Source organism: Lagopus leucura, unplaced genomic scaffold (genome assembly GCF_019238085.1).
Source record: "Lagopus leucura isolate 7727_CA_CO unplaced genomic scaffold, USGS_WTPT01 Super-Scaffold_100157, whole genome shotgun sequence".
NCBI lineage: Eukaryota > Metazoa > Chordata > Aves > Galliformes > Phasianidae > Lagopus > Lagopus leucura.
Genome location: NW_024962334.1, coordinates 45504004 through 45576092, shown reverse-complemented (window position 1 = coordinate 45576092; position 72089 = coordinate 45504004). Strand labels below are relative to the sequence as shown.

The 72089-nt window shown below is 39.7% G+C and overlaps 2 protein-coding genes and 1 long non-coding RNA gene across 6 annotated transcripts in view; 2 read left to right on the top strand and 1 right to left on the bottom strand.

Moving 5' to 3' along the window:
• Positions 1 to 21168: 21168 nt before the first annotated feature.
• LOC122189323 (sodium channel protein type 5 subunit alpha-like) lies at positions 21169 to 50271 on the top strand. Its single transcript, XM_042888428.1, has 27 exons — positions 21169 to 21423; positions 22403 to 22521; positions 24078 to 24182; positions 25441 to 25569; positions 26312 to 26403; positions 27164 to 27388; positions 28993 to 29050; positions 29588 to 29729; positions 30217 to 30414; positions 31335 to 31514; positions 32057 to 32458; positions 33005 to 33131; positions 35164 to 35402; positions 35752 to 35952; positions 36702 to 37055; positions 38152 to 38586; positions 39263 to 39406; positions 40471 to 40591; positions 41008 to 41162; positions 41772 to 41954; positions 42319 to 42426; positions 44074 to 44352; positions 44970 to 45023; positions 45798 to 45935; positions 46549 to 46653; positions 47049 to 47319; positions 49013 to 50271. The coding sequence occupies exons 1-27, from the start codon at positions 21169 to 21171 to the stop codon at positions 50206 to 50208; spliced, it is 6015 nt and encodes a 2004-aa protein (XP_042744362.1). The 3' UTR covers positions 50209 to 50271.
• A 13066-nt stretch (positions 50272 to 63337) lies between these two features.
• LOC122189529 lies at positions 63338 to 68258 on the bottom strand. Its single transcript, XR_006181847.1, has 3 exons — positions 67869 to 68258; positions 67077 to 67246; positions 63338 to 64353 (listed from the first exon to the last, which is right to left on the bottom strand). It is a non-coding gene; the product is annotated as an uncharacterized LOC122189529 (long non-coding RNA).
• The window catches only part of LOC122189528 (sodium channel protein type 5 subunit alpha-like), a 206878-nt gene continuing 201525 nt past the window's right edge, over positions 66737 to 72089 (top strand). For 2 of the 4 annotated variants that reach the window (XM_042888790.1, XM_042888786.1), the window contains exon 1: positions 66737 to 66882. The gene's annotated coding sequence lies outside the window, so the exon portion shown is untranslated. Of the gene's footprint in view, positions 66883 to 67617; positions 67694 to 69366; positions 69467 to 72089 lie in introns of those variants that run through there. The other 2 variants (XM_042888788.1, XM_042888787.1) reach the window with 2 other exon arrangements.

The window sequence follows — 72089 nt, the reverse complement described above, 5'->3', positions numbered from 1 at the left end:
AGTAAGGAAATGTCCCATATTCTGATGACTGATGGAATAGCAGCACAATGACCCTTCCTTCTCCTTTGGTATCCTGAAGTATTGTCATTTCTAGCAAAAGGATATTCTGAAATGAGAGCTTAGAAGCATCCATTGTGCCTTCCCTGCTCAAAACAAGCATCGTGTAACAGCAGATTTTAGTTCCAGAGGTGGAACCTGTATCATAAAAAAAAATTGGGAGCAATCAAAGGAAACTTTCTTCCTGATTCTCAGTCCAACAGTACAACATCCCAAGCTTTGCTTTAAAGAGGCAGATATTCCTGCTGTTTAACTCAGATATTTACAAATTCAAACCCAGCATTTCAGTGCTCTGCTACCAAGAAGTAGTCATAGATGATTAGGAATGAACTTCCACATCTCTTAAAAATTAATGCAGCTCAGTTTGGGGAGGTTCCTCAACATAAGAGACAGTAGAGTAAGTCTAGGACTAACAAGTTGGTGAAGCACATGACCATAAAGAGGGGGTGAAAGACTGTTTTATTTAATCTTAAGAAGAAGAGGTGAAAGGATGGCTCTAAGTTTTGCCCTCAGCTTCCCAAAAGGTGATCATAGAGATGGGAGAGTGTCTCTGGGGTGCACATTGATACATCCAAGAGGCACTTTAACAAGCAAGTTCTGGTTAGATATTAGAAAAAAAAAAAAACCAAAAATCTGCAGTGTGGGTGGGTCAGCATTGGAACAGATCATCCAGAGAGGTGGGATTTCTGTCCATGGAGAAATTCAGATCCAGACAGGACACTGAGCAACTTGATTTAATTCCAGAGTTGGATCTGGATTGGCCTTGGGTTGGGTTAGATGAAATTTGGATTGCTCTATGACTCCATGACAGTGGCCATATCCTTTTCAGATGTAATTGTTACAGGCACACGCGTCTTACGCTCCTTATTCAACAGCCATTTGTGTTGCACAGGGGTCTGAGTAAAACCAGTCAGCAAGATTTTGGATATGCACCTCTAGGTCTTCTGTATAATAGATTAATTAGACCAATTGGAGAGCAAATCAAGAGAAGGCTTCTTATCTATCTACCTCTGGGAACACAATGATAAGAGACCTCTGTAACTCCTACAGTTCGTGTTAGATTTCTGAAAGTTTCCTCAGTAACCCCATCCATTATAAATATTTGGCTAAGGACATTGAGCAGTATCAGAGCAGAGTGTGGTGGCAGGAGTTTAGGCTCTTTGCTCTGCAAATTCCAGAGAAAATATGTGAAGGCATCAACTTAGTAAGTGGTTTTATTGATTTGCAGGGAGGTTCGAAAGAGCAATAGAGATGTTTTGGCAACCCCTCAGGAAATAGAGCTGTTTGGGCAAATCTGTTACACTCATCTGCTTTCATAGTTCTGTAGAGCTAAAGTAAGACAAGCCAAACTGATTTTGGTAACAGTTATTACTTTAATGCAAAGCTGCAAGTGTTCTGCACAGATTGAGGGCGCTGCAGTTTCTTCTCTGCAGGGTCCCAGAGAATGGCCTTATACAGGAGCTAAGGTCAGAGCATTGCTAGGTTAGATTTACCAGAAAAGCTGTCCTGTTTTCCTGCCCAAATATTGCATAGGATTTGTCCCCACAGGTATATTAAAGTACTCACAAGAAAAATAAACTTTTACAGCATTTTTCAATGTTTACATCTTTCTTCAAATGAAAAGAACAGAGATAGTATTTTAGTAGTGTCCTGCTATGCTACAACTCTTAGCATTCTCTGTAGAACTTACCAGGAAGGATTTCATACCACTGCTCCAAATAGCTACTTATTTTTTTTGGCTATGGCTGGAAGTATCAGTTACTATAATAACACAGACGTAAAGAGACAAATATAATGGAAAGTCATTCCTTTGTTCCTCATTTGCTACATCCCCTGCTATTGCTACTAGAGGAGCTAGTAGCTGTTACAGCCAGGAGTCTGTACTTGTGTGTGAGAACAAATTCCTCACTGTCTGTACACAAAAATTCCCACGAACGCTTCCAGCTGCTGCTTCACTTTCTACTTCTGGACAACACTTAAAGAAAATTTCTCCCACTTTTCAGTGAAACAACAGTAAATTTTAGTCCAAATCATACCAATGGGACCCCACCGCAGCAGCTTTAGAGAATGGCATTTAGTTCCTTCCATATATTTATATATGGCCCATCAGGCTGACATTTTGTTTAATATAAAACTTGTACTTATGTCCGTTATGCCTACTTTGCTGATCAGATTCTGAGCTTCCTACTGTATATTATTTTGTCCACCATCTGTGCAAATGGCAGAATATGCTGGTTGAGAGGCATCACATATAATGGGTAACAGCTGAGGTCTCTCACTGTCCCCTGAGTAGGGTCCTTATCCCTTAACAAACAGCTGCACGTCATCTTAAATATAATAGATGGGTTCTGTGTTTGTTTTTTTTTAAGAAAACATATCTCTGTGTTATTCTGTTTCCTTACGCCATATTGTTTCATCAGATTCATACACATGAATATACCCAGCTGCCAAAAAAATCTTACTGCTCCCAAAATTAATATTGTCCACTTCATTTTTCTACATTTACTCTGTATTCAGTCCAGGGAAAAAGCATTTGCTTCCTATGTGACTGACCAGGTATCCTGTACCATGGAAGAAGGCTGAATGGAGATGGGAAAAGTGCAATCTGCCTTCAAAGAGCATAACGAAGAGTGTCACTGATCATAATGGTTGCTAAGAAAGCTGACTTTATCTCAACACAAAGGAGACCAGAGGGTTGCCTTCACTTTAGCTGGACTTCTGTGTCAGTTGGGTGGTGTAAATATTTCACCACGAGTTCTTTAACAGAGTGTATCTCTGGAGTTACCAGACCAGCATAGGTGGTGAGTATACCTGGCTGAGTCCAACACAGCATGTAAAAAGGCAACTAACAAAAGAGTTTGAAGAAATCTGCTCAAACTGATTTCAACCCACACAGTGCTGTGTCCAGATGTGGGGTCCTCAGTACTGGAGAGATTTGGACCTGTTGGAGCATGTTGAGAGACACACAAATGATCTAAGGGAAGAAACACCTCTCCTACAAGGACAGCATGAGAGATCTGGGGCTGTGCAGCCTGGAGAAGCGAAGGCTCAGGGAAGAGCTGAGAGCAGCCTTTCAGTGTTGAAAGGGGCTGTAAGAACAAAGGGGACAGGCTCTTCAGCAGGGTCTGTCGTGACAGGACAAGGGAAATGGTTTCAAACTAAAAGAGTGGAGGTTGAGATTGGATATAAGGAAGAGGTGGTTTGCAATAGGGAAGGTGAGGCACTGGCACAGGTTGCCCAGAGATGTGGTGGGTGCCCCATCCCTGGAGACACTCAAGGTCAGGCTGGATGGGGCTCTGAGCACCTGGTGGAGCTGTGGGGGACCTGTTCATTGCTGGGGAATTGGACTAAATGGCCTTTAAAGGTCCCTTCCAACTCAAACTTTTCTATGATTCTACGATTCTATATTCCTTCCTGGTGAATGAGAATGCCCAGTGTCATAATAGAGGCTATATTACATAGTGATGATGGGGATTACATTGGTATTATGATTGAGCTGTATATTGCAACTGCTATGTTTTGCTATGTGTAGCTTCCCTTTCTGTTGTGCCTTCAGTGTATTTCGTATCACTCTGTTAAATCAAAAAATCCCATGTAACATCAAATATCTTCAAATAACAAAATTTCAGTATTAAATACCATACTCTCACTTATGGCATGTCTAAAAGAATCTGGTCAGACTGTATTGGACTGTACAGTTATCCAAAGGCAAGAATATAAAGAAGAAAACATTTTGAGCAAGGCTTTTCTTATTGTTAAAGATGGGGCAATTGTAAAAGGGAAAAAGCACAATTTTAGTAGGCATTTGCTCACATCAGTAGTTACAGAGACAGTGACAACAGCCATCTCCATTTAAGGCTGTAAATTTTATGTTTATCTATGTATATAGAAGCAGGTATTTTAATTGCCGAGCAATTAAATTAACTTCATAATGTTTTATAGCATGTCATGAATAATACATAAGAAATAAAGTGAATCAAATCCCGTATTTCCTGGTTTGGTGATGTTGATGGGTTTGAATACTACATCCAGATGTAGTAGAGGATAAAACAATGGGCAGTGGTGATCAACAAGGGGAGGCCTTGTGGTGACCCAGAGGAATGGAGGGGCAGCACTCAGCTCTGCTCTTCTTGTGGGTCCCTTCCAACTCAGGATACTCTATGATTATGATTCTAAGCCCTCTTTTCACAAGACACTTTGCCTTTCTGAGGTTGGTTCAGTAAACCTGCTCCTTTATGTAACCAACTGGTGCTCCATCCATCCTGTAAGGCTTTTTTCTTATTCTGTCTTTCTGTGGCGTTGAAGAGCAAAGATATTTACTTGCTTTAGAATGTTGCTGGCCTCTGGCCCATGCCAGTGCTACTAAATGCAAATTCAATTCCCAAGTCCTCTACCACAGCAAAGAGGAAAGTTTCTTGCTGGCTTCAAATTCACGGAACAGTAGATTCCCAGAAATCTTAAAAGATCTGCCCTTCCCAAACACTCAACCTTTGTGTGATATGTGGTATCTGTACCCCAGTTAATAAACAAAGACTGTCCTACCATTCCTGCTGTTCCAGGCATACCACTTGTGTGTTCCCATAAAGCCCAAGAGCCTCTGAAAACTTGGGATGAAATCAAACCAGCACTATCCTTCTAGCTTCTGCTTTGTTTTTAAGCCAATGAGTGCATATGGGGCAAACCCACAAAAAGGTTTTCCATGTAACAAAGTAATGATTCCTATAAAGTCTTTTTCTTGTAGGGGAGAAAAATATCAGACCTTTGATGCCTTGAAAAGTAATCTTTACCCAGTGCACCAGTTCTGGCCTTGATGACTCTGCTTGCCAAAAAGCCCTGCAAAAAAACCAATACAGTTTCTGTATCTGAATGAGATGCTGTATGACAGTGGTCAAGAAATACAAACACTTATTTCCTTTTCACTTTCTCCAAATGTTTTGAAGGAAACTGAAAGATAAAGATGTTGTTATTAAAATATGAGAATTGGATCACAATCTAAAAATCTTGTCCTGTGCGTGCTGTATGTCTGGTATCTGTTTGTATTATTGTATGTAAATAAAAACAACAAGGTTTGTAAAATAATGCAAGCATGTGACTCCATTTACAGGGCATTTATTTTACCTTAGGAAAAAAAAAATCTATGCACTTACACGTGCAAAGACTTTTTTTAATGTTGCAATAGCTGCCAGTAGACAGATTGTCTGAATTTTCCCTTCTGGAGGATAATGAAGCTCACATATCAATGAAAGTAGGAGGGTGACACGCAGGTGAGACGCTGATGTTGTTTCAGATTATTACTACCTCTGGCCTGTATGTGATTCTGACACAAAACCAGCTGTGGCTGACAGAGCGCGGGTGCTTGGAACAAAACAGGAAGAGTCCTCTTGACCTTCCAGTCGTGTCTTCCTGTTTCCACAAGTTCCAAGCTCTTGTTTTAGCTGTAAAAGACAAGGGTGAGATGAATGTTGAAACAAATCCTAGATACTTTCTATTCTGTTTGTTGATTTTGATAGACCTTTAAAGCGTGTTTTCGGAAAGGCAATTTCAGACACTTCTCCTAGCAGAGCCCAATTATGCATTGGCTGAAGCTCACTGCATCTATCAAAGTGTCACAGATGCTTTCATGTAGGCAATATATTGCTTTGTTAGGCCCAGGAGAGGGGAAAAATGAGGCACCCCAGAGTCTTCTCCTTAAGTAGGTGTTGAGCAAATTAGCCCCATTACAATTCAGCATGCATTAGTCCATTAAAGAGCTGGAGGAAGATTCCTTTGTGTAAATGACCAAATGGCTTCATTGTATATTTGTATTAGTCATTTCCCGTTATTCTTTGAAGAAAGTTCTTGATACCTGATATTTAGAAGATCTTAATTTTCATGAGTGTAACTTTAAAAAAGAATTTAATGAAGGAAAACATTCCCGTATATTTAAAGAGGTAATTAATTTCTTTTAATATCATCAAATTAAATTACTTTTTGGCTCAAAGAACATGATAATTTCTCAATTTGCAAATACTCATGGAGTTATCTTATGGTTAATGTTGCTCCTACGGTACAATGCTTCTCTTCCTTTGCCAGAGCATTTCTACTGCTGTTCCCAGATTAATGGTAGACCACATCAAAGAACAGGAATTTGGGTCCTCTGTCAGAGAACTTGGAAATCGCACCTGGATTAAGCATGCTCAACACAAAGCAGCAGGATTGACCGTCACAGGAAATGCTGCATTTCAAGTAAAAAGATGAAATACTTGGCATAGCAAATTCAGTGGTCCTGAAGGGCAAAAGACCTTTCTTGTGGGTGGTTAACATTGTAAGTAAATAAGAAGGACCCAGAGGAGTCCACAACGATGCTCAGAGGGCCACTCAGAGGACCTCTCCTATGAAGATAGGCTGAGAGCTCAATTTATTCTTCATGGGGTAGGGAAGGCTGCAGGGAGACCTCATTGTGGCCTTCCAGTACTCAAAGGGGGCTACAGAGAAGATGGGGAGGGGTTTCATCAGGGATTGTAGTGATGGGATGAGTGGTAACAGCTTTAAACTAAAGGAAGATAGATTTCAGTTAGGCATTAGGAAGAAATTCCTTACTCCAGATGTGCTGAGGCCCTGACACTGCTGCCCAGAGCTGTGGGTGTTCATTCCTAGAGGTGCTCAAGTCCAAGCTGGATGGGTGTCTAACCATAAAAATAACCCAACTGCAAAATAAAAAGGGCAGTTTTTGTTTCACCACGTTCAGAGTTCAGTGTGCAGCCATACCCTATGGAGTGAAGAGCAGAGGGCAGTTAGCTGTGCTGCTAAATTAGATGCTAAAGCTGAAGTTATGCACCCACAAAGCCTCATTGTGTGACATAACCTCACATCATCTTGTAGGTTAACTGGTGCTACTGTAGAGCAATACTCATAGCCTGACTCAAGTGGCAGCAACAGCAAAGAGAGACAGAAATGTTTCTCACTGTTAGTGAATTAGGAAATAGCATATCACCTTGGAGAACCCCCATTAAATCAGAGCTCTTCAGTGGTTGTGAGGCACCAGGTTGGAAAGCTCTGTGGTAGTGGTTTGATGCGTTGACTGTGAAGTTCTCTCCTCACACTCTCTTGTTTCATCAGAAGTTTAGAGATCAACTGGAAATGTATAAAAAATGAGTAAAAAAATTGTATGCTCAATTCTCTTCTACCACAGACTACCAGAGCCCAAAATGGTCATCATCGAGCTGGAAACTGCAAATTAAGAGGCAGAGATACCGAAGAAAGACCTCAAAGAAACATGTAATATGTGCAGAATTTAGTTATTAAGATAACAACGGGAAAGCTGCTGGAGATTTCTCAGTTTAGATTTGCTCTCACAAGTACTTTGCACTGCTGTGAAAGATCACAAACCTCTGTATTTCCAAACAGTATTTAACAGATTATTTTTTTTTCCCAGATATTCAAGTCTGATGAATAATACAGGCTCTAAATCACCACACTCAGCCAAATGGATGCTTTAGTTGATCATCTTATTATGTATTAATTAGCTTATCCGCTTGTTCTCTGTGTGTAGATCCTCAAAATTTGTTACTCCTGAAGGATTGCTCTTACCAGCCTGGACCTACACTTCAGGGTACAAAATCTTGATATAATTCTAAGCTGCTTCTGATTTAATAATAATGATAATTAGATAATAAGATTTTTGCATTTATCACAAAAAGTAGAAACATAAAGGATAGAAAAGTTTCTTAAAGAGTAAACATCCAATATCTGATAGAGATAGGGAAATATCTAGACATGTTTAATGCTGTTTGATGAAATAGTACTAGTAATGTTCATGTTCTAAGTTGATTTACTTCCCTACTCTAATTCTCTTATACTATTCCTGATAGACCACTGAGGAGAGAGAAAAGAGCAGAGCACAGTTTTCCATTTCAGTAGATGATAAGCAAATTTTCCTGATTGAAATGTGCATTGAACCATTTAAAAAGCTGAAGATTACTGTATGGAACAATGATTTTAATACATACTTACAAAGAAAGCAATTTCCTGTTACTCTGTAATACCAATTATCCATTCAAAAGAGGCTGAATTTTACATCACCATGATTTTTTTTCATTTAATTTCATTCTCTGATAAAAGGAAATGAGATTCCTTTATACTAGGTCTTTATTTTGACAAAGATGGCAATTAACTACTTTATACCATTTAGACTTCACTGTTATGTGGATCAGAAAATGGCTTCAGCAATTCTTTTAAAATAAAACAGCAATGTAATATATTATAACAGCTATTCTAATCTCTATGCAGTAAAAACCATCATAAATCACTAACAGCTCTCTGCAGCACCGTTTTCCTGGGTTTCAGACTGGTCTGTGAATACTTAGCCCATAAGCTGCGATTTATGAGGGATTCTCCTCCTGACTACAAACTTTTGGTCTCCATTGGACATGTCATAAAATAACGCTGAGAGGGTTCTTGTGGTGTGAGGTCTGGGAACACTGTGCAGATGACTATGTCTCCTGGACATTGGTGTGATTTGGAGGCTGCCTTCCATAGCAGAGTCACGATAGCAGAGTCACGATAGCAGAGTCAACAACCCATCCTCTCAAATGCAAATCTTCCAACTCAGATCTCATCCCGATGACATCCTTATAGGAAAAAGAAAGCATAAGATGGGTGATTTCATCCTTGGTTTGTCTGTGTAAAATCGTATCTGCTATAGATGAAATTATCATAACAAAACAGAGAGCTCACAGAAGTTGCAAAATTGATTTTTTTCCAGTCTCTGTTAGCATTAGGAACCACAATGCTTACAATTGAGGAACTGTTATTCATTATTCAGATGTGGCACTGAGGGATGGTCAGTGGGCATGGTGGGATGGGTTGGTGGTTGGACTTGGTGATCTTAGAGGTCTTTTCCAGCCTTAACAATACTGAGATCCTGTGGTTCTATTTTAGTTATAGGAAAGCTGCCCAAAATCTGTGAGGCTTTGCTTTACTAACGGCTGTATAATTTCACATGGAACAGCTGAAAGCTGTCAGAGAACTTTAACAGACAATATTGCTAGCAGCAGTGAACGGAAGCATCACAACACAGACATTTTCATTTCCCAGATGAAGGCACAGTAGTTGCTAACACTTTCTATTTGGGTTTCAAGTCTTTTCCCCAACAACGCACAGTCAAACCAGCTCTGATTGACGCATCTTTATCAAATGATAAACTATGTTTATGCCAAGTCCTTAAGGGAGAATGACAGTGAAATGGGGAAAGAATTTATAGTTAACTTTTCCAGATCATATCTAACTTCTCAGAGAGGACCAGCGATTAATCTTTGCTACATTTAGTGATGTGGTATTTCAGAAATACATGCAAAAATGTTTACACTTGTGCAACTCATCTGCTTTCCCCCAGTTAAAGCTGTCATTGCAGTTGTTATTGTGTCCCTGTTACCATAGCAATGAAAGCTACGTAAAAAGCTGGGTAGATGCTGACTGATTGCTGCACCTGATATGTAATTTTTCACAATCTACCTTCCATTCATTATTTCCTAAATTGCTATGAAATAGCATAATTTATTATATCAGGTGCATATGTACACACATACCAATTACAGGATCGTCAGGAAACACACAGAACAAAGGATGGTTATGATGGTTATGCTAAGGAGAAAAAATAAATGGAATTCCATTCTACTATTTTTAAGTTTCTCACCATAAAGTTGTTGCTACACAGGGTAGCAACTACTACTAAGGGAGGGTAAAATGGAAGAGACATTTCAATCTCAATTTAAGTTGACTGTTCAGCTTTATTGTAGATTAAACTACTTTAGTTTTAATGAATTTTCCTTTCTTCTAATAGCAAACATACATCATGTGAATATGTTTCACTTGTCTTTAAGTTCAAATATCTCTCCACGTATTCATCAATCAAATGTCTGACCACTTAATTAAGCCATTTTAGTCTCAGTAGCATGCACAAACATTGCTTGGTCATTTAAATACATCTTGATTTTTTCCCTGTAAGCACCTTGATATATGTGGATAACTTCCAGATGTTTTCTTTACAAATGAAGAATGCTTTTTGGCTCTTCATTTAGCAAGGCTGACATTTTTTCATGGCAGCATTCACATTTTTCCTTTTTCCAATTTCTTTTCCCTGAAGGTTTATTCCCCTCCACCTGCTCAGATTGGCTTCGATTTGCTGAGGTTGGAAGTTCTTCATTTGATGAAGAAGAGGGGACTTGAACTGCCATGCTGTGAGAACAGTAGGGGAAACCAGGACTTCATTTTGGATGAGGAAGGAAAAGGCACTGCCAACGATGCACCAGCTCATCCAGCAGTTAATATGTATCTTTTCCCCACATGTTTAAAGGAGGTGTTACGCTGACATGGCAGGCAGAGGTGCAGGGTGCTCCTGAGCTCACAAAGACATTCACGTTTAGATGCCATCGTACATAAGATTATATATAACCTTGGGATTTAAACTTCCATTATACCCAGTCACTGTTGATGGAGCCAAGACAACAGCTCCTCTCTCCTTCTAGTAAATGCATGGGGTCTTTTTGGCTACTGCCATTCAAAACTCCTGCATTTTTCTTGATTTGCTGCCCTTCATAAGCTGCTTAGTGAGTTGTGACCTGCAGCCACTTCCCAGAACAGGAGATGAGGGTCACCTGCTTTCCCAACCAACCACGAGGGCAAAACACGTTGAATGCTGGAAACGATTCAGTTCTTCCTTGATCACAAGCAGTCAGTGGGTTATGCTAACTCAGTGTGCATAAGGAACACACACTGAATGCAATCTATATCACAAAATGCCTTTTGAAAATGCCCAGAATATTTTTAATTACTAAGAGGTAAGCTTCTCTCTGATTAAGTCTGGGCCAGAACTGAAGACTTATTTGCCCTTCAGGCTTAGCACATGGGCTTGATAAAGTCTGAGAGAAACATGAGATGCAGTTCTTTATTTCTTCACCCAGAAATGATAACAATTCCTTCCTATGGCTATAAACTTTCTCCTACAGCAGAGAAGAGTTAATAGACAGGATGTCACATGTACTATTTGCCTGTTTGTTCAATAAGAAAGTACAAGGTGCAGATGGTTATACAGAAAAGAGGATCTTCACAGCTGCCTAAGCCAAGACAGCTCATTCTTCAGAATTGAAGTCAGATGGTTTTAAAAGTGGTTTTATATACATATCTATGTATACATAAATTGTAAAAACATAAAAATCAACAAATTTTGGATGGTTTTATATTCGACCAAGCAAATAGCTTGCAGGGAACAAGAATGGAATATGAATGGAATGTGTGTTATGAAGTCTGAGATTCATCTGACTGATCAGAACATGCTACTTTCTGTACATGAGCTTACTTCAGAGCCTGGTAGCAGCGACAGTTGTGAAATAGGTGGGTTAATAGATCTTTTGCCTGTTTCAATCTGTCATGAGATTTCCTAACCTCATTTGTGGGTGGTCTTCCTGATCATTATGTATGTGCTTCATCCTACAGCAATGCTCTTACTAAATTTAGAGCCAAACAAAAACTTCTACCCAAAATGTTTATGTTCTGCCGGTGCATCAAAGTTGGTGACCTTGTGTACCCTCGTGACTTTTATCCTAATTTCTCACATTCCTACAAAGATTTGAAAGAAGGTCACTTTGAAGACAGAAGATCAGTGACCAACTCACACTTAATGGAAAATAAAATAGCACTTCTCAGTGTATTGCAAGGCTGCATTGCTGGAATGACTCTCTTCCATCTCAACCAAAGCTGCCAGGGCCAAAAAATAGATGGGGCAAACAATTGCATTATTGGTCCTGGTTTTATTTAACACAGGGGAAGAGCTGTACAAAGATCTTCTGAGTCAAAACAGTTCTTACATTTTTAAAGGACTCTCAGAAGTAGAGGCACATATTCCATCAAGAGGTCAATTTCCTTTCTTTCCTTTGATCCATCCCATTTTGGGTATGTAAAATGTTACAGATCCTGAAAGAAAAATGCATTCTGAACTGAATGTATCAGCCTTGACATGTCACTTTTGTGTCTGATGCTTACATATAATCCTTGCACAGACAATGCTTAATGAAAATAAGTCATCTTCCCTCCACCTTAAAACAGAATCACAGAATCATTAAAGTTGGAAAAAATCTCTAAGATCCCCAAGTCCAACCCCAGACCACCCCCACCGTGCCCACTGACCACATCCCTCAGTGCCACATCTCCATGGTTGTCAAATGCCTCCAAGGACAGTGACCACCACCTCCCTGGGCAGCCTGTGCCAGTGTCCAGCCATTCTTTTGGAGAAGAAGTTACTCCAAATTTTTGCACTGTGTCAATTGACAGCAGTGCCACAGAATGAGCCCTGCCCCATTTTCCCAGCAGTGCAGTCACAGCCCTGGAGATGTGGCTCTCCCATCTTATTCAGCAGTGTCTGCAGACGTGGAGGAGCTGCAGGTTTTAGGAGCGTGTGAACTCTCCCAGATTCCTGTCCTACTTCCTACGTATGCCAATATATACATTGCTAATCTGAATCAGGTTTGAGTATTGTATGTCTCTACACACACATATGTGTAGGTACATACACACATAGATGCAGTGATGGAACTGTCATCAGCTTTCCTGCCTTCTACCCAGCTTCACTCACAACACATCAGTATAAATTGAATATTCTGCATTATTCACCTTACTAATACTTGACCAAAGGAAGAACTGAAATACTCAAATACAACACAAAAGCCAATGCCTTAATGAAAAAAGAATAGTAATGTTGTAGAGCGGATAATTGTCACCGTGAGACTGAAACATTTGCTCCCACACCTCCCGTTCACTTTGCTCTGCTCCCTCCTAATAATCTGCTTTCTCGTGAAATACAGTCAGAAACCCAGGGATGGAACAAGATCTTAAAGCAATGCCAGGCTTGGAGCCTCCCCAGCTTTGCTTACTGAGGTTACAGCCTTTCCCATGGGGCTGTGTACCATCACATCAGTTGCTCTGATGACTAAATAGATGCCTTTGCTCCATCCTCCTTCCCCTCCCCCAGCACCCCCACATACAAATAACACCCTGATAGAGAGCATTGCCGAGTGGCAAGGGATTGCTGAGAGGGGAAGTGGAGATGATGACTGCAGTGGGGAGGATTTTCAACACTCTCATCTGAGACAACTGGGCTGTGTTCCTCCAGCACCAAAAGAAGTGACTCCTTGCACCACATAGGGAAGAATGTAAGTTCTGTGGTTTGCTGCCTTTTGTCTTAGAATGGAAATGGTTTGTGCTAGGATCTCCTGTCGGATTCCCTCACCTGTTATTAAGGAACTTCAGTAGAAACTTTTTTTTTTTTTTTTTTTTTTTTTTTTTTTTTTGCATATGATGGTATATAAAAGAAACGGAAAGTCAGAAGAAAGGAGTCTGTATGACTTGAAATGCAGCATGTTTGCACAGGCGATTTCCTTATGGTTTTGACCTGTTATTTTATTGAAATATGCTCAAAAATAACATACAGAACTGAGCATGGGCATATAAAGAATAGGCATGTAGGTGCATAGAGCCCTTTTATTTCTTTAAGAATGGTAGATATTTTAATACACAAAGTCTGGGGTCCTGAGTTGTAACTTTTATTTCAAAACAAAGACAGAAAAACAACAATCACTTAGGTTTTAAAAGATTAATTTGTCTTATATTATCTTATGCTACTTGTTCTGATACAACCTAACATTTATTTTTCGTGAATTAATAAAAATGGTTCTTATTTCACATTAATTTGTTTTTAATCGAAGACTTAATTAAATTTCCGTTTCATTTTTTGAATGGTTTGGACTATTTGGTGAACACTTTGGTGGAGAAATTACACTACTAAGTGAATTTTGTTGGGGAATTGTTAAAGAATGAAACAACTAGTATGAGTGCACACCCTTGGCTGTTTGCAGGGGAACTGGCAGTAGAGAAGACCATCTTTTGGAGCTTGCAGAAATGTCAGGAACTCTTTGCTTTGATGAAGTGGAAGAGATTAAAGATTTTGGGTTTGCATTTGAAAAAGCTGAAATAGTTTTTATCTTCTAGGAGTGGCAAAGATGAATTCATTTTACCACAGAGATAATAGCAACATCTATAGATGGTATTTAAATGGAGTAAAAGCATTATATTATGCAAAGGTGTTCTGTAAGGATGATAAGGATGATAGACTATGACAATTTATACAGAGACGCAACAGAATGAGTCACTCTGGAGCTTCTAGCTGTGGTTCTGCACCACTCCTTTATCAGAAATTCATAAGTTTTGTTTATTTTGTACTACTAAGCTTTCATTTTCTTTATGATTATTTGATTTAACCTGAGAATATTTTGCATTTTCTTTGAAATTGCAATTTCCTTCTGTGGAACAGAAAGTGCAAATGGGTGAAGTTAATCACGAAGAATGAAGAACTGCCTATTAGATGACATACCTAGTGCAAATACTATGGCCAGAACTGACCTACTGACAGTCAGAGGTTTAAGGCCCTAAGTTTGGTAACGCACTCTTTGTGTGATTTCTTATGTTCTCTATACACTGAAGAAATGATGGACAGTGGACCCAGAGGCCATGGAGTCTCTTCCTTGGAGGTGTCCAGGAGTCACCAGGATGTGGGGCTGGGCACTCTGCTCTGGGTGGCCCTGGTGGGGCAGTTGGGTGTTCTGTGATACCAACTGTAATGGTGACACCATGTCAACTGCTTATTGCGGTTGCATTACACCACGCTGTGAACACAAGTTTGAAATTAATGCAGTTTTAGCTTAATTAACTTTCTTTTCTTCCAGAGTGAAGTTATTTCACTAAACTCAAAGCCACTTCCACTGAGAGATTCATTGCAGAAAACCAGTTAATTTTTAGTAAAATTATCTGAATGAAACTGCAGCTCTTGTTGTATAGTTGCTCTGCTTCTTGTAAATTTTAAGTAGTGTTTAGTTCTCATTCCTTAGGGGTAAAGTGAATTTGAATTCCCTCTGTTTTCCACAAACCTTGAATATACGTGAAGTCTGAAGAAGTTTCAGTCCAACACTGTGGAAAATACACTGCTAAAAATCACAGTTGGTCCATCTCCCAGCTGCAGCACATGCTCCTTTCTATTGCGCCTTTTGCAGGACCCAGTCTTCCAAATTTTGTGAAATGAATGAAACTCTTTTCCCTCCTTTTCTTTCTCATTTTGCATGTCTGAAAAATGAGAAGCTCTCCTTCTTTGTCCACACTTCCTAAGTTTGCCACCACATCACCTTATATTCCTTGTTGTGGCACTTCCAAATCAAGATGCATTTCACATCACTCGGGGTTTCTTGCATATAGTAATCAACTTTAGATAGGAGTATTCTATTCAAATTAGGACAAAGCTGAGTCCTAACTTCCTCCTCCTCTTCCTCTTCTTTTCCTTCTTCTTTTCCTCCTCTTCTCTTTCTTATTCTCCTCCTTCTTCTTCCTCTTCTTTTTTTTTTTTTTATTTTTAAACTCTACAACTGAGCTTTATTGTACCATCATCTGTGTCCAGAAAGAGGTCAGTTTTCTTACTAGATGAGACTATAATACAGTAGAAGGATCTTTATCTCAGTGCTCCATTCAATAGTCACTACTTAAGGACAAATGACAGCATGTCATGTCATTGGACTTGGATACCAGCAAAATTTAATCACAGACATATGCAATTTTATGCGTTACATGACTTCTCTGTAGCACAGTTCCAGCCATACCATTCATAGTTCTGGGCTGCGGGTTCCTCTTGCGTTCTTATCCACTCCTTAGGCTCCTCAAAAGTTGGAGAGATGGTCCTGAATCCTAGTGGTGAGCTGTGAAGTTTCCCACCAGCCTCTGTTCTCCTGTTACCCCACTATCCCTAGATAGATGGCTGGGTAGGGAATGTCCTGTTGATAATCATGCTTTTCAAACTGCACCACTGTGTTTGGATTTGTTATTGTCATTGCTGACACTCGCAATCTTGTTCCAGCCATTTCTGGACACTTTTACACTTCTTGATAACCTACAGGTTGTTTGCATTGTTGGGCTGATTTCTTGGTATTGTTTCCCAATACCAGTGAAGTTCATGAGCGTATACTAATAACTATGCTGATGAGATCTAATTCATCCTCACTCTTGTTGCAGTGGACTAGCCTATGGTCATTAAAGGCACTTCCACTCTTATCTCTCATGATTTTTGTGGCTGCCATAGCTTCTTAACTTCCTCAGAGCTTGCAACTGGCTATTTGACAATTTGTCAATTGACTGCTCAAGCACTTACAAAAAGTGATCTCTGCACAGATTTAAATTATTTATGATGGCAAAGTAGCTGAAAATTAGTCCAACCTTAATAGGCAAAGGGAAATGTGACTTAACGGTTCACTAATTGCTAAGAAGGCCTGTCCTGTAAGTAGTCATTAAAGAAGCAATGTAATATCAGGCAATGCTAGAATTTTTATGTGTTCACAGTCTGCTGGCAACTAACGATGTTTGCTCAGTCCTGTCAATGACTGCAGAATTACTGATATTTGGAAGTTTAGCATTTACCCATTGGTTGAAACAGAAGAGCAGGCCTAGTAGATGGGGAAGTAGAATTTATCTCATCTCGCACATCTCAGGTAGTCAGTAGCAGTCAGTCAGTGCTGATGCCATGGGATTCAATCACCTGAAATACAGGTGTCAAAGCAGGCAGGTGGAGAGGTGGTGGAGGTGTTCCAGTATGATTCTGAGATATCTGCAATGAGGTGAGACAAATCCCACCCAAGGGGCATTCTGGTGGATGCTAACAGCCTTAATCAGGTCTTCATAAATTATTCTGTGCATTTCTACACTGTTTGGTACCTTCATTCACTAGTGCTGAGAACTGGGAGCTGGGAAATTCTGGAGTGAGAGTAGGGTTTATCTCACATTAAGTTTTATAGGCAACAGAATAAAATCAGGAGAATTTTCAGCCTAAATTTTGCCTAACCTGAATGTTTACTTACGATTAGCTTATCTGTGCCCTCAGCTTTGATGATTACAAAGAGGGTATAGAGTAGCTAGATCAGCTGTTGCCATCTCCTTTCAGTCTGATGTCACACTGAGACACTCAGTAGGCTGGAGTTCTCAGCCAGCATGCCTATAGAGGGTAAACAAATTTGGGATTTAACCTGGTTCAGGTGAAGTGTGATAATGTAAAGGTGGGAAACTAATAAGGATATATGCTATCATTACCCTTGGCAACCTCAGTGGAGCTACTCGGATGGTATTATTATGGGGCATTTTCAGTTGTCTGCTGTAAACAGCTAGGCAAAATGGGGTGAAGCTGAAGTAGTATTTGTTTTACAAACATACAGATGTCTTTGTTGTTGTTGTTTATTTTTATTTACCTTTCAAATTAATGCAATATTTCAAATATTTTTGTTGTTTTGTTATTATTATAGTGGTTTAGGAAGCAAGGGGCATAAGCTGAGACAAAGAGGGGTCTAAATAGATTAAGACAGCCAAGAACAGAAACATGTTGCACAAAGAACTTGTGTAGTCTCAGACCTTGGAGATTTCCCTGGATAAAGCCCTTTCCTTTTGACTGACCCATCTTTGAGCAGATTTGACTGGAGTCTTCCCAAGGTGCCTTCCAACCTGAATAATTCTGTGATTAAAAAATAATGTGCTGATAAACAAAAGCTATTACATACATGTATAAAAGATCATTAAAATAATTCCGATTCGGTGTGATTTGATTATTCTCCTTGCAAAAATATAGAAAAGTTTTTGAGGGTAATGTGGAACTGTTCTACAGAAGCTTTGAACTGCTGTTAATTAAATATTTCCTTATTCAGTTCTAGAAAGTTTTATGTTACATACAGGAAATTCAGACCTAGAAAGATGCAGCAGAGCCCAAAGCTACAGTGGTAACTTCAGGAGATGCAGCTGGCATCTCTTTCCAAGGTCCATACTGATATTCTTGGCTCTTCATATATTATGGGGAGTACAAGCAGTTTGTTCTGTCTAGAGTCCCTAACTGTTCACAACTGTTCACAACTGTGAACTGTGTAATTCTGGAAGTTGTGATTGTATTAATTACCCTGGCCATTGAGATCACAGTAATTGTCAATATGTTTTCACATCTTTCCGTAACAGCTCATGAATCCAGGAAATCTAATAATTGGAAGCAACGTTTATTTATTAACTGAGGATTGAGTTGGAGTGATTGTAATTGCAGGAAAAGGAGAGAAAATGTCTCTGATAATAATCTTGTTTCCTTGCCCGTCAAAATGAATATTTCTAAATTGGAAAAGACACTTGGAAGAAAGGAATTTTAGTTCAGAAAGCTCTCTGGCTACACATTTGCTCTTTGAAAAACACTTCATAGGGAGTACCTTTGAAATCTAAAAAGCCAAATAATCAACAATTTCTATGGTTCTCTTCTTCAGCTTGTTGATTTCATTCAGGGCGCTCTGATATTCAGTCTGTTGAAGGGTAAGAATGCTTTATTTTAAAGAGACCTTAAGCTTCACACTGTTCTCAGATGATATACCTCTTGAGAAAAGACCAAAACAATGCTTTATTGCTTCATGAGCAAAAACAGATTTACATTAAAACCTTTTACTGTGGTCAAATTGGTAAATCATGCTTTGTTCATATATCAAATTAAAATCAGCTGTACACTCTCTGAGACAAGAGCAACAGAAACTAGGAATGTAGCTTGAATGAACCTGGAACAGGTTTTTTGAGATTACTCCAAGTTTAATATTCATTATGTTTTATTCAGGAATAGGAATAGGCTGAGTAGCTCACAATTGCCTGTGAGCAAAAAGTTCAATTCAGTCTCTTCAAAGCTTGTGGCTGCTATCAGTGCAAGTTTTTACTGCTCATGTGTGAAACAGCAAAGGAAAGCCTCCATTTCCTTTCCTTAATGGTTGTTCACCCGTGGAGCAATTTGTAAAACCATCTGCACCAGGAGGGAGAATCCCTTGCCTGATTTCCAGCTCTGGCTGGAAATTTTGCACACGATGCACACAAATGGTGTCATTTCAAGCATCATTCACAGCTCTCATTATTGACACCACCAGCATCTAAATTACTGTGAGTATCGACAAAATGAAGCTGCTTTGGCCAAGTGCCTCAAAAGTTTGAGAGTGAATGGTGTAGTTTTCATTTTTGCTGAACTATAACAGGCAGCTTCTGGATATTTGTTTAGATTGAAAAAGCCTAAAATAATGAATATTTTTTACCAAATGCCCTTTTCCTCTTCCAGAAAGGTTGCTATTTTGTGATAAGTAGTTAATTTTTGTATTCGTTATTTTGTATGCTTATTTAAATCAGACAGGTGGGAAGCCTGGAAGAATTAAGAGCATTCACCATGGTTAGTTCATCACTGTCCTTCAGCTGTTTTTGCAGCAATGGTTCCACAGTTTTGGGGACAACTGAAATCACACTGTGTCTGTTGAGAACTGAAATTGTGTTGTGTTGCTGGGGAGTCAGCACACAGGTGGAAAATAATTTATTAGCATTAAAACAAAGCCTCTTGATTCAGACTTGGTGTTTTCCTGGGATGTTCCACGTAGTGGAAAGGAAGGCTATAGGAGCATAGATTGTAATCTAAACTTTTAAAATGAGCTCAGACTGCTACTTATATAGTCAATATTGAAGGCTGTGTTGAAGTAAAGGTGGATGGAAAGACTTGGCCATAGTCCCAGAGGTCATACTCAATGAAAAACAAAACAAACCTTGAAGAAATCTCCTTGCAGAGCTTTTAGCACAAGGTCTGGATCCTCCTACAGTTTGTATCATTTTCAATTTTTTTTCACCGTCAATTTATGTGGACTTCCTGGGCTTTCTTTGAGGTTTTTTGCAGTGTCTTCAAGCTCTCAGTTGATCCCCCCCAAAATCAAACTGCTCTGTAGGCTATTTTATTTCTTAATGGATGGGTTTCTTCATCATATATACCCACTGGAAACTCTGCTTTATTGTAAGGGAGTTGGAATTTGATGATCCTCGGGGTCCCTTGAATCCAAGTCATTCTATGATTCTGTGATTTCAGCTGTTGTAAACTTTATCAACTTGATTCATCAAAAAACATAAGATGACTAGATTAGATATAGATGTCTCTGTAGTAAGGCAAATAATGCAAAATTAGCCACAGCCATGAAATACAAAGGTGTTTTCTGTGCTGCCATGCTATAGTCTCTGACAATATTTAGGTGAATGGATTTTATCTAGTATCTGATGAAAATTCTTCATGAAACTATGTGAAGTGTTTATCTTGTATCACTTAATTGTTGTTGTTCTAACATGTGAGTAGAAAATACCAAGCTTTTATGGATATTTGTCAGATAACTTATTTCTGTCCATGTCAGTCAATGTGTCACAAGTTAAATCAGGTCTCATTCGTCCTCCTGTGGCAATCAAATTACAAAAATGATTACCAAAATGTAATCAAAGCCTTTTCAGGAATGGCTAAAATTTGCTGAGTGACCCAAATAAATGTGACCTAACACTGCCCCTGAGGATATGCTTCATAAAACAAGCAGAAAGCCCTTTGTGCAAATCTGTGCAGGAAGCTAATACAGATCTACACATAACCTTTCAATCCTAAAGAAACAAAACAGAAACCTCTGTTCCGAGTGATCTTCAGGAGGAGTGAAAAAGTGGTAGCTTAGAAGGGAATGGCTGGAGAAACCTTTTGCAGCCATTAAGAGGCACTTCTCTAGATGTTGTTGCACAGCATCCAGCAGCAAATCTGTTTATGCAATGAAAGGTTTTTCAGAGAAAGCTGAGGATGTGTATTGCCATTTCTATCAATGTTTCACCCAGCAGGCTGTTCTTCCAACACTTGGACACTGCTTGTCCTTGTGCTGATGTCCTCAGCACCACAAGGATGGGCTATACATCTGAATGGTTACATCAGCACTAGCTGTTTTCAAACGTGTTCTTTCTATTGCAGAAGTAGCTTCCGTGTATTGGATGATGTTGCATTCAGTGGTTCTTAGTATCCCAGTTCCAAATACTAAATTAAGCCAGCACCTTATGTTTGTCCAAACATGAGTGTTCATGCTAATAGGTATAAATACCTTCTTGAAGTTATAGAGGTTAACTCTCATTACTGAACTGTTCTCCAGTTACCAATTTTAATTTCTCTTTCAGTCATTTTCTATTTGGATAGAATCACTGACAGGAAGAGAAGAATGAAAAATGGCTGACTTCCTACTACCTGGTACCAACAACTTCCGTAAATTCACTCCAGAATCCTTGGCTGCCATTGAAAAGAGAATTGCTGCCAAGAAGGATCATCAAAAAAGTACCTTAGACCAGAAACCTGAGGAGAAACCACGTCCTCAGCTTGACCTAAAAGCTTTCCAGAAATTGCCAGCTCTCTATGGAAATCCTCCTCCAGAACTCATTGGGGAACCACTGGAAGACCTTGACCCATACTACAAAGATCGCAAGGTTAGAGCCAACCAAACCTTTTACACCTTAATTTGTTTTGTTATGTGGCTACAAAATGTTCATGTGAATGACCTATGAAATGATCTTGTTATACTCCTTTGGAAAAACTATAATCCCTTCCTCTGTTACAACAGTGTGGGAAGTTGGCATAGCTGAATGACATGCTGTAATTTTCAGGAAAAAAAATCTTAATTTTGAATTACAGGAATTAAATATCATGAACTGCATTACTATTTAAATCAGAATGGAAATATCTAAAGTGAAATGGGCAAAGGAAGAAAATGGGGTTTTGACTCAGATTTACCAGAAATAATAATAATTTTGGAAATTTTCTTTATTTTTACAGTTTTAAACACTCTCTGTTTCAACAGTTGTGCTCTGTGAACATGCACAATGAATGATCATCCTAATATAAAAATTACTATAAAACATTTGCTAGTGAACCATTTAAACCTATTTATTCAAGCTCCATATTCTAGTCAAGTGTGCTTGAAAAAAATAATTTTTAATAAACAGAGGAAGAATGGGAAATAATCCATTAAAATGAAGCTTATTGCTTGAGAAATTGAGAAATAATTTGAGTTAATTTCTACAGTGTTAGAGCTGGAGGATCACTATCCATATTGACAAATAACATTTAAGTCTGCGACTCTTTCTTTCACCATCGTACAGTTTGATTCAGAGGTCCAATTTACCTGAAGAGTATAGTCATAAGCAAAATTCACTTTGTGTTCTTCATAACGAACAAGGTTTAAAAAAGGAAGTTCATGCTGAGATTTTTTTCCGCGTTGATAGTTAATGGATATGAACTCATTCATCATTTATGATAAAAGTGTTGCAAAATATTAAGGTCTACTCATTTAAACAAGCAAACAGAAGCTAACATCAAAGCCTTTCATAGAACAAGGTGTAATTAAAAAAAAGAATTGTCTTTAGCTTCCTGAATGTTTTACTTTGTTTCTTTACGTTTAATTTTAAGATCTTCATAGTGGTAAACAAACAGAAAACAATCTTCCGGTTCACGGCTACACGTGCCTTATGGATCCTCAGTCCTTTCCATCCCATCCGAAGAGCAGCAATTAAAATTTCAATACATTCATATCCTTTTTTGGCTTCATTCACTCTCTTTTGTTACAAAGATCTCTGTTATTCTTTCCTGTTATGTTTTAGAGCATTGAATGCCTCTAGGTTTTCCTCATTCCACACAACTTCTAATTACGGTTTACTTTAGATATTACCATTGTCTTTACATTCTTATTCTATTTAGTAATAAAGAGTTTTATGAGTACTCAGGGTTTTGAAGCCTGACTTTCTACTTTCTACCAAATCACACACTTGGAAAATGGGACTCATTAGTGTATTTTTTCATTTTTGTGCTTGGAGCAAAAATGCTGTCACTCAAGAATAAATCGGAGCCAGTGCAGTCTGTGATGTTACTGCATAGAGGTTAGGTTTTCAGCCATCTCCCCTCCATGTAATATTGAAACAGATCCAAAGTTGCGGTCATAGCAGGATACAGGCATCCCTGGAGGAGTGATGGCTCTCATCTGAGGGCTTCCTTGGGTAACAAGTTGGCTGTTATTGTTGTTTCAGCACTTGTGGTCCATCTCCTGAGTTTGTGGCAATGTTTGGCTGTGCCTACAGTTAAATCCAAGACTTTTTTTTTTTTGAAGGACTGAAAGAACTGGTGATTGAAAGGGGGTAGATGTCTTTCCCATGCTCATCTACATCCTAGGTTGCCAAAGATGTAGTATGACACTTAACGTGAGGTTCAACTCCAGAGTCAGGCACTTCATCTTAGGTATCAACACTTGAGCTAAATGTCTGTGTTCTACTTCTGAACTTACAGTCAGCAGGTCCCAGAGAATAGCTGCCAACCAAGAGTTGGCATCTAATATCCTTTGAGACATCCACAAATATCATGGCAGACTTTGCCCTGCCCCTGCATAAGAATAGAGATTTCACAGTTTAGGAGTGAGTGATGCTGGAGGTTATTCAACTTCTGTGAACTATTCATTTCACTTAAAAATAAACATACTTCTACCGGAGTTCTATGGGAACTACTTTATTATCATCAGTGCTTACATTGCAATGGAACTTCAATTTGTTACCAGCAAACCTTTGCTCTCAGCAATGTCAAGCTCCCAGTTTATTTGAAGGTAAAACCCCACCAATTGCGTAAGTTGTAAAAAGGGAAAAGAGGGGTAGAAACAGAACAGTAAAATTTGTTTATTCACACAAGCTTGTATCGAACTTCCTTGTGCAAGGAAAACTGAAATTATGTGATACCAAATGGGTTCAGTTTTCAGTAATATCCTGGTTGCTGCTGAGACCTTGGGAGCCAGGCAGTCTCTATTTAACAATTTTTTTGCTGTAAAATTAAACTAAAAAGGCATCCTTTGTCTCGCTCTGTCTCAGTGGTTAGGGATCATTTTACCAAGTCTGCAATGCCCAGTACCTCCACAGCAAGTAAGATGGCATAAATAACAAGGGCAGCATGTTGTCATCTAATGTGACTCACAGTCAGTAAATACGTGTGCTTGCAGTCCTTGTGTGTGCTTTAAAAAGTATTGAAAATATTAATTTCATAAACAGTGGGATATGTAACTTTCTAATTTGATGTCGTATTCTTTGCCTTCACTCCCATGTCTTACATTATTCACTTGGTTTATAATATGCACAATTATAACTAATTGTGTGTTCATGGCTCGGAATGAGTCCTCTAGGAGTTCATCTCCATCATGGAACAAATATGTTGAGTAAGTATCTGTGGGTCTGTATGTATTTCAGTTTTGTAGCCCTAATTGACTATTTAGCCTACTCTCTATCTTTCCTACAAGGTAGTTTATGAGGGGTTTACAAAATTGTTGCTTGTGTTAGTAAGGTTTTGCTTTGAGGCAGTATTTTTGTCTGGACTCAGTAAGCACAGTAATTATGGGGTTACAGGAGAGCATTAGCGTGGATAATGTTCTGTAGAAGTTCTGTTGAGCTTGCATCATGTCTGTCCTACCACTCCAGTTCATTATCCTACTTTCTGAAGTTATTTGGTAGCTATTTGCTTTTTATAAAAATATTAGAAATTTCTTTATAAAAATGTTAGAATATGATAGTGCTAACACAACATAAAGGAATAGATTCCAAATTAATTTCCAAACAGTTATAAAATCTGTTTCATGATTTCTGATGCTGAAACAGCTGGGAGTGGCAAACTCTTAGACAAGCAGGAACAAGAATCTTCATGGTATTAATTCATATATCTCCAGAGGACACTTCCCTGCCTATGAGAGCACTAAAGTTTAGATAAGAGTTATACTTGCTGTTGGCATCAAAACTGCCATTCAAATACATTTCAATAATAATCTTGGAATAATTCTTTCCAAATGAAGAGGGAAGTACTACATATGTATAATTTCCTACTGCATTTACTGAGTACCAAATGAATGCCTTTTGAGTTCCTTAGGGAGATTGCTACCTTGTTGAAATAAGTGTGCTCAATAAGTCCAGAAGAGCTTTTACTGATAATTTTCCATTAATAAGAATAATTGCTGTCTTAAATTGAAAATCCTCTAGCTTCGCATTTCTCTAATCTTTTTAACCGTCTGTATAGAAATGGATGCAGTGTACCTCAAGTAAATAATACACTGAATATCCTACATTTACTGGGCTACTTGAAACCAGAACGAGGCATGAATTTTGATCCTTATTTTAGCAAGTAGCTGGAAGTTCTGTGTTACTCAGATTCTGGAGATTCACATGGAAGTGTTCGAAAGAAATTACTGAATGCAAAAAAAAAAAAAAAGAAAAAAAAAGAAAAAAAAGGTATGTGTGTTAGCAGCCATGGTGGGATGGTTGTCAACTACTGTCTCAAACTGTGTATAAAGGCCCTGAAATCAATAAGAGTTTTTCCATCACTTCTCCATGACATTTCCTTGATTTGTTGGCCTTGACAGTAAATAGTTTGTGTTTCTTATCCTCTTACAGTAATTACTAATGTTGCTGTTTTCCTTTGGTACTTAGATTTACTTTCACTGGCATTTACACTTTTGAATCATTGATAAAAATATTGGCAAGAGGCTTCTGTCTAAATGAATTCACTTTCCTTCGAGATCCCTGGAACTGGTTGGATTTCAGTGTGATCGTCATGGCGTAAGTGGGAACAAATAAAATATGGACACTACCTGCACTTCTCTATATTTAAAGATTTCATTACTGAGGTGTCAAAGGCAGTCTGCAGTGCAAAAAAATAAAATTAAAGAAAGGATACATCTGAAACCAGCTAGTACAGATGGCCATGTAGAGTCAATAACCATTGACTCTTCCCTTGTTCAGCTGTGATGCACTTATCTTACAAAAAGGGAATGGAGCAAGATGCAGTTAATCTCTTCAGTCCCACCTCATGCCACTCTGCAGCCCTTATACTCGAATGCATTTCTGTGTAATAGCTGTCCAACATGAGTTCCTGTTGAGAATGAAAGTGTACATTTGAGAACAGAGCACTATGTATGGACACCAGCACAGTGGATTACATTCAAAATTCACAGTTCCAAGCTTTAGTTTGCGGTAATTAGAAAGTTTTCATAGTGATTACAAGCAGCTATAGAAGGGAGATAGATTCATATTGGTTCAGCCTGAACTGAATAACTTTGAGTGATATCTTTCTTTATATTTTAAGTGCATAATATTTTAAGATACTTCACACAAATAAAGAGAAACCTTATGAGTAAATTCAAATAATCCAGAAAAGGCTTTCTATTGTATGAATCTCAAAAAAACCCTCTTGATATGTAGTTTGTTAACATACAAAATACACTCAGGATGATTAAAAGTTAAAAATAAAGACTAAAATAAGTGTCTGGTTTACTCTAATTAAGATGTCCTGACTCTACAGATTTGTGGGAGCATTCAGCAACCTGGGGAGCGTGTCGGTCCTTCGGACATTCAGGGTTCTGAGAGCCTTAAAAACCATTTCAGTACTCCCAGGTAAGGAATCCTATGTGGTTTACAGCTGATTATTTACTCCAATCAAAATGTTGGATTTTCCTTCTTTTTCATTCCTTCCTTCCCCTCTTTTCTCCTTTCCCTTCTTCCTCTCTTCCTTCATCCCTTCCTTCCTTCCTGTTATTTTCTTTGCGTATCTTTCACTAATTGCAGGTGCAGCTTAATTGGTAGGCACAAATATTTTCCCAGTCCAGCTGGCCCAAGTAGAATAAATCAAGCAATATAAACAATACTGTGTTTAATTTTCTTTTATTATATAGTAATGATTTTGATAGCATGTCATTATGTTGATTTTATGGCATACTTCTAGCTAGTCTATGTGTGATGGTTCAACAGAAACTCCTCTGGCAACAAAACAGGCTATATATTTCTGCATCCCTGGGACAATGCTTTATTGTTGCTTTTTTCCCACCTTTCTCTTAGTTATAAAGTTAGTGGTTGTTTCCTCATGACTAAATGCAAGCCCAGAGCCAGTGTGTTGCCCTTGTGTTGTCTTTCTGGTCTTTTTGATCACATTCATTATTGCATGCAGATTGGTCATTGATTCTCAGTTTGCATATGCATGTTACTCTTTCTGTATGTAAAGGCTATCCACCAGACTATCCCTGGTCCCTCATCCTTGCCTAGATAACTTAAAGGGAATAATGAAACATCTGGGTCAATCAAATGCAAAAAAAATGTTCTTGTATTAACAGCTCTCAGTTTTTCATCATGTTTTTCTCATTGTATATTGTCTCCCTAGGGCTCAAGGTCATTGTAGGTGCACTTATCCAGTCTGTTAAGAAACTTGCCAATGTGATGATCCTGACCGTTTTCTGCCTGAGTGTCTTTGCCCTCATAGGCCTCCAGCTTTTCAAGGGCAATCTGAGATACAAATGCATGAAGAATTATACAGATTCCAGTATCACAGATTTTTTAAATAACAAAACATGGGAATCCATTTTTGCAACATTTGCTGATTATGCAGGTAATTGTTCTTCTTAATTCTTTTTTTATCTGGCACTGTAATGACCTGCATGTGCATGTGTAACTACTGTTGTATATGAAGTTGAATATCTGGATGAGCAGCTACCTGATAATGGCCTTCACACTGCCAGAGCAGCTTGCAGCCATCCAGGAAAGTTCCCCTTCCCTTCCCTGTTACAACAAACGTATGTATATATATATATATACATATATATATATAATGAATATATATATATGTATACTTAAAGATGTATATAAAATATACGTCTTTCATGTATGACTTGATTGGAGCTGGTGACAGAAGTGTGGAGCAAGGATCTGAAAAGACAGAACATTTGCAGTGTAAAGGCCCAGAGAAAGCAAGACTCAAGAGATTTATAATCTATGTTGCTTCTCAAACTTTGTCTTGTTCCCATCCTATCTTTTCCACCTTCCATGCAGGATCATTTGCAATGATGACAAAAAAAAACCCAGGAGGTGCCAGACAGATTTAATGGAAGTTTTCCTTCAAGACTTATGAGTTGCCATGTTGTAAGGCCAGTTTTCAATTAAATGACTTTTTGACATATTTTCTACAGGCTGTCTTGGTCCTGTCCTAATGTGAAGTTCTCACTCCAACATGGACACTATACATTACTATAATCTTCCGAATCTCAGTCACTGAATCAACTGATAAACTATTGTCAGTTGGCAGGAGCAGAGCCAAACAAAACGTGGGCAGAAAGTAGCCTGCATGGTGCATTTATGTGGTACAGTAGAACAGATATTAAGGATTCCCGTGGTGGCTCTGAATCACACTGACTTATCTGATAAGTCCAGCTGAGATTTGAGAAGCATCAGGAAGAGATGAGATGTCCCTTACATCTGGAATAATAAACCCACATCTTAATAGCACTAATTACTCCTTAGCATTGAGCTATTAATTTCAGTCTGCTGCTAGCTCAGGCATTAGAGTAACTCATGCAAAGAGAAATAGAAGAGATCAAAAAGGGCATGGCTTCAGCATCCTGATGGACAAATCAGTATTTCTCAGCTGAGGGTTAGGACCTGTTTTTTTGACAGGCATGGTTTTTATCTGTATTGCCAAAGACTCTTTCTTCCTCCTCCAAGCAGGACTTTCTTTTTATTGCTTAGAAGCAGAAATGGTCTATGTTATCCCCCAAAATGTCCAAACTCTTTTTTTAGAGTGCCAATTGACATGGGCAAGAGAATAGGCTAACAGTTGCCAAGTGTGAAGCTATTCCTGAGCCTGCACCCTCCCCTTCTTTGTTGGCTTCTATAGATGTGCCAAAGAGATAATATTGTAAAAGCTTTTAAGGCATTCCCTCAGTCTGAAATGTATGCATATAGAGAAGCTTGTGTATAAGTGAGGAAAGGCCACCTTGCAATAGGGAGCAGTCGCTATGAGTGTAGGGAAACCCATCTCTTTTCCTTCAGTATTCTTTTTGTATTTGTTTGAAGTCATTTGCACGTGTGCACATACACTTACAGCTCACTGGTATTACCACCACCTCTATTCAAATATAGAGGATACAGACTAGAAAATGTATTGGTTTTACATTTTCTCATTCTCTCTCTCTCTCTCTTCCTCTCTTTTGTTTATAGAACACTTTGCCATTAAGCCGGGCACCTCGGACATCTTGCTATGTGGTCCTGGCGCTGGGTAAATGTACTTCAGAACATTTCTTGTTTGGAACTTTTCTCTGCCTCAGTGCTTCTCTGTTTGCTCTGTTATAAGAAATGAAAATGAAGTAGAGATTCCTGGCTTTCCTTGACTGCAGAACTCAAACAGTAAATTACAGTGGGAGTCAGATAATTTAACACATGTTGAGAATGAAGTGTAGCTTTCTTATTCAGGTCTAAATTCCTTCCAGAAGGACGATCTTTCTCTTCCCCATGGATGCACTAGAGTTGAAAACACAAAGGGTCTCATGGGAATGATGATGAAGGAGTTGGCCAGGGTTAGAAGTTTTGTTCAGCCTGGGTTAGCAGTTTTTTCCAGACTCTTTTTCTGTTGCTGTCTTATAGGTGCTGCTTTTTTCCTTCTCCAATTTCCAGCCAATTACTGCCAGGAGTAGAAGTTTGGCTTTCAGTATAATGAAAAGCAAAACTAAATAAATAATCCAAACTCTCATACGAGCTGAAGTGTTTCTCCAAAACCTTCAGTTAAAAGAACTGCCCTTCTTACTATCACCTCTAGGACCTGTCCTCCAGAATATACATGCAAGAAAATTGGGCCAAATCCTGATCATGGTTTCACCAGTTTTGATACATTTGGCTGGGCTTTTCTCTCCTTATTCCGCTTGATGACCCAGGACTACTGGGAACGTCTGTATCAGCAGGTACCAGCTTTGTGTTTTATTCAGAACCAGTCATCCAGAAGGAACAATATCTGAAGCAGAAAATGGCTAGAGAGAAAACCTCAAATAAAAGTAGGAGCCAGAAGTCATTGTGTCCTCATCCTCTCTTCTCCCTTCCAGCAAGCTGTGGTCCCCCCTCAACTCCCTAAAAAGGGATGTTCAAGCATTTCCAAGCTATAGTCCTATTACACTGCTGTCTTACAGCCTTCAAGAAAATTGCTAAAATGGTTCTCTATTGTCCTTCAAAATGCAACAGTGCCTCCTCAACCATCCTCATGGGGCATGTTGTGTGATCATAGGTTCATGTGCAATGGCATTATAAAGATGGGGAAGAAAAGGCTGAGAGATACATTTCTCTTAATCTTCCTAAAGCACTTTGTCTAGAAATCTGAGTGCCCCTAAAGAATTTCAGAAAACCTATTTGGTATTAAATATGGTAATTGTTATCCCTGGGGTGTTGTGCTTACAGACCCTCAGAGCTTCTGGGAAGGTGTATATACTCTTCTTCATGCTGGTCATCTTTCTGGGCTCGTTTTATCTAGTCAATTTGATTCTGGCTGTAGTAACAATGGCATACGAAGACCAGAATAAGGCCACCATTGCTGAGACAGAGGCAAAAGAAAGGAAATTTCGGGAAGCCATGGAATTATTACAGAAAGAGCAGGAGGTATGTAAATTATATCCTTGCAAAGTTTAATCTCAATGCTGTGTTACTAGACATATAAGAAAATGCATCACTATCTGTATACAGACATATATGATAGTTATCTGTGGGAGGGGAAATGTTGTTAAAAGCAGTGATTCTTAGAGATGTAGGAGAAATTCCTAGTTCTGCTGCATTTTTTTTTCCATATTTTTCCAATGACCTTTTTCATGGATAATGATCTTTAAAATCTGTTATAAGAGATCTAAAAAACTGGAAAATATAAAATTCCGTAAACTATCAGCTTCCAATGTAACATATGGTTATCTTCTGATTCATCCTTGTGGATTGCTGAGCAGAGGAATATAAATTATTCAGGTGTTTACGTGTATTAACATCCAAGACCACTGTACTTTAGTGAAAAGTCACTTGTAACTTACATAGTTTAGAAGCTTCTGGAATGAAATATTGCTCTGCATTTTGAAAACATTCAAATCCTAAATTCATATTGGAAAGCAAGTGAGCCACAGCGTGACTGCAGTCCTATGGACACCCAGTGGCAAGACCGAATTTCAGTACTCTTTGAGTGTTTATTTGGGGAAATAAATATATATTCTACAGCATGACTTTCAAGCTGAGTATTTTTATTGTAAGTAATTATGCCATATGGGGGAATAGGAGTTTAGTGTGATTATTTTGCCCCCGGCAGGCGCCATACACACGATCATGTAACATACTGCAAATAGCAAATTGTTCGCTGCTCCATATGTTGCAAAATTTCTCTCCTCTTTCTTTTACTGTTATCACATATTGGAAGATTTTTACCAACTTTTATGAAACACAGATTGCTAAGAAAAAATAATATAGAGCACGGAAGTGTTTTCTTGCCACTTATTTTGTAAGTACCAGCAAAAATGCCACCTGTGTTTTTGCTTTAATTTTAGTCATTGACTGCGAAAGGGATTGATATCCTGTCAATTAGCTCCTTTGAAGGCTCTCCTTTGTCTGCCAAAGAAATCAAAGAAAGAAGCAACAGGAAAAAGAGAAATAAGTCCTTGGGGATAGAAGAGCATGAAGAAGAACAGTTTTCCAAGTCACAGCTCACAGACAGTCAACGAAAGTTGGTAATCTATTGTCTGAATCTGAGATCCTTGCAGCTTTTACAATTTTAATGCTAAAATTAATTGCTTGCAAGCATGAAGTAAATCCTGTTGCAAACACTGATCACTCTTTAGCTTTTAAAATAAACAACCTTATGAGATAAGGAGGAATTATGTAAACTTTACTTTGAAAAAAAAATGCTATAAGCAAAGAGTGGAAGAAAAGTTGTAACAGCAGTTAAAATAAATTGTCTGTAGCACTGAAATAGAAAAAGTGAATGAATATCAGAATTTAACTCCAGTGCCATCATTTTCTTTTTAAAAATTCTTATTTAAAATGTGAATATAATGCTTATCATAGAAATAGCTGATAAAGCCAGCAGTATTTTATTATCTGTCTTTTAAAACCTAAACAAAATCCTTCTTGAATAATCTAAATTAAATAAGGGTTTTGGACTTGCTACGGTTGATAAGAAATGTTATGAAACTCTAAACTTTAATCTGTTTCCCAAATCTTCTATTTGATATCCTGCCATTCTCCTTTTATTTATTTCTTGGTCTTTCAGTCCCTCCTGGGCTTGCTGTATGGTGCCAACAGCAATCAGGTGAAACGCAGGCTTAGCCATGGCAGTGTGTTCAATTTCCAAATACCTGCTTTAGAAGTTGATTCCAAAGCGGATTCCGCTGATGAGGAACCCCACAGCACAGGGGAGAACAAGATCCAAGGCAGGTCAATGTCAGTGCCACAGGTGGGAAGACGCTCCAGCATGCCAAGCCAAAAGAGCTATGGCTCCCACCCTGCCACCCCAAGCTGCATGCAGAGCAGCAAGCGGGCCAACGTGGACGACTGCAATGGCCCCATTTTGGTGATGGGAGGAGGGAACGGCAAGGTGCATGGCTTAGATACAGCCCCTTCTGAGGGGATAATGCTTCCTCCAGTAATGGAAGATCTGGGGAAGGGTGATCTGGTAAGGAAAAATGCTATTTTAAGTATATCTTTGTATTACGGTTTCTCCACATACATGTATACTTCTTTAGCTGGGTTACTAGTGCTGACATCGTAACTCAGCAGGTTGTTTTATCCTTTACCCTGTCCAGGATGATTGTTTTGAGCAGCACCTTTAGGTCCTTCTCCTATACAGCACCTTTAGCATCAATAGCTTTTTCTGTAAGTCCCCCATGCAAATGGGTAGAGATATGCTGTTACTATTTTACCACTCATCTCCCTCCATTTTGATTAGTCTCTGGAAGACTGCTGGATCTGTTTGCCCTCACATCTATTTCCAAGCTTTGTATTTGCCCTGTTGCTGTTACATGCTTGAGGGATCCATTTACTGTAGCAGTATTACTGATGTGTAGGACCTTTGTTCTGAACACTATTACATCTTGTAGACAGGTACATTTATTTGGCTGCATGTCATTGTTCCTATTAACTTTCATAGTTACCCATCATTGCATCCTACTTCATTTTATTCCTGTGGTATCTCCCTAATTGTGTTTACTTCTTTAAGCAGCCAGCTGTGAATGATGAGAGCAGCATGATGCATTTACATCCTCAGCTATCAGTGGAGTACTTTAATGAGACATTTCAAAGGCAAAGGGCAGCAAGTGCAGTCAGCGTAATTACCAGTGTCTTAGAGGGTAAGTGGCTCCTCATTATGCTTATTTCAATTCTGAGGTAATGCTAGGGTAAAAGACCAAAATATCAATACATTTCTTAAAAGTTAACAGAGATTTATAGATGTATAGTTAGGAATTACATGACTAATTATGCCCTTTTTTCATTAAAAAGAATGCATTATAGTACATTCATCATGTATTAGAACTTATCCTTTGCCTTTCATATCACATTTCATAGGACTGAGGAAGAGGTTGGAGTGATGATAGTTGGGAGGAATTCCTCTGGGACATGATAAGCAGGATTGGGGCAGTGGCTTCTTCTCTTGGCCCTGTGGCTGCTACTCCATCATGAATATGCATGCAGACTCAGTCATTAAGATTACACAAGCAGAATTAATTGTGGCAATTCCTGGAGGCTGAGCACTTAGCGTTTTCTATGACCATTCTATGTGAATTTTTGAAGGCTATATTACCGACTTATTTTGCTAGTAGTTTCATATCTTTCTGGGGAAAAAAAAAAATCAGCCTAAATTTCCATTGTTTGCTGGACAACAATGAGAATGAAATACGTGTTTGTGTGTCCCTGATGTGGAGCTTTATCACTGATTTGTGGAGAACAAGTATGATCTATAGCGAGCCTGGTAGTTCTGTGTTAGGGAGATCCTTTTTCTTAAATTTCTCTGTTTTCACACTGTTGTGAAAAATCACAGTTGGAATACATCACCCGAAGCCTGGCTTTCAAATTTAAAATGCAGATATTCAGTGGTGTACTGAGATGGAAACAGAACTGGGTCCGTTGCTGTTGGGACCCTGTTCATGTGGCCACGGATTAACCTGAGAATGAGCATTGGAATAGGGAGCAGGGAGGTTGTCTTTGCTGGGATATGAACGCTGGCTGTTCTAGATCTGTACCACATGATTAAAGAAGGCATTTCACAGAATCATAGAATCACAGAATGGCCAGAGTAGGAAGGGACCTCAAGGATCACGAATCTCCAACCCCCCCCCAAAAAAAGTGCTAAACCTGGAGTTAAGACAGTGTGATCACACTGGGATAACTAGTGTGGGGTGGAATCTGGAACTTGAATCTGGAGCAGAAATTAAATCTAAACTGTGGGAAGAAATAAGGACAGGTCCAAAGAAGAAAAGGTAAGTCAGTTCTAAATTACCAGACTTTTGAGAAATTTTCACATCCTTGAAGATCAGTTTACTTAAAGCTCAATACAAGCATGGTAGGAATGATTCTAGTTGGTCTAGTTGGTTCTAGTTGGTCTACGAATTTGCACAAGACTTCAGGGTATAAAAGTGTTTTGGAGCACACACTAATATTCAAAAAAGGGAGGAGTGTTATATTTGACCAAGAGCCTGTAAATGAGACCACCAGAACAGCTTCCTTTCCATGTTTTACTTTTAGAAAATGGAGATGTGTTATTGCTTGCATCAGTTTAGAAATGATAGTCATAGAATTTTCCAATGGAACTGGCCTAAGGTGAAGCTCGAGATGCTGTGGTTTGGTTTTGTCTCATCCACAATCTGAACATTTGGATCTGCTGTTTACTCCCTAGGGAGTCAGTGGAGGCAAAGATGTTAGCAGCGATTACAGTCAGTGTCCTACGTGTCTACACAAGGATCAGATGAAGTTATAGAATCATTAAGATTGGAAAAGACTTCTAAGATCAACTGGTTCAGTTACGAACCCACCCCCACCATGCCCACTCACCATGTCCCTCAGAGCTGCATCTCCACAGTTCATGGACACCTCCAGGGGCAGTGACTCCACCATCTCCCCAGGCAGCCTGCTCCAGTGCCCAATCACTCTTTCTATGAAGTTTTTCCTAACATTCAGTTTGGATATTAGGAAAATGTGTTTTAGCTGCTACATTACCCTTGGACTGATGTAGGGACTACATGAGCAGGGAAGCTCTGGGGCTCTAACTGAATTTTGAGGTTCCTTTTTTATTCTCTTGTCTTTTGAATACTTGATGCGATTTTTTTTCACCATCTTGCTTAGCAGCAATTATTTAACTATAATGGAGTTCTCTTTTGTTCTTAGAACTTGAAGAATCCCAACAGAAATGCCCAAGAGTCCTGAAAGATTTTGCTTTAAAGTATCTGATTTGGAACTGTTGTCCACTTTGGTTGAGAATCAAGAAAAAAGTGGCTGCTTTCATAAAGGATCCCTTCATTGATCTCACCATAACGCTCTGCATTGTGATGAATACTTTGTTTATGGCACTGGAACACAATAATATGACACATAATTTTAAATTAATGCTTAATGTGGGCAACTCGGTAAGTGAATTTTCAACCACGTGACCTTTCATACCAAAAACTGATTGATGTGTGTTTTCACTTGAGATACAAAGACTAGCTGTAAAAATGAAAGGTTAGCAAACTCTGTACTTATAAAGCATACATTTCTAAGACAGACGACTCCAAGATTTTATTGATGCAGTTCTAATGTACTTCTGAGCAAGTAGAAAACAACTCTCCCATTTTAACAGAAAGTACATTAGAAGTTCATAAAAATTGGGTTTATCGATGCATCCGTGAATTTTGCAGTACTGACAGAAATATATTCTAAAGATAAGATTAATTAAAGGTAACTTTTAGGCTGATGCTACTGTTTTCTTGATTACAGATCTTTACAGGAATCTTCACCGCAGAAATGGTCTTAAAAATCATTGCTCTAGATCCCTACTATTATTTTCAGCAGCCCTGGAATATTTTTGACAGCATAATTGTCACATTGAGTTTAATTGAGTTGAGTTTACCCAGATACGGAAGCAAAAAAGAAAGGCGAAAAGGAGGAACCCTGACAGTTTTACGGTCCTTTAGACTGGTAGGCCTTACACATACATCGTTCTATTCAACATTATATTGTGAATATAATAGAGAATGCTTCTGTTGTTTGTAGTTAAGATGCAGAAATTATTTACTTTCTCAGCAGTGGGAATAAGAAACATAGCGTTAAACTTGTAATGTTAGAGTTGAAGTTTAATGCTGTATACATTTCCACTTAAAACAGTAAGAAGTACTCAGAAAAAAAATTATCTTCCAGAATATAGGTGTTATAATCAGAAGTAAAAAATGAAATACTAGCCCAAATAGTCTTATGAAAAATTGTCCTAATACAAATATGGAAAGAAGAATACTTAAAAATAGTCATAAAGTAACGTTAAGGTATTCATACTGTGTACTGTGGACTGATAGGGGCTGTGCTGCAGGAAGAAAGATCTTTTATTGTAACACAATGGCTGGTCCCCTAGCTTTGATCGTTTGTGTTGCATATAAATTGAGCACAGTGTTCTACATCAAGCACATTATACAAATTCCTGCCTGTGTGGGCCAAGCACTTACCAGAACTAAGGGTAGCCAGGCCCTCAAGGAGGTTGTTGGTTTATTTCTGCGATGTTGTTCAGTTCTTGGGAAAATAAATCCATAAATACTCTTCTAAAAGTGTTAGCATCACAATGCCACAAACATTATATCTCCGGACAGTGTCTAAAAAATGGTTTTTACAGGTTTGATTAGCAGAAAGGTGGGTTATCTCTGCTGATCTCTAACACAACTTTTTATGTTTTCACACAGCTGAGGGTCTTCAAACTAGCAAAATCCTGGCCAACTTTAAACACCCTCATTAAAATCATTGGTAACTCCCTGGGTGCGCTGAGTAACCTGACCCTCGTCCTGGCAATCACCGTTTTCATTTTTGCTATAGTAGGGGTGCAGCTCTTTGGGGGAAGCTATAGGATCCACGGTGATAAAATTAAAAAAAATGGTGAAATACGCTGGCACATGATGGACTTCTTCCATTCATTCCTTGTCATTTTCCGAATTCTGTGTGGAGAATGGATTGAGACCATGTGGGACTGCATGGTGGTAGCTGAAAAACCACTGTGCCTTCTTGTCTTTCTGCTGGTCATGGTAATAGGAAATTTAGTGGTGAGTTTTCCAATATTTTCTTCTCTTTATCCTGTTGATGTTAGAGTTAACTTGATTTCCTTTTCATCAATAAACAGCAGATCCCTAAAGCACATTTAGAACAATTACCTGTGTCTGTTTGTCTGTAAAAGCCTGTTTTACCTTTTGCCATTGAGCTGCTGCTCTTTTTTTCAAATGTTCAAGTTTTCCAAGATCCTTATCAGCAATAACAGAATCTACACTCGTATCACTTTAATTGGGATTTTTTAGAATCATCTGTATAGATGAATTCTCTGGAAGTCTGTTTACATAGCAAGAGCTACAGCTTATGCCAGTCACTTCCATGAAGATCCTGCTGTAGATCCAGGTGTTATTTGCCCAGTTCTTAAAGGTGAAAAATTGAGTGGTGTAATCCCAAATGGGATCAGAAGACTTATGAATAATTCTGTTTCATTCTCCCATTGCATTTAAATAAATAAGTTGGGGGGTGGGGGAGAAGACGACGCTCAAAAACAGGGAGAAAACCTCACTTTGAGCCTCTCTTGATTTTGATTTTTTTTTTTCCAGCAATGTTGTATGTTTAACAATATTGCTGTGCCAGAATCTGATTTTACATCCCAGTTGGGAAACTTCCAAAGAGGACTGATTTAATTCTAGTTTGATGAGGAGAGCTGTCGTTAAACTGATTGGCGGTGACCAAAGTATTTGTTACTACTGTAATGTTTGAAAGTTGTTTTGATCAAATAAATATACACCATTTGAAGTAACTTTTAGGGGGAAGAGTTATATGGGAACATCGAGCTTTCTGAGAGGGAAATTTAGTTCATCAGCTGTAATCTTGTTGGTCATACAACAGCTTGCCCGGAGAGGCTGTGAATGCTCCTCCCTGGAAACGTACAAGGCACCAGGTTGGATGGGACTGTGAGCAACCTGGTCTAGTGAGAGGTCCCTTCCAACCCAAACCATTCTGTGATTTTATAGCCATCTAATTTCTGCCTTGTTTTCATTTGATCAGTCAAGCTGAGCTTTTGTAACATCTGTCTTCTGCATTAGAGTTCAGACTTTAGAATGCAATTTTCCAGACTTTTTATTTTATCATTATTTCAATGACTTTTAGGTACTCAACCTGTTCATTGCGCTGCTGTTGAATTCCTTCAGTACTGACTGCCTCCAAACAGCAGAAGATGATGGAGAGATGAACAATCTACGGATTGCTTTTGCTCGGATTCATAAAGGACTGCACTTTTTGAAGAGTGTGATGTGGAACACCTGTTGTGGAAAGCTCAAGCATCTAAAGAAAGCGCAGAAGAAGAAAAACAAATTGACTGCCCAGAACCCACTGGGTTTGGGAAAAGAAAGAAAAAATTGTAAAGACAATTACAATATTGAATGGGCTGAAAAAAATGGGGAAATATGCTCAGGTCTTGATGATTTTATTACCAATCCCAATGTATTTGTTTGTGTCCCTATTGCTGAGGAAGAGAATACAAGTGAGGGTTTTGAAGATGAAGATAAACTGAGCACATTTTCAGACACAGACTGCAGTAAACAGGTAATAAATCTGCTTGTTTGGGGATCAAAACCTCCCAGATCAAACCCCCCCCGGGCATGTTCAAGGCCAGGTTGGACAGGGTTCTGGGCAGCCAGATCTTGTACTAGATCTAGTGGTTGGCAACCATGCCTATGGCAGGGGGTTGGAACCTGATGATCCTTGAGGGCCCTTCCAACTCAAGCCGTTCTATAATTCTATGATTCTATAGTAGGGTGCACGTATACTGAAAGATAAATGCATGGTAAAAACTGTCTGTGGCACAAGGTGGCATACCTGACCCATATTTCCACAGTTAACAAATTTTGAACCAATTAGAAATGTTTAGGATGAGGGTAAATTGATCACTTGGAGCCTTTTAAAATGTCCTTTTCTTGTCTCAGTGTTTCCCATATGAAGCTTCCCTTTTAATTCCTATGCAAAAGTAGTCTCAAGATCCAGGTGATAAGCAGTTCACTGAATTACTAATTCCATATTGCTCTATGGCCTTTAGGGAAATTTTCCCTATCTCTATTGCTAGGTAATATCACATTCAAAAGGATCATATCTATGACTTCTGTCCAGAGCATCCCCCTTTAAATGAAATGTACAACGTATTTTTCTTTTCTTTCCAATTTACTCACCCCCCCAAAAAAAAGGAAAAAGAGAACCCTGCTAATCCACAGATTATTTTCAGGAGGAAAATTACCTGAGGCAAAGAGGGGAAAGAGGGAAAACCTCAGGAAGCTGGAGTAAAGTGTCAGGACTTTCCTCTGAAGAATTCAGTGTGCTTTACCTAGGAAAAGATAGGAAGCTTGAACCATCATCACCAGAGCATAAAGAGGTAAATATGTATATATATGTAGATTGCTTTTATGATGTTGACTTTCCAGTTCTGGTTGGGCTTGGATACATTTCTGCTCATGGACTCAATGGACTGGATTTCAGTAGTGGCAGCAGCACTGTGCCAGTCTGGCTGGTTAATGATGGATGTGATTTCTGTGAATGAAAATGAACCTTTGCCGGGTATCCACATATTGATCTTTAAGAAAAAAAATATATATGTGTATGTAGGAAAGATAAGTATTTAGGAATGGAGAGGTGTCAAACTGATTTGATTCAAATAAATAATTTACAAAATTCTCTGCTGATTTCCATTTCTTCAAATTAGTCTACAAAAAAAAAAAAAAAAAAAAAAAAAAAGGTCACAAAATATTTCATTAAAGGACAGAGATGCTCCCAAGCAAAACTGGGAAATTCCAGCAAGCCAACCTGTGTCATAAATAACTCAGTTTCAAGAAAAGTAATATTACAAATGAGTTTCTCATTATGATTCATAAATAAATTAAGAATAATTCTGAATTAGGAAAACATCCAAGAAAATGAGCTCTTCTTCAGCAATACACACACAAAAAAACCCAAACAAAATCCAAGAGTAAGTCATTTGTAACAAACAGCCGACTCGTGTGTATGTCTGAAGGAACAAACTGGATAACACATGATACAATTCCAATTTCTAATGCTTAAATACTCTAACGGATATTCAGAATATTTATCTGTTTCTCCTGTTAGAATGTATTTTCCTAGATTTTTCTGGTTTTAGCCCGCTGAGGACTGTGTGTAGTTGAAAGCAAGTTTAAATCTCTCTACTTTATGAGCTTATTAACCAGTAAAAATTGTTTCATGTGGATAGATACTGTACATATATGTCTTTGGCTCTTATTTGAATGCACCTATTGCTACTTCCAAGCTTACACTTAAAGTCATAAAGTCTATTTCATTCTTAACTCTACTTGAAATATTAGCACATAACAAAGTTTTTATTTTGAATTTTATTTGCTCATCGATCTTATTCATTTGGAATTGAATGTAGGGAGAATCAATACCTGATCTTCTTTTGCTTGGTAGTTTGACTCTGTCAGCTCTTCCGAAGGCAGCACAGTGGATCTGACAAACCCTGAAGATCTGTTGAGGCAGATTCCAGAGTTTGCTGAAGACAAGAAGACTCCAGAAAAATGTTTTTCAGAAGGTAAGGTTCTCGTCATTACGTGGTTGTGAAGTGTCAAAAATAATCCTGTTGTTCTGGGAATCCAGAGCTGATAGGGTGAGATTAATTTCACTTAATTTTAGATGTCAGCAAGTGATTCGGGCATCGTCTCTGTGTAATGAATAGAGAGATTGTGCCACCAGAAAAATAAACTCTCTTTCCTTAAAAACCAGAGGATTGCTTCTAAGTGGTGAAGACCAGAACACCAAAGAATAGATAATTATAGAAAGGTGAGGTGAACTCTACTCTGCTGGAGTCAAAATCAGTTTTGAATTAACTCAAGAGAAGAGTATAAAATCAGACCTCACCTGACAGTGGGCACCAGAACAATGCACATCAGATTTGCCCTTGACCTGCATGTGCTTTCATTACTTGCAATCATTATCTCTCACCTTCAGGTTGTGTTCGATACTTTCGTTGCTGTAAGGGGAGAGCCATAAACTTTGGAGGAAAAACATGGTGGAATCTGAGGAAAACCTGCTACCAAATTGTTGAGCACTCCTGGTTTGAATCCTTTATCATATTCATGATTCTTCTGAGCAGCGGAGCCCTGGTTTGTGGAGCACAATTTCATGTATTTCTGTACAAGCATTTTTAGCTTTAATAGCACCCAGATAAGTTACATTTGGCAGAAAACACAGGATATATCTTTGAACTCCAGGTGAAAAGCAGCAGACATTTATCTGCTCTTGTAATTATCATAGTTTTATTATTCATACTATCACAAATTAGAACAATGCTAAAAATATACACAGCTCTCACAAGCTGTTTCCATTCTGACTGCACATTAGATTCTTCTGGCTTTCACAGCTGTGAAATATAAATGTTTCTATATATCATTAAAATATGTAAATGATATTTAGTGCTTTAGTTCTCTTGAAAGTATAAAATTATTGAGAAAAAAATCTAAAAATGTACTTCCCTAAGATCCCAGAATGCATGGTCTGTATGTGTCCATGAGTTATGTGTATATTTAAGGAAAAAGAAAAAGAAAGGACAGGAACAATTACAAGCTTGCCAGCTGGCATACATTTGAGTAAAAGATGAGGTTCACATCTATGTAAACTATGTGCAGAATGATGAAGAGGCCTTTTTGTTTCTAGACTTTCATGTTTCAAGCTTATCTGTGACTTTGTAATTTATTTGCATATCTTGATTTCAGGCATTTGAAGACATTCATATAAACGAGAGACAAACCATCAAAGCTGTGTTGTTGTTCCTCGACAGATTGTTCACTTTCGTCTTCTTTCTGGAGATGATCCTGAAATGGGTGGCTTATGGCTTCACTAAGTATTTCACCAATGCCTGGTGCTGGCTTGATTTCTTCATTGTAGGTGTAAGTTGTGCATCCAGCATTTTTACATTTGTATGCCCCATCCCTGGATGGAAACCTGGGCAGCCGATCTGGTGGGTGGCAACCAGCCCACTGCTGAGGGTCAGAATTGAATGAGTTATAGGGTCCCTTCCAACACAAGCCATTCTATGGTTTTATGACTCTACGCAGACCCTGAGGCAAGACTTAGCAGCACAATTACCAATTCTTTTCTGGACATAAAATCAAGAAAACACTCTTGCCTCCATTAATGACTGCATCACGATATTGTACTCTAGGCACTGATGTTATTTTATTTTATTTACTTATTTTCGGTAGGAATAAAAGAAACAGGTGCCAAAATGTTACTAATACTTTGTTTGGTCTTCCCATTCAGATCTCTTTGATAAATATCTTAGATAGTTCACTTGATGGTATGAAATCTCTTAGGACTCTTCGAGCTCTGAGACCTTTAAGAGCATTGTCACGATTTGAGGGGATGAGGGTAAGTCTGAATGCAAAATAAAGCCTGTAATAAGCGCATAATGGTATCGTAACACTTGGCTGCATATTTGTGAGTTCATGCCTGCACCAAGCTAAGTTTGGGATTTATGAAATTAATTCTTGAGAGCACCTTTGCTGAGCTCCTCTACACTTGGCTGCTCCTTACAGACTTAACTCAAGTGATCAATCTCAAATGCTGTTGAAATTAAAATGAGACCCGGAAGAAATTTACTCCTTTGCTGCTCAGCCATTCCTATGTTTCTGTCTTACTGACAGAAGCCAAAACGAAGTAGAGGAAAAGAATTCGGAGTTAGCAATTTTCATTCTTAGATGCTCACGAAAGGCTAATTCAGAGGAAAGAATCATCTCTGTTCTGTAAGTTTTTACTGAATTGGTTTACAAAATCTTTAGGCTGCTCGGGCATACTTTATCCAAACTATTTTTCCCTATATAATTATTCTTACAAAAAGTAGGTCTGATTTTCTGTATATTGGCTGCCTTTGCCCATCGAAGGAGTGCAGGAGCATGAGGCCATTGAAAGTGACTGATTAGAAATCTATCATTGCACAAATGAAGAGGAAATCAGTCACATGTGAAACTTCTATATACTATCATGTGAAAGAGCAGTGGTGAACCATGGCAGTGTTTGGACTCAACTCTGGTCTAGGGAATACACTCAGATTTGTCACCATAGATAGCATAAATGTGCATTGTATCTCCATTACACATTAACATGGGAATGCAACCTCAATGCAACTGAACTATAAATTGTTTGGGTATCATTTGGAGGTGAAGCTGCAAGTTCTCTGCAATACTGTCACTGAAGATGCAGAGAAATTAATGCATTCTGTTAATTTAACAACAAGCTTTCCATGGCTGAAGTCAATTTTGAACCAGGTTCTATCATAGTTTCCAACTTGCTATGCAGAATGCTTGTGACAAGGCTTCCAAAAACCTTTGCAGTTCTTTTTCATTTTCATTTTGGCCCATCAAATTGCTATCTGAATGCTAAATTCACTGGCTGCAATATTTGGATGCATTTGTATTACTTTGCACTGTCTTATTTTGTCAAGCCAAATGTTATGTCTTAGTGTATACTCAAAAATTACTTCTGGGATCCTACAGCACAAATCAGATCCTTAGATCACAGCTGTGGACCCCAAGTGTAATGATGATACGTTAAAAAATAGGTCCAACAAAATGCTAGTGGAAAGTCATTACCAATCCTTTTGAAATACTACTTTCCACAGCATTAATAATACAGTCATTTGCATTAATGCTTATGGGAGAATAACCCATAAATCTTCTGTTATAAAAAGTTATAAAGAAAGCAAAATCCAAAAAAACCAAGGGAAAGTCATCAGAAGAGGATGGACTCACATTGTAGTCCATATCTGTAGTGAGAGGTCACAGCAAAATGAAACATTCCAACCCTTCCATTGAGAAACTAAGATTATACATCTCTGAATCTTTTTTTCAAGGTACCCACATCAGCTGTGATGAATATTTACATGGAAAACATAAGATTTTCGATTGCTGCATACCTAATTGACAGCCTAGTTTTTTACATCAGCTGATTGCACTGAGCAGATACTTGAGTCCATCTTTGTTCAACTAAGTGCAATTTTTCTCTCCCATTTCACCCCAGGTGGTGGTCAATGCCCTTGTGGGAGCCATCCCTTCCATCATGAATGTTCTGCTCGTCTGCCTCATCTTCTGGCTCATTTTTAGCATCATGGGAGTCAACCTGTTTGCTGGGAAGTTTGGGAAATGTGTCAACCTAACAGAAGAAAATTCAAAATTGGATAGTTCTATCAATGACAAAGCAGACTGTAAAGCATGGAATCACACAGGAAAAATATTCTGGGTCAATGTTAAAGTCAACTTTGATAATGTTGGCTCTGGCTACCTGGCTCTTCTGCAGGTGGTAAGTGCTGCTTGCCTTCACTTGCCAATGTCAAGTCAGAGAGACCTGCCAACCTCTAACTCATCTCCATGGATGGTGAAAAACAGGATTTAACAGTCTGTTCTTACTTCATAGCTGGCTGATCAAAGACCAGTGCTGTTAGTGAATGAAAACTGAAAACACTGGGACAAACTGGACCCCACCATGCTTTTTTAGAGGGATAAAATATGTGTCAGATGAGTGCTGTGCTAGCCTCTCTGGATAATAAAACCAATCCATGAGCCTGAGAGCTGGAGTCAGCCTTAGAAAGGATGTCTGAATAGAATACTGACCTAATATACTACCGATTTGCTCAGCCATGTGGGCTGTAAGGCACTTAATAGACCAGACTGGTGAAGGTTTGTCACGGCAGGATTATAGAACAATGTGGTCTGTTCCATCGTGCCTGGCTTTTCCTTCCTTTAAGAGCAGAGGCTGTCACATACAGCAGTGATAATTGTCCCTGAAGTCATTTGGTTTTAGGTGTTCACGACTACAGTAAAGCATCTTTCCCCAGCCAGTGTCATTTGGATGCTGAATATGATGTGAAGACTTTTACTCTACAAGTTCAATGCATTTTTGATAATCTTTCGTTCTAGGCGACATTTAAAGGTTGGATGGAGATCATGTATGCAGCAGTAGACTCGCGAGAGGTCAGTTCACGTTTTGTGTTAAGCATCTCCATGTGATTCTGCAAATTCATTGTGATTTTTACACTGTGATGCTTGATGGTGAAGCTAGAGCTTTCCAGTAATGCCTTTTATCAGCTAATGCAAGCACTTTCTCTGTGCATAAACCTGCACTATCCTGATGCTGATTTGCTCTAATGTGAGATTCAACTTCAGATGCATTCACCTGAATGCAATTACCTGCAGCGTAAGGTCTCCATGTGAGTTCACCTCCAAGTCCCCTCTATAGGTGATGGGCATCTAGTCAGTATGCTCAGAAGGATTTCAGCTCACCTTGACTATCTCTTCTGGTAAGCTGAGCACCTCTTTAATTTTCACCGTCCCTCCTAATGACTGGAAGCCTAATGACTGAAATTAGCCAAGTCAGATATCAGGGGACTTCACGGAGGCACCTACTTTCACACATCATCTTGTATGAAACTTGAGCTATGAATAAAGCTGTAACTGCTGCAGTGATATGGTTCAAAACATAGGACCAAACTTCATCAAGAATCAAACAAATCAAGTGAATCAAACTGGATAAGCAATCATATAATGTACGTGGTCAGGCATCACCATTAGCACCATGAGGTATTTTGTGGTTTTAAACTATAGTGATTTTGTCAGAACTAGCAGTAAAGCTGTAAATTTAAGTTCCTCCTGGAATCAATTTATTAGAGGATCTGCAATGTGAAGATTATTCTGAATTGGACCCGTGTTATTATTGGTCTTGTTTCATGTTGTTTTTCATTCCTGCAGAAAAATGAGCAGCCGAAAATGGAGCACAGTTTATTTATGTATCTCTACTTCGTGACCTTCATCATCTTTGGATCTTTCTTTACCCTGAATCTCTTTGTTGGTGTTATTATAGACAATTTCAACCAACAAAAGAAAAAGATAAGTATAATGATTGTGCTCCTAGGCACCTTCTATATAACCAGCAATGCTGCCTTTTTGAGAATAATGTCCTTGCTGTATTTAATTTATAAAACTTTAATTTACATCTACTAGAGCATAAGCAGAAGTAGCATGCAGGGTGAGGCTCACGCTCCTTTCTGCTCCACAACAGCTGGAACACCCAGCCCATTCCCAATGCTTCAGAGGCAATGACATCTGCACTTCACCCCTGTAAATATTGCTCCCTGCCTTGGTACTGAGTCTGTTTTCCTAGAAAATGTATTTTGTATACTTTCTAAGTGCACAAGTATTTCGTGTGTTCAACAGGAACAGCATGTGGGTACCCAGGGAAAGTCTTATTGTTACATAGGTATTTTTCAGTAGCTTCTTTGTTTTCATGCTTCTGAGATACTTATGTTTCACCCCAGGACTTTGCCATGTAAATGTATGGTTGATTCTACTCTGCTATTTTTGAGCCCAGTTACAAATCGTGAGGAGAGCTAGTACCAGCAAGATGTGGAAAGAAAGGAATGCTTGTTTCCAGTAATTTAGACATCCATAACTACAACAGTGCTGCTATCACATCAAATAACATTGACATTTCTTTATATACTTTGGTGGGGAAGATATATTTATGACAGAGGAACAGAAAAAATATTACAATGCCATGAAAAGGTTGGGATCCAAGAAACCTCAAAAACCCATTCCAAGACCATTGGTAAGAATATATGAATTCCTCAAAAGGAAAATTCATTATGAAATCAATATAATTAATGTAAAAATGCATATTTTAGGTATTGAATGTAAATACAGTCTTTACATTGTTATTCAGGTCTGAAAGACAATTCTATACTAGAAAGTTATATTGGAAGTTTTTAGAAGTTAAATATTTATTGAGTTTTCTGAACAATGTTTTCAGGATTGTATTCAGCTCAGAAGTTATTAAACTTCAGGATGGGAGGGACTTCAAATATTCAGGGTTCCTTAAATTTCTCTATCTTTACCATAGTTAAGTGACATAGTAACAAAAAAAATTGGATCTGTCAGAAAGCATGTACAGATGAATATTCCCTACTTTCCTAACTGATGCCAGATGTGTTTGTTTTCCTCTAGAATAGATACCAAGGATTCCTTTTTGACATTGCAACAAATCAAGCCTTTGATATCGTTATCATGATTCTCATCTGCCTTAATATGATCACCATGATGGTGGAAACCTATGAACAAAGTGACACGAAGACCAACGTTCTTAACAAAATCAATATACTCTTCGTTGCTATCTTTACTACAGAATGTATACTGAAATTGGTGGCTCTGAGGCAGTACTATTTCTCAAATGCCTGGAACATATTTGATATAGTTGTTGTGATCATGTCAATTATTGGTAAGTAAAACTGGATTGACGAATTCTTTAATAATTTAGTCATTCTTCTAAAAAAAAAAAAAATAGTTTAAACTTATCATCTTCAAACGGAACCACAAATTGGAACCACAGTACTGCAAAATAGTGAGCAAAAAGAAATGCGTGATCTAAAAAACCCACCATGCTTTTTATTGAAATAATAGGAAATTGTCTTCTAAAATTTATACTGTTTTTCTAATACAAATATTGCAAAAGTAATTAAGGCTGTTTTACATGAAATAATTCATAGTAGTTTTTTTAAGTTCTTGTTTCTAATTGTGAAAAATCAGAATTAATGATCCAACGTGCCAACATAATGTACTACATTATATGATGATTTCCACTGCTATAGATACAGTGTCAACTACAATATCTTTGGTCAGTTAAAAATGATGCTTTTTGTCACCTGTGTTTTAACAGAGAATTTAAATATAAAGAGAATATGAAGATTGGAGTCAGATTATAGATGTTAGAATTCTGTTTCTGGAAACATGGACATAAATGGCTGAAATTAAAGATTTGCACTGTGTAGCAGAACAAAAAAGAACAACCCAAATGTATTAGATTCTATGTGAAGAGATTGCAGTGGAAGAATGCCATAAAGTTTAACTTTTCCAAGGGCCAGGACTGCCAAAATCACAAAAGACATTTAAGAGAAGAAAAAATACTGTTTTCATTATTGTGAGTTATATTTTGGCTCACAGTAAGAATATAGCTCTTCCTTAAGGAATTAAGTTCTCGGAGCAAAGATCCAGAAAAATGCATTCAAAGTATCTAAATTTAGAAAAGCCAGACCTCTGCTTCTAGAGTTACTAGATGTCTGTATGATGTAGATGTATGTTACTGTATGTCAGTCTTCACGCAAACTAAAGGTAAAATAAAATCCCTTAGATCTGTGTTCCCGAATGAACTTCAAGCCAGTGTCATGCACTGCACTGATGTTCCTCAGTGGTTTTGCTTGTATGCATCTTGATTATGTTATCTAAGTGATGACCATGACATTGTTATTATATTTTGTTTTCTGAGTTTAGCTGTGTAGAACAGAGAGCAATTGAGGTTGGAAAAGAGCCTTAAGATCATGAAGTCCAACCATCGCATTGCACTATAAAGCCCATCACTGAGCACTGTATCCACACACCTCTTTAATGTCTCTGGCAACAGCAGCTCCATCACGTCCCTTGACAGCCTGCTCAGTGCCTAGCCACTCCTTCCATAAAGAAATTCACCCTCACATCTAATCTAAACCTCCCCTGGTGTAATTTGAGGCTGTTTCCTCATGTTCCACCACTTGTCACCAGAGAGAAGAGACTGACACCTACCTCACTACAGTGTCAGCAGCTAACATCAAAGTAAGAAGTACATAACCAGCACTTGTTGAAGAATTCATGCAGTTGATTTCAGAGAAAACCATTAGTCAGCAAGTGTTGACAGATACAGTTTTTTAAAGCTGTGCAAAGGAAGATGCTTGCCATTCTTGGTGCAACACATACAGTCTTCTAGTGGATGAAGGATGTAGTTCATAATGGCTGATTTTGAACTTCTATTGATGGTTGTAACGTTAAGCTGTTAGCTCCCATATATTATATATTCTCCAACTGAAATAATATTATAATTTCATCCTATAACTAGCTAAGAAATGTGAAATTCTAACCATTTATTACCATTTCCTTTGTAGCCTTACTGCTTTCTGGCATTGGTAAAGCATTTGAACATTTCTTACCACCTACACTCTTCAGGGTCATTCGCTTGGCCCGAATTGGACGAATACTGAGACTCATCAGGGCTGCCAAAGGAATTCGAACTCTCCTTTTTGCCTTAATGATGTCCCTACCTGCTCTGTTCAACATTGGTCTCTTGCTTTTTCTGGTCATGTTCATTTATGCCATTTTTGGCATGGCTAACTTTGCCTACGTGAAGATGGAAGATGGCATTGATGACATGTTCAACTTCCAAACTTTTGCTAACAGCATGCTCTGTCTCTTTGAAATCACAACGTCAGCTGGCTGGGATGGTCTTCTCAGTCCTATTTTAAACACTGGGCCACCATATTGCGACCCAAATATAACTGGTAGAGTAGGTGAGTGTGGTAAACCTGCAATGGGAATTGTTTATTTTGTGAGTTATATCATTATATCATTTCTCATTGTTGTAAACATGTACATAGCTGTTATTTTGGAAAACTTCAATGCTGCTACTGAGGAAAGTACAGAACCTTTAGGGGAAGATGACTTTGACATCTTTTATGAAATCTGGGAGAAGTTTGACCCTGAAGCAACTCAGTTCATAACTTTCTCTGCACTTTCAGACTTTGCAGATGCTTTGGTCGAACCTTTACGTGTACCAAAACCAAACAAAATTGAACTCATAGCAATGGACCTGCCCATGGTCAGTGGAGATAGGATCCATTGCTTGGATATCTTGTTTGCGTTTACCAAACGAGTGTTAGGGGATTCTGGGGAAATGGATAAACTGAAAGTACAGATGGAGGAGAAGTTTATGGCTGTTAATCCATCCAAAAAATCCTATGAGCCAATCTCCACTACACTCAGACACAGACAAGAGGAAGTTTCTGCCACAGTCATCCAGCGTGCCTACAGGAGTCATTTGCTCCAGCGCTCCATAAAGCATGCTTCTTACTTGTATCAACACAGAACATACAGTGGTGACACTCTTGGTGATGCTGCTCCAGAAAGAGAAGGACTCATAGCTTATATGATGGGTGAAAACTATGGCAGGAATCTTGATGGATCTCAAACTTCATCCTCTGCATCCTTTCCTCCATCATATGACAGTGTCACAAGAGCCAGTAGTGGCAATCTGATAGTTGAGAACGAATTCACAGGTGACCAAAAATCTCTGGACATTAAATAGTTTATGAGTAACAATGCTGTTAAGAAATGTTCACAGAAGATGATACTGTAAATACACATCAACCGAGGCTGCCTTCCCTATTAAAATGGAACTGTCAGAATTGATCATTTAGCCATGGTTAAGCCTGATCACTTAACTATGCTAGTGGGCAAGCTTTAGCCTTGGACTCTATGTTCAGCTTTGTTCAGTATTAATACAGGCAGGAAAAGCTGTAAAGGTTTTTAAGTCTGTCCTATCAATGATATCCCACTACTTCAAGGCAGCTCCCAAGGCAGCATGTTCACAGCAGTGACAAATAATGTCACATCTGACATCACACCTGCTGTCTAATTCAAAACACAGATTGCTCAAGCAGCAACAGATCGACCAGAGAAAAGAGTATTACATTTTGTTTAAATTGCAGAAGGGAGAGGGGCTAGAATTTCTCCTTAGTCCCCTGTTGATATTCTCCTTGTAAATCTTTTAAATAAATGGCTGCTGATTTTTTTTAATGTTTGGGAACTGAAACTTAGCCCCTGCATGATCCACAGTGTAGTGGACTTCTTCCAATATGATCAGCCTGCAGCATAAGTCACGGCATGTATGCTATTGTGTTACTGCAGCTTAACGAAATAATAAATGCAACTCTTATTATTCAGAAGTTGTATTGAACCCTTGTACAGGAACTCAGACAGGGAGTGCCTGCGGGCACCATGTAATCTGCTTTGGTCAAGGTGGTGGGCATCATCCAAGGCCACGGGGTTAGGCCTCGACCTCAGGTAGGTCCATCCTGTTGGCAATTCCCCCTCCTGATGTTGCTTCCTCAATGGAAGGGACAGGTGTTTCACCCCTGCACAGGTTAGAAGAAACCACAATACAAGTAATGTGGACAGTTGGGAAATCTGAGTTGAGGCAATCGATTCTGGGGTTAACGTAGTGCCATGGATGTTGTCACAGATGCTGCTTCTTATGAATGCGTGCAGGTGATCTCTCGTGATCTTCACCACACTTTCCTTGCAAAGGTTTTAATCCCTGTTGTGTCCTTACAGGCTTGGATTTGCAGAGAAGCACATGAGCAAACAATACGTGGTCTTTTGTCCTTGGCACACGTACTTCATAGATGCTTTAAACTCATGCACTTTGCTAACGGCTGTTGTGTTATCCTTTATCATGTAGCTGAGATAGTCATCAATTACCCTTGATGTTTTATTTCTCATTCGAATTTCAAGCATGCTACATGCAAGTCAGCAGAATATGTTTTGTGTTTCTCCTAGTTACTGAGTTGTAGCTGTACAGTTGGATTTGAAAGATTTGTCAAGGCTCAGATGAGCTTTCCTCCAGCCAGAAAGAAAACTGGGCTTTGCAGATGGCTGGGACCTGCTGTACACTCCATTTGTGACCTGCAGCAAGCTGGTTACGCTCTTCAGCACCCTTTGCCTACATGGCAGTTAGATGGCCTGTCTTGTGTCCTCTCCCTTTTCTCCCATCTTCTTCACCTCTTCAGATTGTGAGCTCTTTGGACAGAAATTTCTTTTTATTATACATGGTAGAATATATCTTAACAATGATATTGTTTATAGTTAAGGCTGTCTGAACACTGATTGCTAATAAATAATATTTATAATACCTTTTAATTTTAATCTATTTTGTGGTATTCCTTAAGTTTCCCCTGCTTTCTCCTGGCTTCATAGCACTTTCAAGAAGTTCTGACTAAATTCCTCAAATTTTAAAATAGGTGCACAGTGGACTTGCTTTGTATGAGAGAAGCTCTGTGCCATTGGACCCAAGGAGACTCTATTCCTTCCCCCCCTAAAAAATAGGGTTAATAAGTAAAAATTAAATGATTAAAATAATTAATAAAATTAAATGTTTTTGTTGTGATTTTTTTAAAACACATCTACTTAGTTGTGATTGACCACAACTTTGGAGCTGAAGACATTGCTTTGTGGGATTGTATTTCCCTGCCCCACTCTGCCAGATATCTGCTTCCCAAATATGATTTTTTTCCCAAATATGATTGTGCACGGTCCATTGAGCAGCAGAAATGAGCCACATGCTCTGTTTCCATTGATTTGGGTGTGTGTTGAACAGTTCTGGTATTGCATCATGTTATGTATGCAGTTATGTATTCAAATAATCACATACCCAGAGGGAATCACAGAATCATAGAATGGCCTGGGTTGAAAAGGACCACAATGTTCATCTAGTTTCAATCACCTGCTATGGGCAGGGTTGCCAACCACCAGACCAGGCTGCCCAGAGCCACATCCAGCCTGGACATAGGAAACACAATTTGTCTTTGCCAGGAAGGGGCATTTTTGATTAATACTAGGGTTGCTCTGAAAGTAATGCCTCCTTTTTTATGATGTTGGCTCATGACATCAGAGTCGGATATGGCAGCAGAGGTTGAACCTTCCCACCAGTATTTTGCTACAGTTTGTTGCCATGCAAAATATAATTTGGTGCCCTCAGTGATTTGTTTATCAAAGAATTGACAATGACATGTAAGGTAAATATTGCTTTGTGCAGAAGCCCTTCTGAGTAAGACTGGCATCATTTTGGGGAAGGCAGTCTTCTTGGTATGTTCTTAAATCCTTCTGGTTCTCCCCTAACCTCTCTTAAATTTGGATCCTACTGATGGCAATACAGTAATTATATAAATAATAATGGAAGGGTCTTGAATACTTGCACCCCATTCCTAGATCATAGAATGGCTCTAGGTTGGAAAAGACCTATTCAGTTCCAACCTTCTGCTATGGGCTGGTTGCCCCCCACCATGCTAGGCTGCCCAGGTCCCCATCCTGCCTGGCACTGTGCACCTCCACGGATGGGACATCCATAGCTTCTCTGTAGAGAAGAGGAGTTAGAGGAAAAAACAACACAAGAAAGAACTGTGTGGGACTGACCAAAAAAAGTTAGGATCTGTAGTGACTTTACAACTGAGAATATTATCATAACGGGATCATATTGATCACTCAAGTGCAGTGATTCTCAGCCACAAGGGGAAATCAGTGGAGCTGCACTGCACTTTAAAACAAACAGAGGTCCTTCCTCCCATTTGCCAGAGGCCTTTGCAATTCAACAACTGTAAATTAAAACTGGATTAAACGCAGAGAAGCAATACCAAACAGCATTCTCTGTTATGAAAAGAGATTCAATGTTCAGCTTAGAAGTAACAGCAGAGGGGATGCGCTGTAACCCTCAGCACATAAAGCAGTGGGAAAATGCATGCAAGTGAGAAAGGTATTTAAAAGACATGGAATAGCCAGGAAGGAAATTACCGTGGATATTAGAAGTATCTTCTGCTCTGAGGATGGGGCTATGAAAACATGCTGCATCAGAAGCAGTGGAGCCGGCTTGAAAAGGTGAATAGTTGTGCATTTCTTCAAGAGATTCTGTGCCTCCACACTTTAAAGAGAAACGTGACCCAGCAGACCCCCGGGCTCCTATTCAGAACAATCATAGAATCAGCAGCTAAGAGTGGGATCTGCACCTGAGCAGTGAAACTTGTTGAATGCTTCCTCCTAGTGGTTTGAGATCAAAATGACATACTCAAGGTTCAAAACGAGAGTTCGACGACAAGTACAGAGGTTGAGACATAAACACACAAATATTAGTTGTTTAGTTTAGTAGTTTAATATTAAAAAGAGAGTTAGCAAGAACAAGAGGGCTACACAGAGGAGACGATTAAAAAAAAATGAAGATACAGGAATGTCTTAGAGTGAGGCACTAGGGAAGCATTAGAGCTCAAGATTATCACTGCCTATCTATCCATCCATTATAGAAAGATATAATAGTTAGACCAGGTAAACATTCTGCCTTAGGTTTAATGAAGATGATATTCAACACGGGATTTCTTTTTCCATGCCTAACAGGATATATTTGAATGGAAATTTGAGTACATCTGTGGATGAACAGAGGAGAGAATTAAAGCAATCAAACTGGGGGCCAAAGTAATCCCTGCTCAGAAATGCTGCTGAGAGCTGGCATGTGGATCTGCAGATCTCTCAGTGAGGGCTTTGTAGGAATGTGACAAAACAGAAAAGATGGCAGGATGAAGAAAAATAAACAAAATCAAAATCAAATGTAAAACTCATATTTGAAAAAGAGGCAAAAAACAATTCAAGCAATCAGAGACCCACTAAGTTGTCTGAAGGCAACAGGCACTTACACTGGAGCTCTGGTATTTGCAAGGGGAAAACTGCTTTTGTCCACCTTGTGAAAGATCTCTTGCACTGGTCAATTGCATTTAGCAATATTTTATCCATAACCTGAAAGGTGGAATCCAGCAAGCATTAATGCAATGGGAAAGCGTCGATGAGGTCTCATCTGCACCCTGTATGCACTGGTAAACAGTGCTCAGAAAAGATTCATACAAAGCAAACAAGAATTAAAGGGTTTCTCCGATAAGGGATTAGAAAGGTTTAGAAAGAAGCCTGGAAGCCTAGTTTGCTTAATCCTGCAAAATGAAAACAGTGGGGAGAGATGTGGCTGATTCTGAGAGGGGAATAAATGTCAGTGAGGGTTAAACTGGAGCACTGAGCAATGCTTATTTTGAATACAGCCTGTATCAAACACACTACAAAGTGCACACAGTGATTGCAGATTCCCCACTGCAGTTTTACATGCAGTGGAATCTTTCCATGATCGCATGTCTACAGGCCCAGCCTCTGGCATGCAGGAAAACTGGAAAATGCACCTAGAAAATATGTCATCCACACCCTTTTCAAATAGGAGAACAACCTTCTCCAGAACAACAGGATCTAGTAATTCAAGATGTATTTACCATGTGCCATCGATTGAGATCTAGAAGGTCTGCTTTCAGATGGTAAAAGCACAACCCAACTGAGAGGGGCCTGGGTCATCAGTGCAGGACACTGTGTTATAAATATGTCCTGTATCCACCAAAAGAAACACGAAGCACAGCTTAAAGGCAGCCAAACGCCTTGCTGCTGCATTCACACACCTTTCTGTTGTCTTCTGGGGCTATAGCTCTTCATCTGCAGACAACAAGGAAAATGTTGGTAATTTGTTGTTCAGTTACTTAGCCTTACACTTAAAATCTCAAGCCTACTTTCTCATTTAAATTAGCTTGACTTCAGCTTCAAACCACTGCTTCTTGATATACCTTTAATGCTACATTAAACATTAAAGGTTTCTCTAGTACTTGCTATTTTCATTCAATGATAGCACTTTTTCACTATCAGCACTCTAATGTGAGAGGAATGACCTCTTAAAGTACTACACACGGGCATTTTCCCTAGTAATCAAATAATCTTTTGGCTCTTTTTGTAGTCTTCCTCAGTTCTCCACACACAACATACAAATTATGCTCCTGTCTCAGACCCTCTGGCTCATAAGCCCTGCCTGTAATGCTCATTAGAATCCTGTTAGGATACAGCCAGTTTTTTTTTTCTCTGGGAGGTGAAGAGTAATGACTGGCTGTCAGGAGCTTTATTATAGGAGGTGGCAGGGAAAGGGTTAACCCCTGTGGCCATCAACACAGCTGTAAGTTATAAAAGACCAGGGGAAAAGAGGGAAAAAAAAAAAAAAAAAAAAAAGGATGGAAAGACTGGGAGAAGTTTGCTTAGGACAGAGAGGATGATCTGGAAAAGACTTGTTAAGGTAAGGTTTGGGAAGGTTGTGCACTGTTGAGTGTGCACACCCACTGTGAGTTGGGTGAGAAATGACTGAGGGTGAGCAGATGGAGGAACACCTGATTGGGCTTAACAGGGCTGAGAAAGATGAAAACGGTGTATATCTTCACATATATGAAAGGAGAAAATTCAGTCAGGGTCACTGTAGCTCACTGTAAGACTAACAAGCTGGGGGACGCTTGGCTTGCTTCTTGTCTTCTCCTCCCCCATCAGCATTTAATCTTGAAAGGAAATGTTTTTCCTGTCACAAAAAGCAATTCTTCAGTGATGTTTTAGGATATTCTGCTTGGTGATCTTGAAACATCCCCTCAAATGGGGAAGATATGAGATAAATTTGTTGTTACCCTGGTTTGGCAGTATTCAACCCCTAAAACCATTGCTGGCTCTGAGAGACTCTGGTAGCATGGTCTAGTTCATCTCCCAATAGCGTGCTTGTTGCTGTTTGCATCTCAGACTCATGTTTTTGGCAGGTCTCTTACCTAGCTGAGGTTCAAGTTGCATTTTCAAAGTTCTCTTTGCATTGTGAACACAGATTCATGCCCAATTGAGAACCAAGTTTCTGAAGTGGTGGTACTGCAACACAGGAACCATATCTGTGCCACAGATACCTCTCAATCAGCACACTAGAGAGCACATCTGCAGATGTATTGCAGTGATGGATTTTAGTTGATATCTAGCTGTTGGCCAACCTGAACAATGTTTGCTTATTCAACCTCAGCTGTGCTATTGCCACAGCATGAACCAAGCACCTGTTGCATGGGGAGCTGTTACTCCCTATATAGGCTATAAGCCAGTATAAATTTTTAGTGTTTCAGTGGGTCACGTAGCAAGAATTGCTTATTTGTTGGCATAGATCACAAGATTGAGATGTGTAATCAACAGCAGAGGATGCTGAAACTCTTCATGCAACAGGGCTTGCCAGTTGTGCTCTTTGCTCCCTTGAAAAGTGTGTGGCTCATTCCTAAGATAAAGATATTTACAGAGGTAATAAGAATTCTAAGACAACTTAATGTCAGTGTGAGGATATGCTTTTTTCTTTCACTCTGTCCTTTCTACTAGCTCTGACTGTACTGTATGACATGCCTGGCTTTATATATAGGCAAATCTTCTGCAAGTGCATGTGTCATATATACGTATATGTATGTATGTGTATATATATATATATATATATCTTCTCTGTTGTATTAGGAGGTTGCTTTCCAAACAATTGTTTTTTGTTTTTGTTTTTGTTTTTTTTTTCAGGGAAAAGGCAGGTGGAGATATTTAAGGTTCATCTGACAAATATTTCCCAATTTATTATCAAGTTCTCTCTTCCGTTGAGGCTGTGTCATGGTAAGGGGAAAAAAACGATGCTCACTGCACCCAACAGTTCAGCTGTTAATTCATTTTTAATTGCTCTGGGAAATTTGATATTGCTTGGTTGATGGAGTTGAGCCAGTTTATGCCAGCTGAGAGCCTTTTCTGTTAGAACTTTTGTGAATTTAACTCAGGTTGTAGAGGCTTTGGTTTTGTGCTTGTTTGTTTTTTGGTAAGCTGTGAGACAAGCTCATATTAAATTTATACATTAAAAACAATCCTGAATTTCTTTTTCCCATTTAGATTAAACTGTGTTCTGAGTCAGTCTTAGATGCATTACCAAGCCTTTTAGCAAACACTACTGTATCTCCTAATACTTAAATTCTGCAACCTTTCTTCAAAATCCATTTTTTATTTATTTGCACAAGCCTTAGCAGCCCATTAGCTGACATCAGCCCCAATATCTGATCCAAACAGCATCTCTTCAGATGAATAAATCAATTATGCTGTGCTTTTCTGGACAGCATCCCTTCTTCCATGATTTGTTTCTGGAGTTGCGCCTTCAGGCGGTGTTGATTCCTCAGGAGGATGTGATATCCACCTTTCTCTCAAGATAAGAATGGGTGTCTTTACATCTTACTTCTTTCCAGACAGTCCAGCTGGGAAGAACCCAGCTGGATGTGCTGTGTATTTATTGTTAAAGACAGTACAACTCCAGCGTTAGGCTAAAGGTGCAGTCAATGCAGGGGAGAAGGACAGCTCTGATTAATTGTATCCACGTGGAGATGGGGAAATCAGGTGTATTTCTCTGGTGACTGTTTGGGGAGTAGGCATGATATGGCTTATTCAGTGGTGGATTTACATACCTTTTGGACACCTGGATGAGAGCAGACAAGTCCCACAATAACTCGTGCAAGGTGAGAATAACCATGCAAATCTCAAAGCTGTAAAGCAGCAACCTTGATGGGTTTACAGGATAGTCTCAATTTTAAGAGAAAGGCTTGGACTCTGCAGTAAGGCCGGATCTGCTTTGGTCTGTTTGCCACTGTCCTGTCACAACCTTTCTTTCTAAGGAGATAACAGGGCTTGATCTAGCTATTGGTGCCATATTTCTCAGAAAAGTTCTTGCTGGGCGTATTTTTGGAGCCAGATGTTCAGAAGATGTGGACTTGAAGATCTCATGCTGATTTGCTGTCTCTTTGTTCCGGAAGAAGTGATTCCTATTGTTTGATAACAAATGGTGGTGTTGGCCCATTGTACAGCCTGTGTTTCACAGATGATTTTGTCTGTGTGTCAGATACCAAACTCAGGGCAGGAAATGAGACTACAGGGTGGTGAGATGTTCTTGGGGAGTGACTCACATGCGTGAGTTACTGATGTACTGCACAACAGTAATACAACGGTGGCTGCAGTAATTAAAAAATATGGGGTAAGCTTCCACTCACATCAGAAGTGGATAAATTCCTCTGACAAGTACTTATCCTATAACTTCTCCTTTACTTCAAGCCCCAATCCATCTAAACAAATTCAGAATTTCTCATTTTGTGTTTGTTTTCTCCTCTCTTCTCCTTTGATGTGAATAAGATTAAAGGAAAAAAAAAAAAAAAAAAACAACTCTGCAAGTAAAAATCCATTAGAAAACGCAAAATATGAACAGTGCCAGAGAGTGGGAAAAGCTTGTCCAGCATCTGTCCTTTCTACTGAACACCTGGGTGCCCACAAAGAGAGGTGACTCTTGGCCCCATCTTACTCTTTGGGAGACCAAAGTCAACTGTTAGGATTTCATGCTATTTTCTGGGGGTGGCTGTGTTTGGGCTGGGGATACCAATTCCCTTCCCAATATCTGGCAGAAGACCCATTCCTCTCTCATTTAAAATAACCTCTTAATCAATGCTTGAAAATGGATGAAAGAATAAATGAAAAAACCTCTCCAAGAGAGCACTCAAACTCTGCAGGAAAATAAAAAAAAAAGCTGGACTTCGCTTGTTGCTGAGGAGAGCATTCAATATCTAGCAAGGGTCTGACCCTGCACTCAGAGGGGGTCAGCTTGGAAAGCAAATGCAGTTGTTCAGTGCACGCATTGATGTCCTTTAATGCCAGATTTCCAGTCAAGAGCAGTACAGTTCTTACAGGCTCCATTTGTCAGAGGTAGGATACTGCATAAAGGATGAAGTACAAAAAGCTGAGAGCCTTCAGCAATTATAGTTTTGTTTAAAATTTTCTCTAAACCAGAGGGACTCAAAGGTTTCCTTGATTTTTTTTTTTTTTTTTTTTTTTTAATTATTATTTTTTTTTAACAGGGCAAACTTTCAGATGCTTGCAGGACCTGGTGACTTTAGTACAGATTATCCCAATGGGTAATTGAGCCTGTTGCAGTAGCAGCCACATCCTGGTCCAGTGCTGTCATCCCATGTCCTTGTTATTTTAAGAGGCAAGCTGGCTTATTGTGTTAGGGCTGCAGGTGACTGATGGCAGGGAGTCCTCTTATGGAGGCTCTAACTTTGTTTAAAAACTGGTTTGATCTTGTTGGGAGAAGAAATTGAGGGGCAGAGGTGTGATGAGAGTTGTTGGAAGATTGGAATTGGAAGTGGGAGCGAGTAGGTGAGGGTTTGTAGGTAGTACTTGCAGAGAGAAGGAGGAAACCCAGAGATATGTGTGAGGCAATGATTTCCCTCTCTGGCAAAAGAGGAAGTGGTGAATGGAGTGGTAATTATTTCTGGTTGTGTAGTGTTTACCCAAAACGGAAGATGGTGAATTCCATGTGAAGGCTCTCAGGTCTTACTGGTGCCTTTTATGTTCACCAAGTAGAAAATGGCTCTAGCCAATGCAACCACACACAGTTTGTGAGTGCCTGCTTGTCATTGAATCCTTTTCTAGTTACTGATTTCCACCTAGACTTTTCCTGGTTGCCCATTCTTGTGCCTTCATCACACCAGGGGGGTGACTACCAGTATTCATAAGAGCTGTCCCTGAGAGCAACAAGACTCAGTCAAGTTTTCAGTACGCATGTAATATCAGAAGGAGAGCGTTAATTTGGAAGAGTTTCAGGGTAGGCCTCTGCTCATCCTGAAGAAACTAAAGCAAAAACATACTAATGGCAGTCCCAGAATGTGCTCTTTCCACTGTTTTCGGAAAGTAAGTTGATTTTGTTATATCTGTGCTGTTGCAGTAGTTGGAAATGGGTGTAGAAATGGGCACACCAGAGGTAAGTGGAGTGATAGGAGTAATAGGAGGTAATAGAAGTGATCTGGTGGACCAGAGATTCTGAGAGCAAAATAACACAGGTTGTCAAGGTCCTGTAGCCTACAGCCCCTGGATTTGCAATTTACCAAGTGTAAGGCTGAAAACATCAGTGAAGAGAGACAGAGAAAGGGTAAAGATGCTGTAGAAACTGCTTCTATCAGATATTCTGACTCATAAACTCTTGTAAGCACATTTAGTCTGAGATATGGCCTATGTGAGTAGCAGTAGGCGTACAGCAGTCCTAAGGATGTTCACAGGATTATTTCCATGCTGGAAGATGTTATGGTCTCTATTGCTTAGCTATGCTGAATCTTTCTACCCCAAGCAATTTCCAGAAACTGAAGTGGCAGTGTCTGAATACAAGCTAACAGGCATTGCAATTAATTAGAGGGTTCAAATTAAAATTAAAAAAAAAAAAAAAGGGAAATGGTTGATGATTCACTTAAAATACCAAGTAAGTGTACTGGAAGGAAGCTTGATTTTAATTGGTGTTAAATGGAGGAAAGGAGGGCAGCTGGACTGCAATGAAAGAAAGAAAAGGGATAAGGATGTTAATGCAGAAAATGACTGCACCACTCTTAGTTTGCCTCCAGTCCTTGTGTGTGCTCATTAGCTGTGCCTGCACGATGCACACGAAGTCATGTTTCTAACTGCAGGCTTGCACAAAGCATTTGAAACGTGTAGAATATGAGGAGTGGCTCTGGAGGCTCAAGTAAGGCAAAGATTTGCTCAAACTGCCTACTCAAGGGGGAAAAAAGTGCCTAGAAGGTTTAAAGCTGTGGCAAATAAGACCTTACATCATGTATGATCAACCTTTCAGAACCTACAAAGCAGCTATGTATCTAGATGCTTTAGATTTTATGTTGAATTTTCTCCTAGAAAACATGAGCAGTTTTTTTTTTTTTTTTTTGTCTGCCTCAAAGTCCTCTTCATAAGCAAATTAGAGCTTGGCAAAGCTTAGATTTCATCCCTTAAATGTTTTCCCATGGCTTGTGAAGTCTATGTGTGCCTGTTAGTTGTCTCAGCTTCCACTGGGTAAGCCATGCTGCTTCTCATGGCCATGAGGGGATCAGAAAATCATAGAATCATTAAGGTTGGAAAAGACCACTGAGATCATTTAGTCCAATCATTAACCCATCTCCATTGTGTCCACTAGACCATGTCCCTAAGAGAGATGGCCATGTCCTTCAATAGAGAGGCTGCAAGGGGCTAAGGCACCTTCTGTGTCTTGAATTTATCTTTCTGACCCAAAAAAGAGGGAAAGGATTTATCAAGGCTCAATGTGTGAAAGCTCCAGGGCTTACCAAACATGGGATTAGTATAACCTCTTGGAGGGGGTTGGCATTGGCAAGTTGAAGTTTTTTCACAGTCTGAGTGTCAGAAATTCATTCATTCTGAGGAAAAGTCCTTCATTACAGTGCAGGTGAAACTGAAGAAATAGAACGCTTTGCTGGAAAACCAAGCATTGTTTTACAGACTCTAAAAGGAAAATGGTTTCAAACCAAACAAGGGGAGATTCAGACTGCGTATAAGAAAAAGGGTTTTGTGATATGGATGGTGAGGCAGTGGCACAGGTTTCCCAGAGAGGTAGTGGATGCTTTGTCCTTGGTGATATTCAAGGTTAGGCTGAATGGGGCTCTGAGCACCTGATGCAGCTGTGGGTGTCCCTGTTCATTGCAGGGGGTTGGACCTTTAAGTGTCCCTTCCAACACAAATGACTTTATGATACTGATGCTGCTAATCACTAGAGTCAATGTGAACACTTCCCCTTCTTCACTGCTCTCTAAACTACCTAACGACCAAATATTTGTGCTGTCCAGGAGCATGGGCATAATTCAACACAGCATAACCTTCATCCCCTTCCAAATTAAAACGCAGCTGTGTTTCGGTTTTAACACAAGTGGCCTAATTGTGTGTGGGGGGGAAGGGGAGTGAGGCACTTCTGGGAGGCACTGGGGAAAGGAGGCAAACTAAATTTTGCTTTAATGATGTGAGCTGTTATGTGTCTATCAAGGCACAGAATGGTTTCCTCACACTTGGACACGTTCACTGTCTGAGGCGCTGCCTGCCAGTAATATTTTTTTTTCGCCTTAAATTAGATTAACTCACTTCAGGATTACATTTTTGAGTCTAATTGAACAAATGTAGCAATTTAGCCAGGCGTTACAGGATTTCCCCATGGATGCTTGATGAGAGATGTTCCACGAGGATGATACACTTAATTAAAAGATGGAAGCTGAAGACTGATGCAGATTTATCAGCTGACACGGCAGCAAGATTTATATCAGGGTCTCTTAGCTTATCAAAATCAAAGCAGGGGATGAAAAGAAATCCGGGCTCTGAATCTTTTTCTCGTGCTTCCCATAGCACAGAGGAGGTTTGATAGGGAGGGAATCCAGCTCCATATGTTTGTTTCATTTGCTCAAAATGGGGCTGGGAAGTATCAGGGAAGTGCATTTGTGGGCATCTAAGATCTTCACTGTCCAAGAAGGAATATAGGTCAACATGGGATGGCAAAAGCCCTTTTACCCAATTAATAAAGCAGCGAGTCAGTGATAGGTCTGTCTTCACCTCCAGTCTTCTGTCATTTTAGATGGGAAAACCCTTCTCCTGGTGTCTCCCTCTGTTTCAAAGGGATTTATAGTAAATAACAATATTATTTTTTGCCCAGTAGAGGGAAGTATTGGCTAAACTGAGCATTGCCTATGAAAACCTGATGGCGCCCAGTGCTGCAGGAGCTTCTCGTACCACTTATCCCAGTGGCAAAAGGCTTCATAGAGAGCCAAAAGGAAAAAAAAAAAAATAAATCAAAAGTGCTCACATAAAAGTGGGAAGGCGGGCTGAAGCCTTTCAAATTTAGAAGAAAACATGTGTGTATATATAGAGACAAATCAAGTTTTGCAGGATTCAGAGGAATTGTATTTTTATTTTAAGAAAAGGAACAGTATGTTTCAAACTAAATCTCTCCTCCAAACTCTCTCATTTCAAGAGCTGCGCGTCTTTCCAATTTCTTTGTTTCCTTAAAACAGGTGGCAACAAATGTGTGGGGATTTGGGATGAAAGGTTCTATAAATACCTTGGAACAATAAATGGCTCTTTGTAAGCAGCACTGCTGTCTGTAATTCTTTAAGAGAGCAGTGAATGCTTCAGAGGAAAAAGGTGGGTTTTTGGAGAGAAGTGAATAGAAAGATGACATCAACTGATCTCCCACGTAGTATTTACTTTGCTACTGGTGCTTCCATCTGACATACACGTTTATTGGGTTTCAGCTGACTCATTTGAACTTCTTCACAGACATTCGGTAAGTCAACATTACCTGAAAGCTTCTTGCAGATTTGGGTGAGGTAGTGCATGTTTAATCAATTTTATCCCTTTGATCAGTCTGTCTATAGGGCTGCAATTAACATGGTTGCTGTATGATGAGCTTTTCCATTATGAGTTGTCTGTGTCTCAAGGATTCTTTCCCCTTGCTGTGTGAGTTTGTTGCTGTACGGGTCCATATCCCACACTGATGTGCTGCCCTTCAACATATGGGTTCCATAAAGCAGTGCTTGAGGGGTGGAGATTTATATATAGGATTTGAATAACACATGCATACTTGATCTGGAAACCCGGGGGCAAGTTTTTCTGAGCTGTCCCTAGGAGATAGGATGGATATAAGGGATCCTCTCAGTCCTGTTCCTGGCAAAGAATAAATCTGACAGCTTTCCCTTCCTGTCCTTTTTCCTACCTTTCCCTTATCTTTTCTCTGTAAATAGTACTTTGTGTTTCCTGTAAGCTCTGCTCAGACTGAGCTGATTTCATTACCAGAGGATCAAGGATTTGCTAGTGATAGGAATAATTTCTCCATTTCTGAAGGCAGACAAAATGAAGATGGATCTTTCTTGTGCTTCTTCAAGATTTTGCAGTGCTTCCTTTCTCCGTAAGAGTGGCAGAGTTGAAAACTTACATTAGTATTACTCAATACTGGCTGCAAAAAAGAGAACGGGTGGTTGGACCAATGGACAGGAATTTCAATGAAAGCTCGGGGGCTTTCCCCTCTGTTCCCTGGCTGTGACACTAAACCTGTGGCACTGAGGTGCTGGTGGCTTCCCTGTGCCATCACACTTCTTTTCTGGGACCAGGCCTGGCACAGTCACTGCTGAGACTACTAAAGAAGGAACTGGGGAATGAAGTCCCATTTTCAGCCTCATGCATGGCTCTGTGAAAGCAGTCAGCAAAGTTTGGAGCTTCTTGCAGTGATGCTGGTCCCACTGCCCCATAGCTAGCTTTCTGCCCTTTTGGGGATGTCCTTCCCCTTGCATAGCCACCATTGATCTTCATATCAAGTGATTCAAAAAGGCCCTTCCCCGAAGGAAGGTCTTCCCCTATCTCCCATCTCCTACAACATCCTGCACTGCTGCAGACTCTCAGGGGTGATTTTCCCTTCAGGAACCTTCCTTCCTGCTCACATCCATCCTCCTCCATCTTCACTCACCTTCATTTCCCTTTGTGTTCTTCCTTTTCTAGTCCCAACCTTTTCTTCCTAGCTCCTTTTCTCCACCTGTTCTTCCCCAAGATACACTTCATTCTCTTTTCTGTTTGCATCTATGCCAGTTCTGATCTCATTTGTTAATTTCTTTGAATGTGAGCTTCCTTCTGAATTGAGATCTGCTCATCACTCACCTTCCCAGTGACACTGCTGGTTTTTTGGACCATTTTTGTAGCATCCTCAGTACTTTGCTGCCTGATCTGCTCCTTTCCCAGCATTTGTGTTGTAGAACTAATATCCAGCCCTCAGCTGCTTTCACAGGAGTGCTTCTTACTGCTCCAGGCTCTTTGCAGAGCAGTATCATTCACTTCAGAGCCCATCACTGGACAAGGGAAGCACTGCTTATTTCTCTGTACACACTGTTCTACCCTGCTTAGAATTGTGAGGATTTTTTGCAGTTCTTCAGAAGTTTCTTTCAGTTCTATGACCCTGAATACTTCAGTATTTCTAGCAAACTGTTGCTCCTCTCTCTACCTATAAGCACCCATTTATGACCTTCTCACTTATTGCCAGGCAGCTTATTTTTTTTGCAAAAGCTGCTATGTTTGCTCACTTCCATGTCGTTCTTTAAGCATGACCCAGCCTCAACTCTTCCTTGAAGATTGAAGCACTTGGAGCAGGAGGTTGCAGGAACCTTTACATTTGGTTGTGTTTGTACATGGGAAGAATCAAGTCCAACTTTGGCACTACTCAGCCTGTCCCCTTCCCCTGGGTGCTGGGGTCCTCCTGTCCTATTCCACAGCATCTCTCCTGTCATGTCTCCTTGCTCTCAATCAAATCCTTCCTCCAAACCCCCTCCTTGATGGCAACCCACAGCATTCATATTCCCTTTTTCCCTATTCCACCTGGCTTCCTATCCCACTTCCAACTTTCTCCCTCATTCTTTATTCCCCATTCCTTCTTCCTCCCTTTCCCTCTTCATTTCTCTTCTTTTCTCCCTCTCCATCCCTCACCCTTGCCTAACCTTTCCCCATCCCTCCTTCTTCCTCATACTTCCCTTATCCTACTCTCTTCTCCAACTCTTCACCCTCTCTCTTCACTACCCATGTGTACTCACCTTCCTCTCTAAACTTTTTCCCTCTCTATTCTGTCCCACCTCCTCCCTTGCCTCCCATCCTTCTTCAGGTGTCTTCACACCATCCTTTCTCCAAATCCCCTTAACTTCCTAGTGACAACCCCAAACTTTCATCACACCTTCCATCCCACCTTCTTCCCCAACCTGCCTTCTTCACCAGTCCTCCGTATCGTCACCTCTTCTTTCCTTCCTTTTCCTTTTCTATCCTTAATCCTTCCTTGTTCCTCATACTTCCCTTCTGCGCTTCACCCATTCTACCTTCACCTCCATCCTTTCTTCCTATTTTCTCCCCCCAGCCTTCCTTCTGTTCCTCAGTACTTTCTTCTTCATTATTTCTTCCCCAGCCTTTCTCACCCCTTCCTTCTTCCTATCCATCTTCTATCTCCTTCGACCATCCCTCCTTCGGCCATCCCTCTTTCCTCTCCACCATTCCCCTGTCATTCTTTCCACTCCCCATCCCTCCCATCCTTCCACCATCCTTCCTCACCCCTGCCACCCTTCCCTTCCCTTCCCCATCCTTCCTCCCTCCCTCCCTCCCTCCCTCCCCTCTTTCCCTCCCTCCTCCCACCGGCGGCAGAGGGCGCTGCGGTCCCGGCCCGCCCCAGCCCGGCTCCTCTCCGTAGGGCGGGGAGAGGCGGGAGGTGCCTCCCTTCCCTCCCTCTGCCCTCCCTCTCCCCTCCTTCCCGCCCCCGCCGCCCGGCCGGGGCTGCGCTCCCGCGGCTGCCGCACACGGCGCGGAGGCTCCGAGCCATGAACCCTCCGCGGCGGTCGGGCAGCGCGCCCCGCAGCCGGGCCATTCCCGCGGGACGGACCGCTCGGGGACTAAAACTCTATGGATACAATGAAGTGGCTCTGGGACTCTTGGTTTAGCAGGAATATTTAAATAAACCAATGTAAGTTTCTCTTTTTTGTTTGCTTGTTAATAAAAAAAAAAAAAAAAAAGAAAGAAAGAAAAGAAAAAGAAAGAAGCATAAAGAGAACCTCCCCCTTCCCCCCCATCCCCCCTCCTCTCGGAGACGTCCGGTTCCGAGCGAGTCGGAGGAAAGAGGAATTTGTCGCGACGGGGTTTCCCCTTCCCCAAACTTACCCCTCGAGGTGCGACCGGTGCCGTCCCGTCCGGGCAGGGCGCGGTGAGGCTGCAGGAGGGTGAAGTTGGCTCAGCAAAGCTTGCGCCGGGATGTGGAAGTGGAGGAGATGTGGATGTAGATATTGTGCCGATGAAGAGTAACTCTGGTTGGGAATTGGTCTAGGTTCCGTCTTGCTTCCGCGTCCAGAAGTGCCAGAAAGAGATAACAACACAGAAAATACTCTGCAAATTGTTTGGTGAATGTCATGTGGTGTCAGATGGCTTTGAATGGAATTTTAGTGGCACGTTTCACGGGGAAGAAATGAGCTTGGATGGTTATTTCTGCAGTGGCAAGAAAAATTGATAATTCTCGTGTATTGTGAGAGTGTTACTGATGTTACTTGTAAGAGCTGACATAATGTATTAAGCATATGTCTTAATAAGGCCACTCTCCTCGAAGCCCTTTGTAAAACACCCATGCTTGAAACATTTGGAGTTTTTACCAGCTCAAATTAAAAACTCCACTCGGCTGAAAGAAGTGTAGAAGGAAAACAAGGAGAGCTGTGCAGCACGCTGGCAAGGTGGTAGTGATTTGATCAAGGCAGCCCCGAGGGAACCGGTGACATACTGGGAGCACCGTAAGTGAGAACGAAGGCTAAATTAAAGCAAAAGTTATGCAACCAAAGTGTGGCTGCAACGAGAAGAAATCAGACCTTCTTTTTATTTATTTGTTTGTTTGTTTGTTCTGGATATATGGGTGAGAAAGTAGCGATGAGCTTCTAAAAAGCAGAGAAAAGCGTGAGCTGTGCTCACCTATGGCAACAGGTCTTGTTTTGCCTGGAAAGGATGAGCTGAGCTTTGTGAGTGCTTGAGCTGAGCCGTTCCATCCGAGGCTGGGGCAGCTGCCGATCCTACGGACAGGCGACAGATCCGGAACTCGTGGCCCCAATTTCTCTCTCCACCAGGGCGACGAGCTGCTATTCCCGAAATACAGGGCGTATGGTGGATTCAACGCGGCGAATCAAAGAGGATTTGTCAATACTAAAAATAAACAGGCCCGCAGATGTGTCCTACAGGGTCACGTCCAGTCGCTGCGTTTTCGGGGCCGAGGTGCCCATGTCGCGATTTTGCGGGAGCGTGTCCTGTCCAAGGTGCTGAAGTTGATTTTGCTGCTATTTCCCGGGATTTGAGGGCTTTGCACGAGTGGTTTTGGGAGGCTTCCTCTTGCCTTAAGGGGGTGAGGTTTGAGTTGGAGGGTTCCCTCCCCCCCCCCCCCCCGGGTGGCACAAAGAGGAAGCAGGGATGTGTTTTCAGACACGTATGTTTGATCTGTCCTTTTGGCGTGGGAAAGCGGGCCAGGTGGAGCTGCAGATGGATCCAGCAGATCCTATAAGCTTTTGGTGGCAGAGAACTGGAAAGGTCAGAGCTGTAAGGCAGTGAGGATTGAAACTCCCTCACTCTAGTGAACCAAGAATGTGGTGGTTTTGAGTGTTGCTGCTGTTGCTTTGGGTGCCTTGCCTCTGATGAGATGCCTTATTCCAAAAAAGTTGAGGGAGAGCCCTGTGCTGGGTTGGGATAGGAATGATGCAGATGGGACTGGAGTGACGCCCAATGATTTTGATAGTTTTATCTTCTTCTGGTGTAGCCTCTAAAAGTGGCAAATATGGTTGATGAAGATCTTCAGAAATAGTAAATCCTTAAGAGAAAAAGTGTGTCTTTTGGGGAAAGTGTCTCAAAAATTAAGCAATGGAGTCCTGCACTGCAAATTGTGATATTTTTAGATTAATGTGCCAAAAGCTTTCAGACTTAAGTAGTGGAGTTTATGTAATCTTTGGTATGAGACAGACCACAGTATTGCCAGAAATAAGCATAGAGGAATATATTATTTGCCTTTGCTTTGAGTTTGATCTTGTAATGTGCTTCTCCTCAGTTCTTGAAATTAATTCTAAATCCATTTATAATGCAGATCAGTACTTTTTGTCTAAGACTCCCAAAGGGTTTTAAAAACACAGATGATCAGGCTTCGATACCTGTGTTTTTATGGATAAATAGTTCATGCTGTGAGGAGTCCTGCAGGTCTAAAGCATGCAAAAAGTCCGTACAGTATGGTAGAGAACTGATGTTTCATATCCTCAGTCACTCGTCAGAGATCACAGAGGAACTCAGTTGCATCATTGGCTATGTAGTCCAAATACCTTGACCATTAAGGGTGTATGTAGATCATGAGGCTTCTTTGACTCTGGGTGACAGCTTATGAGGATAGAGTCTAAAAAGTGCAACACAGTGGAAAGCTGTGATTCTGATTACATTCCTGGTCTGAATCAGAAACTAGCCTCCGTTCTTGCTATGATGGACTAACACCTGTGGGACTAGCACACACCTCACAGGATTTTTACAGGCTACAGAGAACAGTTGAGTGGTAACTGCATTCTTGATTTTAAATGCATAATCAAAATTATATTTAAAATTGTACTGATAGGAAATGACATTCTGAAAGGAAATTTATGAACTAGAAGTAGTTTAAGTTTCTTCTAAAAATCTTGGTTTTGGGGTTGTTTTTCTTTTTCTTTTCTTTTCTTTTTTTTTTTTTTTTTTTTTTTTTTTTTTTTATTAGTTAGGGATTTATCTCTTCTTGACCATTTTCTTTACTGATTTCAGTTGTGTATCTTCAAAGAAAGCTCTGTCCATGTATGTGAGGAGAGAACTTGTTAAAGCATGTTGAGTGGTTGTTCTGAAATCATGGTCATGTTTTTTGAAAGAAACAGATCAATATCTGTTGTTACCTTGGATTACGTTTGGAACCTCAATATGACAAATACAAAGAGACCTTTTGTTTTCAGAGGGCGGATGCTCAGTTTTTCCTGAAAATTACTACCTTGTAAGTTGTCTCCAATCATCCTCAAGAATTACTTTGAAAAATTATAGGTCTGGTAGTTAAAAAGTGGCAACAAGTAATTTCTCAGTTCTGTTAAATGAAACTCATATTTCACAAAGGCAGTATATCTTTGAAGTACATGCTTAACTTCTGCTTCTGTTTACATGTTGTCTTGTGATAGAGTTTTAATCAGTGTACGAAGCAATTTATATTTTAAATTCTATTATCAGTTCTCACTTTTACTGTCTATTTTTGTGCTTATCCCATTGCTGAAGATATTCAAGGCCAGGTTGGATGGGGCTTTGGGCAAGAGGTATCCCAGCTAGATCATTTTTGAAGACCTTTCCAACCCAAACCATTCTGTGATTCTAAATCACTGGAAAAAAATACGTGAAGCCAGTCAGGTATATTCCTGTTTTCTTGGAGTGACTATCTTGTCTGTGCTATCACAACGTTCAGATAAACATGATAAACATTTGTTTATCTTTAAACTAATTGTTGTTTTTATGACTGAACTAAAACCCTGATTATTTTTCTATTGATCTTTTAATATTTATTTTGCAAGCCAACCGTTGGGCCCACTTTCACCTGGCCCTGTCTCTTTGGGTTTCTCTTGCAAAGTGACAGTTTCTAAATCAGGAAGGAAATCAGGTCACATTTCTGGCTCTGCAGGACTTATCTCACTGCTCTTCTTTCAAAGTAATTAGAGTTACTAATAATGAGAAAAAGAAAACTTTTTCAGAACCGGTATGTCCCTAACCCCTCTCTCCTTCTGGCTGTTTTTGTGTCACAGAAAAGATAGGAAAAAGTTTATTGAGGAAGCTCCTTTTGCTCCATCTGAATGTGACTTCCTTCAAGTTGAGCTGCAGGCGATGCGGTCACCCTTACAAAGATACCCTGTGTTTCTTAGATTAGCAGACTTCATTTGTTTATTCCCCCTTGTTCTTGCATGGTGTCACCGGGCTGCACAGTGGAGCTGCTTAGGTCTCAGCCTGGGAGAAGAACAAGATGCTGACTAAAGCTGTCACTATCCCAGTCCCTGAGCAGGCTGGGGAAATACTGTAGGGACAATATGAGCAGAGTAGAAGGCACGGTGGCTTTATTATACACATGCACTGCTAGCAATCACAACCATAGTTTGTACCCTTCCTATTCAGGCTTCTTATCGGTTACAGTTCACTGGGGCATACTCCCAGGAAAAATGGCAAGTGAAGCACAAAAGTTCCTTCTCCTTTAATACATCCACCTTTGAGGAGATGTGACTCAGGAGGGGGTTTCCTCTTCTGTGTGCAAAATTCTCATTGATGTCAAAAGATCCCTTATTTTCCATGGCAAAAATGTGCTTCCCTGCTCTCTGTAATCGACGAAGCTGTTTTTGTCTCAATTCTGCATGACAAAAATGGCTTGGTTTTCATTTTTTATTAGTTTTATAATATTGCAATAGCTTTTTTAATAGAAAGGCATCATACATCAAATAATAAAGTTTAAATTTTTCAGAATGTTTCATTACAGGTGCTGTTAAGCACTGTGTTTTCCTTTTTTTACTGTACTTAATTAATTGGAAAGTGGAATAATTTGTGCTCTATACTGGAAAAAATAACTCGTTCTTTACCAGGTTGTTTATTTCAACTTTCAGCTTGATTTGAACTTTCCTGATTCACACAGCTTCTGCCAGAGAGGCTTTTTATGGCAGTGATGGAAAGCCCTACCGACCGGTTAGAGGTCCTTTATAAAGCTAGCTGGGTTCCTAAGGCTCTAAAACTGCTCTTTATCCAACATATGACTTGCAGATATCTTTCAAATGATGCTTTACTAGTTTTATTCTAGCTCCAGTATTAGTATAGAGTGTCTATGAAGTTATACGGGTGGTTAATATTTGAGTGCATAACACTGAAGGCAGACTGGGGCATGGGTAATTTGTCTGTGCTAGAAGCCAGGAGTGTCTCTCAGTAGTCATGGAGTTTGTAGGCTGATTTTGACCATTAAGCTGTGGTTTGGGGCTTTAGAGAAGTCTGTTTTTCTTTTTGCTCTTTCTAAATGCTTTATATAACACCGAAACATCTGTGCAATAGGAAGGTATGGAAGAACTTGCCCATGGACAAATTCTTTCAAGATACATTAATTGGAGATGGATTAGATAGTCCATTTGCAAGGATTAT

Excerpts from the sequence above, each read along its gene's own strand:
- LOC122189323 (XM_042888428.1), top strand. The coding sequence starts at position 21,169 with ATGGCTGACTTCCTACTACCTGGTACCAACAACTTCCGTAAATTCACT. Across the intron at positions 25,570-26,311 it reads TTCAGTGTGATCGTCATGGC|ATTTGTGGGAGCATTCAGCA; the intron begins GTAAGTGGGAAC and ends CTGACTCTACAG. Across the intron at positions 47,320-49,012 it reads TGTGATCATGTCAATTATTG|CCTTACTGCTTTCTGGCATT; the intron begins GTAAGTAAAACT and ends TTTCCTTTGTAG.